The sequence below is a fragment of the Anguilla anguilla genome, chromosome 6, assembly GCF_013347855.1.
Source record: "Anguilla anguilla isolate fAngAng1 chromosome 6, fAngAng1.pri, whole genome shotgun sequence".
NCBI lineage: Eukaryota > Metazoa > Chordata > Actinopteri > Anguilliformes > Anguillidae > Anguilla > Anguilla anguilla.
Window position 1 is genome coordinate 21,893,150 of NC_049206.1, and position 72,089 is coordinate 21,965,238.

Consider the following 72,089-nt stretch of genomic DNA (forward strand, 5'->3'; position numbering starts at 1 on the left):
TTGACCTTTTGCCATAATCAGGGGTCAATACACATTCTTCCTTCACTGCAGTGCTAGGCAGAATGTCACCCAATCAACACCCCCCCAACTCCCGCCCCCCCCAATGGGACAGAATTAAGTACAATAGCTGACATTCTAATTTGTAGAGCCATGGATGCCCTCTGGCGCCTGCTCTCAAGGTGACCTTCCACCAACGCATTATGCAGTGTGACAGCTGTCATTTTGGGGGGGGGTTATGTTATTGTCTACTAATTTAAAATAACGCGAGCAAAACTGACATTATCTAAAAACATAAAAGAGAGCATCTGAGGAATAGCTATGAGCTTGAGGAAGTTAGAAAGTGCTTTGACAGGCAGGCTGGCATTTTGTCTACAAAAATGGGTAGGTTCAGCTCATAAATATTTAACAAAGCATTTAAATTAAATTAATTTAAAAAGCAAAAGCTAGAGATGTATATCAGCCCAGTCAGATTTTCTCATGATCACATTTTATTAATGTTCTTTTAATTTATAGATTCTTACTGTGATGTTAAGATTTGAAAGAAAGAGGAATATATTTTTCATGCTTCTTAGAACCCATTCTCTGATGTTTATGTTGTCTCTTTGCTTTGCCAAATATAATTTAATATAATTGATAACAAATTACCATCATAATTACAATTTCAGTGGAGCACATGCCCAAACAGGTGCCTGCCAATATCGAAACACAAAGCACATAAATTTTAATTTAACATTCTCGTCTGACGAAACCCAGACTAGCATGGTTCAAGCCGGTGTCTCTTAAAACCGACCACAATTATTATCTATTTGATAGAACAAAGATGGTTGAAACTAGGCTTGGCACCAGAAAGAAAAACACTTTCAAGTGAACAGATCAAAATGCAATTAAATGCAGAGAAAGAATTATACCAATGAACAAAGGTCTCCTTTCATAGCCATCATCATTCCAGACAAGATAAATATAATATATGAACAATTTCTCTTTGATAAATATCATATAAGTGTGTGCCCATTCTAATGCTGTAAAACACATATACTGAGTGTAATCTCTAAGTATTCAGACAGTGACACAATTTATTTATTTATTTTTTTGCTCTGTACTCCAGCACATTTAAAACAAAACAATGAATTTGAGGTTACAGAGCAGACTGACAGCTTTAATTTCAGGGTTTTTAGATTCACATTCAACGCTCCACTTAGGAATTAAATCCCTTTTTATACATGAAATGGGGGAACTGTGTATAAAGCAGGCTGTAATTCCAAAATGGCTCACCTGATATGGATGTAAATACCTGCTAATGAAAGCTGATGGTCTGCACTTTAACCTCATATTCATAAAGAAAAGTATGCAATTTAAACTCAGACAAGTACAACTTTGAATGAATGCCTTTCCTTTCTGAGCACTGAACAAGAAAGGGGTCTGTAGGCATAGATGCAGCAAGCTGAGTTCACTGGACCCTTAGTTACTATCGTATCACACCATAGCTTTCTTTAAAAGATGCCTTCACTCGGCTAGCCTTACATAGCTTTCACAAACAATTCATTTATTGAGCTGGATATTCACCTACGCAATTCAGAATCACTACCTTGTTCTTGGGTGCAATAGCACAGAATCAATAGCTTTTTTTATCCATGCTGTCCCAAACTGTGGGTTGCCCACTCACGTGTCATGGGAGGGTTTGAGCTGTGTCATGAGTTGACACATTAACATGTTGACCCGCAATGCATCACATGCTTAATTCATACTGAGCACAGTGCACCGATGCAGTTATTTCTGCAGTAATGAGCGTGGCAGCTGAATATGACGAGGCTTTCCAGATTGGGAGTAAAAGGGAGGCAGTTTAATTTCATTTCAAAAGTACCTTGGTTTCCTCCATTCTGTAACTCTTAGATACCCCATTCCAAAGAGCACATTCTGCTAAGTTCATTCATCTAGTTCCATCGAGAGAAAGCTACAATCAACTTTTTCAGAGTACTGTGCCATTTTTAAATTATGCAAAATTTCCAGGAGCCTTATTAATCATCAGAATGAGTGTCTAACTTCAACATCTAAATTTAGCTATGATGAATTTAGCAGAGTTTGGTACATAGAATAAATCTATCCGATAAATGAAATTACATGCACACAATAAAAACAAATACATAGTAGCTCTATCGTTCAGAGCTGGAAGATTGTAGCTCTTACATAATGTTGCAAAATATATTTAGCTAATTCTTTAAAAAAAAAATGTATTTGCTGTATAATGGAATGTATTGAAACTGAGGTTGTTATATGCATTCCATTTTCTCCTGGTACAGGGGAGGTGTACCTATATAACGCTGCTCTTAAAGGCATGCACTCTGTTTTTTTTTTAAATTACAAATACAACTCAATCCGTGTCACATGACTATTGAACTGTTCTGTTCAGTTATTTGTATTAGCTCACTTAATTGAGTTTGATGTCTGCTGTTCTGTTATTTGTGTTAGTTGTGAAGGTGTCCTTTGCGTCAGAAACTATGATACGATGACAAAAGGTGATCGGCACAAGAGGATATGACTAGAAATGTATACAGCATGAAAACAAAATGTACAATATAATAACAAAATCTAGACCCCCACTGACAATTTCTCAATATTGTAAAATTGATTGTACCAAATGGCAGTATATTCAATTAAACAGAACAGTAGGCAATATACAATTTGCTGTACAAAAGTACCTGGGACAGTAGGGAAATGGGGGGGAGGGCTGTAGCCCTGATCTAGCTCCATCTACAAACTGAATTTTTTCTTACAGTCAGTAAGAGACAATGCCTTTTATCCAGTCAGTGTTAGTTTTCTTGTAATATGGTATGAACTGTAGGATGTAAAATGAATCACAGGGAAGTCTATGCTTCAGGTGAAATATTGCCTCTGTGCTGTTTACCTAACAGTACTTTGAGAGTTATACTAGATGATTTGGGAAGGGAAAAAAACTGACCAGAACTGAATTTTTCCAGAGCACACCTGCACTGTTATAAAACTCTGTCATGTACCCTATCTTGTGGAAATAAGCTTTTTATCCAGCTATGGGACATTCCCCTCAGATGTTGAAATTTACGGTGTTGTTTTTCCACCTGGAAGAAATCAATGAGCAAGTCTGTTCCATTCGTAAATTCTTAACTCCAACATCTGTTTTCTCTGTCACAGAATTAACTGACACGTTATATTGAGAGTCTAGTACAGCAGTAAGGAATTACTTCACTAGTATGCTGTGCTAGTCAATTAAAATCCATTCAAAGGTGGCAAACCAACAGACGCTAGTAAGCAAATGTCTGTGTGAAAGTCAGTTGGCAAATACAAACCCACCACAATCAAATGACCCTTTCATTTATTTATTTGACAATAATTTGGGTGAGTTAATTCCACAATTAGTAATAGGACTATTAATAATTATGTTTATATTACAGCATGGATTAATTGGTAAGACTCTATTCTATGGTCCTTCATTAGAAGTGTTATTGAAGTATTTTGAGACATTTTTAAAAATACAAAGCAATTAGAATTTGTGTCCAATTAACTGTCTTTGAAACCAATTAAACAATGAGCATTCAGTATTACCCCACATCTCGTTAATGTTCTCCTTAATGTTTGCAAATACAGTTACGTGTGAGCAGCAAATGTACTCAGACATTTTCTTGTACTCGGTGGCAGTGTAGGAGTTCCATAGATGTCCTTACATTTGTTACTAGGCGTGACTTTGCACCTGTATTTGTGCGTGGTTTGAACCTGCTTGTTAAACCAACCCATCTGTTGTCTTGAGCATCTAGGGCTGTACTGTAAATACAATCCAGAGAAAGCATTTTGTTTGGCAAACTAAGTTTTCAGTAGTCATAGCTGACAAAAAAATCAAATAAAAGCGAATGATTTTAATGGCTCTTTGGTTAAGTCAACCCATAGATTAAATCTTTAGTTAATCTTTTTGTCCTGGTACCTTAATTACATACTGCAATTAGAAAAGGTTTTATTATGCAATTCATATAAAGGTGAAATATTGATCATTTTCAATGGAATGACTACAGATACTATTGAAATAGTTGGGAAGGAAAAACATAGCAGTCATTATAAATTAAACAGAATGAGGGCTCATATAGATAATTGTGCCTAAAGCCTGAGTTCAACAGGGGGTCCATGGACCCCTGGGGATTCTTGAAGGTACTATAGGCGATACCTGGAGAGACTTGATATGCAATGACTATTCATTGATTTGGGAAAATATTTTAAAATATAAGACCTTTTTTGTAATATAATCCTGTTTAATTTATGATGGGATGGGATCCTCTGAATGCCTTTGAGCTGGGATGGGGTTCCCTGGATTAGAAAAGGTTGAAAAACCCCTGGGCCAAAGAACTGCTGTGGTCCTCTGTACAGCAATTCTTTCCATGAGCCAAGTCAAATCCTCATTGTGCTATAGTGACTTCTCTGGTGAATTAGATGCTGTGCTACTTTTTCATTTCTCTGGTGCAATAACTGCAGAGCTCAGTTGGTGAACCGTGGAGTGAAAAGAAGGGGCAGGAAGTTGTACGAGTTTCCCAAGATGTGTCAGCTAACTTGCACCTTCTCTTCATGACATTGGATGTTGCAGTAATGGTGTGTCCTTGCATTTACAATTGCCACTCCAGTTCAGGGTAATAAGGAACAATGACGTCAAAAAATGGAATAAGTAAAATCGGATTTTCATATATACATAGTTGATGTAAAAAACTGGTAGAATAATGCATCCTACAATTTTTCAGGCTAACTTAAGATGACACATTTTTTAAATGAAACACAAATGGGAATGTATCAAGTCTAAACTGGTATCAGCGTGTCCAAAAACAAACTCCTGTAAGTGTTCGCCTATTATTACAGCTGGTGTCATATGGAGGAATTCACTGAAAGAGAGCACACATCTCTACAGCTGGAAAGCGGCAGAGGGTTGGTTTGGTTCTGTTTTCTATTAGTTCTCCTCTCTCTGCTGAATACAGTGGGGATTTGCCTGTTTTAGAGTAATGAGCATGAGGATTGCGTGTGTGTGTGTGTGTGCGTGTGTGTTTGGGGGAGCTGGGGGGAGGGGGGGGGGTGTCAGGAGAGGCTCCTGCTAAAGCAGAAAGAATGTAGTCTCTTAGTCCATCCCTACTTCACTCTGAAAGCACAAACATGTCTCGGTTTTCTCCTTTAACTGATAAAAAGCTCAGGGGCTGCTTTAGTACAGACCGTCTGCGGAAGCAATGCAAACCAGGACTTATCATCCACCTCAAGGGGAGGGGGATTAGATCGTAAGACTTAAATGGTCTGGAATAAACATCTGTGGAGACACTGCAGTGAATACAATGAGATACATACACGTGTCAGCATTAATGCATTGTAATCCTTGGGTGTTATGTTTTCTTTTGTCGGAGGAACAAGCATTAACAGATGTCTGAATGTTATATGGGATGCATTGTGAAGAGAATCACATGCAGTGACAACAATGGGCAAGGTTTTCTTCTTCAGGCTATCATTATATCCATGGCTTAGTTACCCTTCTCCCCAAATGGTTAAGATGACTTTTCTTCTGCACTGTTGCAATTTTTTGTCTATCTCCCCCTTTCCCACTGACACAAAGCTACCACAGGGGACAAAAAATGTTCCTTTTCCTGAAACTAGGACGCCTAAAGTTTCATGCTTCAATGCCAACTATCTCTTGCAGGTGGAGGCTGACACCTGATCCTCTGGAGTTCACGGGACTCTCCAGAGCTTTAATGTAATGATGCCTACTGTCACCGTCACTTTTGTTCTGTCTTTGAAACCACTGTGGTTCCTCTGAGATTCAGGGTCTGAGTGCATGGTGATATAATCCTGTACTGTTTGCCTAATTTGTTTATACACTATGAAATGGGTCAAACTTTCTGTTGAGCATTATTTCACTAGCTTTTCGTAAAGCATGCACTTGAATGCAATTATGTCATTACTATTTTATAAAGTGTTCTTAAACAGCTGCAGTGCCATACAATACTGCATATAATGTCTTAACACGGGATATTATATGCTTCCCTTCAGAGCCATAGAGTATAGCCCTGCAAGACCATGTTTAACCATCTTCAGCAATACTACCAAGAAAACCTGCCTTTGTACTTAACTGAATATGGCTTGATGATGAGCCATTATTATAACCACTGACATTCAATCAAACCCAACCAGTATAATACCTACACCTTAAAGATGTCTGTCCTCACAGGTTTTTTCAAGAACAGGAGCGTTATTGAATGTGAAATGCCACAGACTGTTGCTATCCAGAATGAAAGTGTTCCTCGGAGACAAACATTCGGAGACGAGCAGCGCTATGTCGTTTGGATCGCGGCCCTGGCGGCCGGGGGATTTCCAGGGCACTGCGGTGATTCATCTTTGATTTCACGGGTCCTACTTTCCCTGGTTCACAGCCTTTTTCCTTTTTTGGTCAAGGTTGGGATGTGTGTGTTGGGGGCGGGACCATGAAGTGTGGGAATGGGGGATCGATTTTTGTCTCTCTTTTTTTTGCCCGGGTTCGCTGGCATGTCCCGCTGTGACCTTCCCTGCCACTCACGGTCTATGTTACCTTTTTTCCACGACTGTCACACTCAGTTCCTGTAGACCGCACCTCCGCTGAGCGATAGCGGTCATTATCCCTGATGGGTGGCGAGTTGAATGGGGAATATCTGATTCCCATCTCTTTGATTGGCAGGAGTCCGAGTCCATCATTAATTCATTGAGAGCTGACCTTACACTCATGTTCGCACTCTGTGAACACAGCACAAAACACGGTTGACCAGATATGATGGCAGTGCACTGTATTACTGATGGACAGATGACCAACATTTAGCTTTTGACATATGGATCAAACTGCAATACAGTATCTGAGTGGCATGGTCAGCAGTGTTTTGTTTCGTTAAATGTTTTTGTGCCTTGTATGCAGAACCTTGTGTCAGAAATTAGCTTCATGTAGGAGATCCTCACTTGAGAATCCAAAGAGCTGAAAAAGATCACAAGGGAAAGAAATCTCAGGAAGATAAGTGGATCTTAGAAATGGGTTTGCATTTTTATACCATATCCCGGCATTGGGCTGCATTTGCACCATTCAAGCTTTGTGAAGACAATCAGTCTTACAGAGCTTTACGAGTTTCATTCTTTCTCTTTTATGGACCAGAGCACATCCCCATAGCCTTGTGAACAACAAAAGATTGTGTAAAGTAGATGCAAATACACACAGGAGCAGTTTTTCTCTTACCCATTTCCTCATTTTAAGACTCCCCAACACACACACACACACAAAAGCACACACAAGAACACACACACACACAAAAGCACACACAAGAACACGCACACACACACACACACAAAAGCACACACACACACACACACACACACCACCACCACCACCACAACCACCAGCACAGGAAACAGGTATGTCCGATGTGCAGGGAGGGAAAACTGAATGGCAGTGGCTGTTTGAAGGAAGTAACAAAGCCAGCCGGTCTAGCAGTGGAGGCTGAAACAAAGCCGACAATTAAGCCAGATCTCCACACACTTAGTGCCGCACATTTCTGCCACTCTGACAGATCTAATGAGTGAGTGTAGCCATTGCCTATCACAGGAGGGACGTTTGAATAGAAATGCAAAACGTCCCCATCACTTTTCACTGAGACACTGACAATAGCGGAGGAAAGCCAGGAAATTGTAATCCTCCAAACTCCTGCAGGACATTGAACATTTCCACATGCTCGTTCTCATGTAATGGAAGATGTCATAATTTCACTGGAAAAAATGACCAGACTTGATTAACATACGGATTTTTACAATAAATGGAAAAAGATCACTGACAGTAATGGCCTTTTCTTTCCATGGCTATCATCCCAGTGGCCCTAAACATTGCAGATGCAGGGGGTGGGGCCAGTTTGGGGGGGGGGGGGGGGGGGGGGGGGGGGGGTTGGGGTCGGGCAGATTACAATCGTGGACTGTGGTGTGGGTTACTGGTTGAGATTTCAGGGAGGGGAGTTATTCAGAAAATGGAGACACTAATGTTAGTTTCTGAGGGCTAAAAATACAAAAGAGTGCAGGAAAATCTGGTAGTATTCACAGGGCAAGCTGTCTACTCAGGCCACCTACTGGAGTGTTTCACAGTTTCAGTGAGTGTTTGAGTGTGTGTGAGAGAGAGAGAGAGAGTGAGAGAGAGAGAAAGAGATGGAGAAATCCAGCATATGCCGCATATACTGTACATTTCCAGATTTACTGTTCCTGTGTGTGATGAATAATAATAATAATACCAATAATAATAATAGTAGTAACAATAATAATAATAATAATAATAATAATAATAATAATGTAATTACAGACAAGGGGAGAGAAAGAAAGAAAGAGAGGATAGAACCTGGGGATCTTTTAACACAAATGGTGTAATTTAAAAAAACAGTCACCATGTGTGACATTTGTAGAGCCATCATATTGTTCTGTGGTGATGTGAATGGCTGTTGAAATTGAGAGATGTCCAGAGTCTGGCACTCAGTAATTCACAAATTGAATCTGACCGTGCCAAAAATTGGTTTCTGTTTATGCTTTTCTTGTTCTATACAGTACATGCCATTTCTAAGGCTTTAATGTTTTGAAAATATTCTTAGGACACATAATAGTTATTACCATAATCACAATCTGAATTTCATCATAACAAAAAAAATAATGAATTCATTTACACATCATAAGTCATCACAAATGATGCGAATGATGGAAAGCTTGCAGAGCTAGTTCAGGCAGACAACTCTAGATGTGTGCCAAATCACCATCAGGTGACATGTTGCTTACTCCCTGATTGGAGGGCTATTTAAATCACCAACCTCACCTGCTCATGCCTTTGCTCATTCTGCCGTGCTGCTGCTATCCATGCTTGGCTCGCTCTGCTACCTCAGAATTTATGCCTTTCAGAAAGGTTTTCATGCTCCTACCAACCCAGCATCCTCCAGTGTGCTCTGCTTCTCATATTGTCTCCACGGGGGGTTTGTAGAGGTCACTCCCTGTTATAATTTTGGCTGACTTGCGCAACAGGGAGTGATTAGAGGTGGAGACTTGATGCCAAAGTTGCATTCATATTAATCTCAATAAATATTGCTTAACTCAAATTCTAAGATGATTGACTGAAATTATTTTTTTAACGGCATGAGAGAAAGATGAGGATTAACCCACGAGGAGGAGAAAGTTTCGGAGGAAAAGTGATCTGCGGATGGTGGCCAGAGGAGAAAGGTCAGAGTTTGGGTTGGCAGAGAGTTTCTGTCAAGGGAGAATGGGAGAGCAAAGTTCTGGAAGATAAGATGGAGTCTTTCTAGTTGGTACACTAAAGTGGCAACACACACAAAAATAATTCTTTGGATTAGATTTACAGTAATGCTCGGCCATTTGGAATAGCAATGACACTTTTCCTGAACACCTGGGTCTGCTTACAGAGTCTAAGTTTGTATTTTTATAATATAAGAAGAAAAGAAAAAAAACCTTCCTAAAATATTCCAAAGGTCTTTTCAGCCTGTGACGTAAATGTATAAATATAACGGAGGAAAAGAACAGCCAGATTGGAGGGGCTACTCTCCGTGAACTCGGAGAGCTGAAGGTGTTAACATAGCACCATCCGTGCTGGCCGAGTCCCTCAGGGGGCTAAAAATACGCGAGTGTGAGGGAGAATCTGGTGTTCACAGGCTAAGCCGCCCACTTGGACCACCTACAGCATGAGAAAGAGAGAGAGAAGGTGGGACCCCAGAGGGTCTGATTGTGCGTTTACACAAATGGTGACAGAGGGAGCGTCTGCGATGTGTGCAAAGGGGTTGGTGTCATCGAGCAGTCACTCGAATGAGTGGTGAACTGGAAGAGGGTTGTGGTGCCTACTGCTTGTCAATTGGCAAACCGAATCTGATCATTTCGGTCTTAATTTTGTTAATCTGCAGATAAATAGATAATACAGCAGATGGGGTACTGATTGTGCGACTTCAAGATATGGCAAGAAACATGAAAAAAAAAATTATAATTGACCGTGTGAGGGCATTTGGACACTCAAGCAATTTTGAAACAAATTTCCTAGAAAGAGATGTTGTGCGTATCTAGTGTTGAATACCTTTGAATGGATTCTCAGAAGTATTTTTCTGCCCTGTAGAAATAAACCATGTCAGGTTCCGTAATAATAGGCCTACAACACTTAAGCTGCAAACCATGACCACAGCTACGTCTAGGTTTATAATACTGGAGAAAAGTGCAATGTGCTCTGAATTTGTGAAATAAAACAGATTGTGCAGTCTGTTATATTACACTGTCTTACTGATAAGCCTAATCTGATTTTACAGAAGATTGTATTTTCACTGTGGGTAACATTTTATGGGAATGCTAAATTCCCCGCTTACCCGCTTGTCTGGGGAACTTTCCTTGCCGAGTAAGCAAACACACCTGCGAGGGAAAGCAGGGCTCAGACAGGTGAGTACTGATATAATCTGCTGTGAAAGCAGTCGTACCTTTGTGCTGGAAATTCTGTGGGTAAACTTTCCCTTGTGCTGGGAGGATGCCACAAAAATCTGAAAAAGCTGAATACACAATGTCACAAGAATGTGTACCACCAGTCAGACTGTGTAAACAGGTAGTTATTTGAAAATGTGCTAGTGTTGTTCACGTGTAAATGAGCTGTGCCTCTTGCAAGGATACTGCAGCTAAACACATTTGATCAGTACAGCACATCACAGCCAGGGGGTCAATCTTTCTAAGGGCACAATGGGCAGCAATCGTATTGAAGGTAACAATGATGTTGGCGATGATAATTATGATAACAATGATGGTGCAGTTGTCAGCTATGATGGGGGTGATGATGATGATTTTTTAGGATGATAATGCTTGTTTGTAAAATGTAGAGTACAGCACTACCTGATGCATCAGATTCTCATTTACAGCAGATTCTGAGACAAAAATACTTCAGAATGAAAGTTCGGAACTGAATGTGACATCAAAATACTATTTTTAACAATGTGAATCCTTCGTAGTGGGGCTCATTACTTACATATAGCATTATTTTATTGAATATACTTTTATTTTGTAACTATAAACCTTAGTTTATATGAATCAGTAATCATAATCTCATTTGAACATAGTTATCTTTTCTGAAAAAAAGGCTTTTCATATGATGCATCTGATGACCTGTAATCTTTGCCACTTGTTTGGTTTTGTCTCGTCCTGTTTTTGAATTAAACATTGTTCAAATCTTACATTGTTCTCTTTAGCAATAGTATGAATCCCCTTTTTTCTAATTTTGACAATATATATTTTTTTTTTTAATTGAAAATATCACTCTTTTCCATACAATGTTTTTTGTGTCAGTAAACAAAAAATTTGCTTGATATTGAGGAGTAGTTGGGCATGCTACTACTATTTGATATGATTTAAACTCTGAGGTTATACTGTTTACCTGGAGGGTAGGCTTTTTAAGTAGTGGATAGCCTTTGAGCTGAAAGCTACATATTGAACTATAAGCTAAAAGCAGAAAGTGTAGCATAGTAAATACAATTTCTTCAACACAGAGATGATATGTCTTCATCAGTAGTGGGTGGAAAGATTGCACATCCTGTATGATTCATAGAATTCGATCGCCCTGTCTAAGCACCAGCCCAACGAAAACCTTTTTCACACCAAAGTAAGCGCCGTTTCAGCTAGGTACAGTGTGAACACGCAAACAGTGTAAGTGTACGTGATGTAAATCTACAGACTCCGAGGCTGTTTCTTCCGTGAAAGGTGTAAAGATGGAGAAAGCTGTTATGAATGAATGAAAAATGCTTTCAGGTGGGTGGCACGGTAGTGCAGTGGGTTGTACTGTCGCTTCACAGCAAGAAGGTCCTGGGTTCAAGTCCTGGCCTGGGCCTTTCTGTGTGGAGGTTGCATGTTCTCCCAGTCCAAAGACCTACAGGGAGGCTAATTTGAGACTCTAAATTAGGTCATAGTTCATCATGCCCATAGATGAGTGCGAGAGTGAATGGTGTGTGCCCTATAATAGATTGGTGACCTGTCCAGAGTGTTTTCCGGCCTCTCGCACAATGCATGCTGGGATAGGCCCCAGCACCTCCAGGATCAGTGGGTATAGATAATGAATGGATGGATGCTTTTAGGCTTGACTCCGATGGCTCTTTCTGAAAGCAAAGTGTGTGCCCTGTGACTGGGTGTTCGATTCTCAGTTGCCTCATTGCCGGTTATGGCCAGCGGTCAGCATTGGCAAGGCAACAATTAGCCCAGCCCAGCTAGTTTTATTGGTCTCATCACTCTCTAGCATCCACTCTTGGTCAGGCTAGGTGCCTGCGGACGCACACACAAAAAATATGACATTGGCAGTATATAATTTGTGGTGCGTCTTCAGTGTGGAAAAAGGTGCAAGAATAAGCATAGACTCGGAGGAGTGAAGCTGGCAGGAAGGGTTGCAGCAGGAGACCAAGAAGTTTGCTTGTGTTTGGGTCTGGAAAAATCTGGGATAAACTCGGGATTAAAAAAAATAAAATGCTTTTGGCAGATTGAAATGAACAGGCCTCAGTTTCCTTCTCTGGCCGCCATTTTCTTGTGCGAGTGTTCGATAAAATAACTCATGAGAGTCCCAGCAGGCCTTCCAGCCCTCGCAATGAAATGTAATAAGATCTGGGGATGTGGGAGCCCCTCTTTAGAGTCATGTGACCCTAGGCAGGTGGGCCGTCACGAGTGGAATGTGCTCCGGAGTTCTCAGTAAAGGCTAGTCTTCCCTCTGGGGGGAAATTACATCAGCCTCTTCCTCTTGTCACTTCTTCATCACTGGGCACTCCTTTTTCTGAATGGCACACAACACAATAAGAATATTAAAGAGCCCTTAATTGGAGGGCTCTTTAATAATCTGTCTCTGTTTGTAAAGAAAAACTTCTCATTCTTTTTTCTGTGATCTTTTCCTCTCCGTTCTCCTAGTTTTTATCTCCCTCCCATGCTTTCTTCGTTCTCTATCACTCTTCCCCCTTTCTCTCTTTCTCCGATTACACTCATTTCTGTTCCCTTCTCCATTCTGTCTCTTTCTTTCTCCCTTTCTCTCTCTGTGTTTCTATGCAGATGGTTCCCATAACTGCAGTACTGAAATTCCTTTCCAGCCAACATCTAAATTGTTTCATCTGCGCTTACACACCTTTGGGAAACCCCACATTATCCTGCACCTGGTGTTATAGGCGTGGCCGGGACAACCAGATGGCCGAGGCTCAGGAACGCATTGGTGCACGTCGACATCCACCCAGCTGGCCAAACAATATTTTGAGAACTTTTTTTTGTAACGTTGCGGTAAGTTGCAAATATTGTGTGCTCTCAGAAACACATACTTAAACCTGTTTTCTGCAGGAAGAAAAGCGATGTGTGATCAGGACCATGGTGTTTTTGCAATTGTGTTATTGAACTGTAATGTTGTAAGGTGCTGCCGCAACATTTTGCGTTAGCTGGGTATCAATGTTAGCTTGTTATCATCAGTAGCATCCCTGAACGGCAGTGTTTAATGAAAGGTATTCAGGCTGTGCCATACTGCCTTTTAGTTAAATTACCTTGCACACTTATTTTGTTAATGCAAGCATACAATTTGGAAAAGGAACATCACTGTGATATGGAAATGTTAATTGTTTTGTGTTTTTCTGATTGTTTCTCTGCAATAATCTTTGGTGAGATCAGTCCCATCTGTTCATCTAACCTCAGATAAATAATGAATCTATGGATCACATTCAAGGCTGGCCTTTTCTCTAATCAACTGATGCTTTTCAGAATAATAAATTAGTTTCCATTCAAGGTCTACATGTAAAAAAACAAATCAGATCAAAGTAGCCATTTTCACTGTTGACCCGTGATTACTACTGAGCATTTGCTTAGTGACCAAGCGGTGCCTGACAAATGTTTAGAGTTGGTTAAACATAGCTGTAGGGCTCTACTTTCCAGCTGGCGTATGGCATGTTGTGAGTTGTCACACTGGCAAAGTGATATTTTTGTCACAGATTTTGAAGAACCAGAGCCATTTGGTAATTTTGTGACTCATCAAGTGAGGAGAAGTGGGAGGAGAGCCACTGCTGAGGGCGTGTCGGTCAAGATCGAGCAGTGCACTTCAATTTTGATGCGGCTCATTGCAATATTGGTGTCAGTCTAGTATGCAATCTACACCCTTGCTATCTGCCAGCTCAGACAATGCCCACACCGCAAGACGCAGCCCAGCGTATGGCGGCTTGCTAATTTTTGGGGCTTTCCCTCCGTTACATGCATCATCATATCCTATTCAGAAGCCAATCAATGGTTTTTGTGGATCATCTGATGTTGCAATTTTCTTTGCATGCTTTACATTTATTGTTCATTGTCTTTTTTCTTTTTTATAATTCTAATTCCTCTATTTATTACTGTCATTAATTGTTTATGTGTTTATGGCTGTTCTTATACTGCACTGTGGTACCTGGGGTATTATAATTTCATTATTTTTCTTCTCTTCTTTCTTCTGCAATGAGAAGTATGACAATAAATGCAACTGGAACAATCTTTTCTTTTTAATTAAGTTTTAATTAAGTTAAAATGCTAGAATTGCAGTTAGAATGATAGCTACAGTACTGGCACAAATTTTGGATAGACTGCATTCATAAACAGAGTTTGATGATTAATGCAATATTTAACAACAATTTATCTTTTTGGCATAATAAATGTAATATGTAAGAAATTTTATACCAATATACTGTCAAACTAAAATAAAAAATTACCATTTGTGTTAAGAAAAATAATAATCATTACACCTTTCTATTTGTATTAGTTCATACCAGCATAACAGAGCATTCTAATGCATTTTACTGTAGGAAATTTTATCATCAACTTGAACACGTATTTCTTTATCCAATATTATTCTACATAAGATGACAATATTCATGCAAAGAAAGAAAACCATTTTTTGGCTTGTATACTTTATTTAAAACCACTGATGATCACAAATGGCATTACCACTCATGGTCAAGAAGATAACCGCTTCAAATACATTTTACAAAACTAAACTGCAATGTTTCCATAACTGGTGCCAGTACTGTATATGCAAGCTACATGCATTAGTCATCTCGTCCCAAGCTAATTTAACATCTTCAGGTAGTGCTCAATATCAAAGAGACCAATAAATTACAAGTCATGTTATTGTTTTGTCCAGAGGGTATATCATTTCGGTAGCCTAAATGTAAAGCTCATATGCAGGTCATGCTATCCATGGAGACAAAATTATAACCAAGGAGAAAGTCTGCAAGGTATGCGCGTTGTAGCTGCCCTCCCCAAAGTCATACTTTTCCCCCTCTAAAGTTAATTTATCAGTTCAGTTTAGTATAAGTAAGCCATGCCATCGTTGTTAATTAATGATGGAATTGTGCCTCATAATTTTTTTTTTTCGTTTGAGCAACAGTTCATACCAAGTCATTTAACAGCTGTGAATGAGATCTCTGGAATTGTTATGATCTTCCCTGGTTTGATTTTGTTTAAATTATTTCTTAGTTGTGGTATAGCACATTTACATTATTTATCTACAGGTTTAATGGGAAATTAAACTAGGCCATAATAAACATTTAGGCAATTTTTACTTGAAATTCTGATGGAAGAATATTTGAATGAATATATTTCATTCTTGAGACTCATTTAAACTCACTTTTTGAAAAAAGTGACAGTCTAACTCCCACAAATGATCATCTCGGGAGAAATGCCTGATTTGTACATCCTTATCCTTATGCTTCATTGCAGTGGTAGACTATGGAAATTGACAGTACATCCTGTACAAAGTGCACAGCCCTGAGAGGAAACAGGTCATTTGATTGGCTATGAATGAAGCCAGTAGCAACACACCCACTGATTCAGCATAATCCAGGCGATTTTCCACCTGCACCACACGCTTTGAGCTCTGCGCTCCCCGGTCACAAAAATACCAACATTCAATAGCCACGCCCCACCCACTAAATGCGTCATTGACTGCGCACATGCTCTGTGTGACATTGATTCAGAAAAAGAGCCCCTAGTCTCCCAATCTATTTAACAGCAGTGGTTTCTTCAGGAGCAATTTAGCAAATTTACTCAAGAGTACAGCAGTGTGGCACTGGGGATTTGACCCAGCAACCTTGTGGCGCAGTGCTCTGACCAATCCACAAGAGCATATAAATAAGCAAAAATAGCCTTCGCTGTCATTTTCCATCAACTGAGATGTACCAGTCGTACGGCATTAACATGGTGCAGCAACCACTGCTGATGCAATTATCCATCTGGTAAAAGAACACAGAACATAAGGAAAGGTGGTGTGGCCATTAAAAAAAAAAAAAAAAAAAAAAACCTTAATTCCTTTTTCAGGCCTTTTCTTTGGACACCCCTCCCCCACCACACACACACACACTTTTTTCATTTGGAGCTCAAAATCAGCAGTGAAATGCATCACCACCCCCCTGCTCCCAAATCACAGGTTCCACTGAGGAAGCATGTGCTGTTTGTCATGTGGATGATAGATTGCATTTTCCCCCGAAGCCGAGACCTGGGCGGGCGAGAGGGGCGGCGGAGGGGAGCACGGCTGATTTAACGGAGCCCCCTACGAAAACATCGGAGGGGAAACGCAATCAAGGGGCCCGTTGCACCAAACAGCCAGGGGGCGCCAGGGGCAGGACCCCCCATCTTGCCTGGGGGGGGGGGGGGGGGGGCAGAAAAACCCAAAGAAGGGAAGGGAGAAAAGGGGTCTTGTGCAGCGTAAGGCCCCTGAGGCTGGCCACGCGTTCGGAAGTCCCTCTCTCTTTTACCTACGTGTCTGGAGGGGTTGGGTTCTTCCTTAAAACAGCTCCCCTTTAAGTAGCCCCTGGCTTTAATTAATGTCTCCCATCATGCCTCACTCAACCCCCCCCCCCCCCCCCCCCCCCCTCAGATGGCACTATGCTGTATTTCACTCTTCCTCTTCAGGACTCAGCTCTCCAGCTTTTTTATTTTTATTTCCATACATGGGCACACTTCTACCCTTCAAACCATCTTCACAGCTAAAGTGAGCATTAAATGGAAAATGAAACAATGGTCGCGCTCAATAAAACACAAATCGCAGTGCAGTTATCAACACATTGACAGATGCACTTATTAAATAAAAGTTCAAGACGACACAGAAACCCTCCCAGGGCAGCTCCCGCCCCCCTACTACCCCCCCCCCCCCTCCCAATCTAGGACAGCACCCCCTTTTCCAAACACAGATCATTTTGTTGTGTGAACAGATACAGATAGTGTCTCTTCACTCCCCAGGAGCCGACAGCAGGCATTTCTGCTTAAAGATGTGTTTGTTCGAGCTAAGGTAAATGAAAATCCATGCTGTAATTCCACCCAACAATGCACCTTAAATGCATCAAAAAGGGGTTTAGTTTGGCAGTCGAAATTGTGAAAAAAAGTACAAGTGGTCAAATATTTCCTCCTTGTTCCAAAGAGCACCTTTTTGGACATTCTCTTTGTCTGTGTAGCGCTCCTTCTCTAACTTGTTGCAGAACGTTTCTTAAAACTGAGGTTTCTAAATCATGTTGCAACATAGTCTATAATAAGCTAATAATGTAAATTAGTTCATATTTTCTCACCTTCAAATGTTAAGGAGTCACAGTTGTGACACAGCTTATCTAACTGGTTGGATGATGGAGACTGAGTGTATACAGTAGAGAGTATGTATGCATGCATGCAATTGCCTGTATGTGTTCCTGTGTGTTTGTGAGTGTGTGTGTGTGTGTTGGGGAGTCTTAAAATGAGGAAATGGATAAGAGAAAAACTGCTCCTGTGTGTGTCTGCATCTACTTTACACAGTTTGCTGTTCGCAAGGTTATGTGGAGGTACTCTGGGCCAGAAAAGGGAAATAGTAAAACTCATAAAACTGTGTGTGTGTGTTCACTTATTTCAGTAGCTGTGTTTGCACGTGTTCCAGAGAAATTGTGTGTGTACGTGTGTATTCTGTACTCTGGTTTGTGAGCAGTTGTGTGTATGAGTGTGTGCTTATTTGTGTGTTCCTGATAGGCACTTATTACAGTTCATACGCTAGACAGCCAAAACCTCTGTGATACAAAGTTACGCATTCTTTATTTTGAAGTAAAATACTTTCTGTGAATCGGCCAGTCAAAAGGTCAATTCGGTGCTTCTCAGATAAAGGGCAATATAAGATTGCAAAGGGGAAAAAGTATGGAGCACACAAAATAAGCAATGTAAGGCAAATAAGCAAAATAAGCCCTTTGATGGTGCAAAATAAAACAGATGCGTTTCGATGCCGCTGCATCGTAATCAGTGTCACATAAACATATGACTCTGATGAAGACCCAGTAGCGCCAGAATGCGTTTCATTTTGCAACATTAAAGGGCTTATTTTTCATCTGTATACTTGCTGTGATTTCTTCGTGCTAGATATGCCATCCAAACAAGACATCGGTACTACTGTATTCCAGTAAAACAAGGGGATTTGCTTCCCGTAATAAGGGGACTTCACGTAAAACAAAGGGGCTCTCTGTAACACTTCAGACCAACTACAGATAATGAGCTGGAGTGCCTCTCCACTGTCTTCCTCCAACCAAAAGAGTAAAAAGTGTCATTCTTCACCAAACGTCACCATTGACTTTTGAGACCACGCGTATGTTAATTGGTGACTCTGCTGCACTGGTTATAAGACGCAGTGCATTCTTCAATGATCTTTTGAATGGAGAACCAGAGAATTCAAAGAAGCTTAAAAATACATTGAAGTCCAGACCAGAACGATTATGAGAGTTGAATCTGAAGAATCTGAAGGGTGAGCCTTGGGGGCTGTCAGATCTCATCAATAAGCAGCCTGTCAGTACTTAATTTATTGCCAAGAGGCCACACAGATGGGTTTAGCACACTATAGTAAAAGAGCATTTGTTCTTGAAGAGCACCAGAGCACACAAATTATAATCTGATGATGTCATGCCCCTCTGGTGAAACTTTTACCATACACAGTACATAAAACTAGAGTGTAATAGCTCAGAAGAGTTTAAGTTTTTTGGGACAATTATATCATTCATGGACTTTTATCTCAATGACAGGCTGCCGCCGTTTACCAGGACCCAACTGACATTTTACATTAAAAAATAAAACTGAAAGCTGTGCAAATTATGTTGAAGTGGATCTACAGAGTGTACTTGTATTATAGCTCTGATTCCCCAAAATATGGGATGCAAAGTGATGTAATATAGCATTAAATTTGCATTACTGTAAATGTTATATAAAATATCTCTCTCCACTCAAAGGCAATTTTTTTAAAACAGTATCATAACGGTAACACAATGTCAAACAGTGCTGTCACAGCCACTGCCATGTGCAAGTCAACCAACTAAAAAGAAAACAGGCTAAATTTATTTTGTTTGATTGAATTAGAGTCAAATTGGGACAGAGAAGAAAAGAGTAAATGTACAAGGTGTGGCGATAAACTGAGTTTGAAGGGACAGAGAGACACTGTGCAGAAGTGGCAGAGCCCTGCAGAATTCCAGCTACGGCTAAAGATGCTGGCGTCAGGAGTTCTGCTGGTGATCGATGGCCATCAGCTCCTTTAAAATCAAGTCACACTGAGATGAGGGGAAAAGCTGTTTTCTGCACAAATAAGGGCCATCTGGCACTCTGGAGTCATATCTGCAACGCACAGAGGAAACCTCGGGATCCAGTCTAATGAGAGCTTGCGCATGGGATGTGTGTGCCTGTGTGTGTGTGTGTGTGTGTGTGTGTGTGTGCGTGCGTGCGTGTATGTGTGTATGTGCATGCGCGTGTTTGTATGCGTGTGTGTGTGTGTGTGTCTGCATTTGTTTGGGCACAGGTGCATTTGTGTGCGTGGGGAGGGGGAGAGCGTGCACGTGTGCATGTTCCTGTTTACAGTGCTGTAGGTACACAAGCATATGTATGTTTTATGTTTGAGAGAAAACGCTTTACGTGTGCGCGTCTGTGCAGTAATTGTATTGTATGTTTGCAAGGGAGACGGTCCATTGCCGGCACTGTAGTTCAGTTCAGTGCATTTGGCAGAACATCCTACGATATACTGTTTGGTCTCAGATCAGACCAGACCTTGACTGCTAGGCTGATGGTTGGGCATCTAGTGTTTATGATTGATGTCATAACAAGAAATTCTGTAAATTAACTGACTAATGGAGTAGTTGGCATAAAATTTTGGTTGACATGACATTGCGAGGAGCTCACTCACAAAGTCTACTGTTCCATAAAGTATTGCTACAAAGACTCGAAAATTTCCATTAGCGCAATACTCCATGCATGACGAATTTGAAATGTCAAGCAATGTATTTTTATATTGACAGAGGAGGTAGTCAGTTGAATACGCCTACTTAATAAGAATAAATTGCCAGTAGAAATAAAATAAAAAAATTTATTACAGGAAATATAAAGTTCTCGAAAGCACGTGAAATAATGTAGGCTTATTGCTGCTGAGTTCCTTAAAGAGGTGAAAACAACAGACTGGATTGTCTGAATTACCGTGGTGACAGGGCACAGGGGGTGAGAAGGATCTGGGAGGTGAAAAGGGAGCCATTTTATTTCCTTTCACTCTTGATAACATCAAGCAATGACCCTCAGTGGGGACACCCAGTGGAGCGCTATGTCTTCTCGAGCTTGAAATGTCATTCATTTTACAACTTTTCTAGTACAATACCAAAGTTATTGAGGTTATCAAAGGGGTGTGTGTGTGTGTGTGTGTGTGTGTGTGTCTGCAGTGTGTGTGTTTGTCAAGGTATGGCTCCATTCCCTGGAAGTCCGGAGCTTGTCCAGTTTTGATAAAGCCCAAAGTAAAACACCTGCATGATATCAGTAGTAGAGAGAAAATTTAAGCCCCCCCATCCCCCTCAGCTGGGGTGAAGTAAGGTTAGGGTCTCCATGTGAGAAAAGTGTGGAGGGTGAATGTGGAGCGACTAAGAGCAGTGTTGCATTGATTTCTGGTGAACTTGACCTGGTTTGGAGGACTAACTTTGCATGCATACCAACCTATTTTTGGATGAGGACCTGGGGGGTATTTCTCAAAGCAGGATTACTGAGTTTAAATCCAGAACAGTTGTTTTTACTTAAGTCCATGTTTCAGATTCAGGAGGGATCTGGGTTTTAATTAGTGCAGTTATACAGCTAACTCAGTAATCCTGCTTCATCAAAAGGGGCCCTGATAACTGCTGCGATCTGCACTTAATTTTTGGCTCATGAACTACATTTTGGCCTTGAATTGGTTTATTTGCCGGCACTGGGAACCAGTTTAGCTGGCCAGTTTAGGGAGTGAATTTACCATGCAAGTAGGCTCCCCAGAGGAACTAGTATGGTTGTTTTCCTTTCCCAGTTTTTTAAAACCAGAATTCCTGCTTGGACCGTCAAAATATATATTTTTTTTATTTCTTTCTTTCTTCCTTTTTTTTTTTTTTTTTTTTTTTTTTAAATGGCATATCTTCTTGTTTTTGATCATTTTATTTCAGAACCCTGTACCACACCTCTGGGTCTGTCACAATACCATTCCCTTCACTTGACAACCATTCATTTGTCCTCATTGATCTGGCCGTGTTTGACTGAAAAATATATACCGTGGAGTAAATTAAAGTACAAAAAACATCTGAACTTGAATTTAGAGTGGCTTTCAGAATATTTGTACTATCCCCCATGAAAGTACTTTTCATTGAAGTCAAAAGATAATTATGAGTGATTGGGTATGGTCAAATTTCAAAGGAGAATCGAGTACAAAAATGACAGACACTGGCAAAGTTCCAAGGGGGCAGAGTGGAGTCAGTATTATTAAACTGACATCAAATAGGAATTTTGCACGTTATAGGCTGAACAGTAATGCTGTAATAATTATTTCTGCTAAAAGGCCGAGTCAATTTCAGTTCATTCAAAACTTATCAATGATTTTCAGTGGAACAGATTACAGAAGTCTTCCTTAATTGAGCTTTTAATAGCCTGGACCATTTTGATATCTTAATGAAAGTGACTTGGTCAATGAATTGTCCAAGCTGGAAGACTCAAATCACGCATCAAGGGAACAATACCACTTATAGCATTGCAGCCAATTACTCAGATTATTTTTAATTGTAGTTTTAGATTTTTTTTGTGCACATTACATTATTAACTTTGACAAATCCATTATTTTGTACAAGCAGGACATCATTTATTATATTTTCAATCTGCAGAATAGGCTGTGTTCTCACATACTTTCATTGTATTTTCATTTACAAATGTTGCACTGAAAGTCCTTCATGTTCCTAGGAGAGGTTTCCTCATAACAAGTTTGCTGCTTACTCTTGAGTTCCATGCTTGACGATGAGATTACAAAGTAATTATACCACACTGATCAAGGCTTTAACTCCCTGAAATTTCCTCCAGTTGTTACTTTATGCCACACAGGCAAGAGGAAAAAAAACAAACAAAAAAAAACGATGTATGATCTGATTCAGTTTTGTGAGTTTGTGAAAATGGTAAATTTTATCATTTCAGTTTTGGTGTATGTTTCTGTTTGGCCCAGTGTTTGTGTTAAATGAAGTATAGCTGACACGTTTATATACGTTTGTGATGATCTGCTGGCTTCAGAATGGCTGGTATTGGGCCATTCTGGGGTTTGCAGTCTAAAGCAAGAAAACAGTCAAGTAATTCCAGAGTAGCTTGTACAGCAAATTTAGGCCTCCAGAGTTTGTATGTGTGTACTGTATATTAGCTAATTATTCTTCACAAAATTATATTTAATCGTATTTTCAGTTGGAAATTTTCCCATGGCAAATATAACCTAAAACTGCCACCGAAAGAACTCATAGCATACTATAAAAAATGATATTTTGTTAGTAATTGTGAATAAACACTATAAAATGAATCTGTTCATATGCACATGGAAACAGTATCACTATACAAGCTGATCTGGAGTTAAAACCATAAACTCCTGAAGTCCCATATACCAGACATTGTAAAGCCAGCAGGTTATCAGAAACCTCTGTTCGTATGCAAATTATCCTTTGATACACATAAAAATGATCTGGTCCAATTAAAAACATACATTGAAACTCAACTTTTTGAACTATCCCTTTAAAGTAATTTATTATCAATCAGCTTGTGAGATGGTTGATGATAAGATATTGATAACATTGACATAGACAAGAAATCCAAACTAATTCCTACCACTAATTACAGTGCCAGTGACAATAGTTTCATCGCGAGAATGGCAATCAGATTATTTATTTGATCATTTTTATGATTTACTTTAGTCATCCTCAAACACACCTTTTTCCACAGCAAAAAGACTGCACTACGACAGCTGTTTTAGAGAACACCAGAAGAACATAAGAAGATTGGACTTGAACAAAAATCTAATTTGTAAAGCCATCTACCCAGTTCCTCTGGTAAATGACATTTCCACAAACATAACACATTTTGAATAGTATCTTGACAAAACACTGTATGATACTATGTCAACACATAAATTAGAGAAAAAATTGAAAATGTATTTTAATATGTCCTTATGTGGCCGTTTTCTCATCATGTCATGGCATTAAAAATAATTCAACAAGCATTTACCCCACTTATAGTGCAGATGCAGGTATTCCACCCCATACTCCACTGCTGAAAAGGAGCTCGCTGGAGTGCTTGCAATGTACTTTAGAGTACTTTACAGTCTTCAAGTTAAAGATATTTATCTGCTGCTCATGCATCTTTTCCCTTAATTTCAACATTCAATGAAGTCATGAAGTGTACAGAACAAAATAAGTTTTGCATGCATTGTACTCAGTGGTATGGAGACAAGCATATGGTGGTTTGATAACAAAGAACATTAATTCACTAGAGTTAGACACAAGGTTGAATATCTAGATTGATGAAATGAACAGCAAATGTATTCATTTATAAATACTAGTACATCTTTATAAATGTACAAGTGACAAGATAAAAGCAAATAAAACTGTTTTGGCTAAGATGCACAGGATCCATATTTCATTTCAGGATTTTTGTGAAAAATTCATCATGGCCAGAGAGAGAATAATCATTTCTTCATTACTTTGGACCAGCAGATGCCTTTGTACTGCCTCCCTCTCTCTGTATCTGTATCTGTCTCTTTGTATCTCTCTCTCACTCCCTCTCTCTCTCTCTGTCTGAATCTCTCTCTCTCACTCTCCACAGCCAAATGGCCTTTTCTCACAAAAGCCAAATCTATCTCGGGCAGACCTACTATCCATGCTAACCGCTGCCCAGCAGACATTGCTGCATTTACATTTTGGCTGGATAATTAATTTCCTTACCTGTTCCTCTTTTGTTCTTGAAAAAGCGGAATTAATCACCGGGACAATGCCAGATTCCAGGTCCATTCCCTCAAGCATGAAATTGCTTTTCTAAAGCTCTGCTTATGAGTTAATAAAAATGGATTCTTTTCTGCCTACCTGCCCTTTGGAATGAATTGTGATCTCGGCCAACATGACAGACATGCTGCATTACTGCAAAGAGACAGAAACGTCCAGTATTCGTTTTGCGCATCCAACCAGGAGCGTCACCGCAACTTTCGCAAGAAACAGAGCTAACTGTGATGTTCTGACAGTTCACTGATGGCAAGATTTTTGCAGATAAAGACATCAAATTGAGCAGGCAAACAAAAGAAGAAAAAAAGGATTGGGTAAAAATAAAGAAAGAGCAGTGACCTTCCAGGAATGGGCCAGAGGTAAGCATGCACTGGACAGACAGGTTCAGACATTTGGGAACCCTGTGAAAGGTTGAGAGAAGGGAACTTCGGATGGGTTTCGTCTAAGAGGTATCAGAAGGACAATGAATTCCAGCGCTTTCCTCCGGGGGGTGAGCCAGCTGGACGGTCAGGCTGACCTCTCGGGCGCCATCACCGCCAATGTCAGCCGCCGCATTGCTCCTGATGCAGTCTGGGCCACGAGTGCCGGCAAGGTGATATCACTGTGTGAGCCAACTCATCTGGGAAACACAACACATACTGTGCCGCTCTAACGTTTCATAGGAGAAAATTCAATTCCATCCAAACTTCCACTGCAGAGGCGTTTGTGTGAAAAGAAAATGGTCAACTGAAGCAATTTTAAGGAGGTCACATATTTAATTGGTTTATTTAACTAGGTGGTAACATTCAGTAAATAGGATGGAGGTAAATTCATTAATTTTGCTGAACCTAGTGAGCAGGTTCTCATATATAGACCTATGAATGTCTGTTGAGATTTGATTTTACAAGCTACACACACATAGCGTTCTGTGACTGTCGGTGACAAAAATGGTGACAAACAAACAGCCTTGTCCTGTAACACGGAAACCTTGTTAACCAAGCACCTGGGGGAAACTGCCCGTGGTCTCGGTGGTACTGGTAGCAAGCAGTGTGCAGACATATTTTGAGCGCTGAACCACCAATGAACCTGAGGGTTGCGTGTTCTAATGCCATTAATTTGACACGCCGCAGAACTGCAAATGAAAATCAAGGAAACCCACTATGGTTCAGAGAAGCCGCTTGCGCTGGTGTGTAGGAGAAGGCATTTGCCTTGGCAGAACTCAGCGTGGTTTGATGGTGCAATATTAAACACCATGCAAACACAGCGTGTAACTGCAGCTGTTCATCAATACGAACAGGTGGTCTTTGGATCAGAGAGTGGTAAAAAAAAGGAAAAAGAAAAGAGAGAGGGAGAGGTAAAGAGAGAAACGTTCACAATGGCAGACCCCCGAGTCCTGTGCCTCTGAGCCTTTCCCCTCCGTGTGCTGTTTGACCCCTCTGAAACACTCAGACAGGAGGGCAGCACACGCGGTCACTTTCTGCTGCTCAGCCGCTTTGAAAACAGCTAGAAATGGTGACACCGTCTCTTTCACCTTTCAGCTCCAAGCCCACCCCCAGCTTCTGAGGACTTCGCTATGTAAATACGCCCCTCCGAACCCACACCCCCCCCACAATTGTGTCCTCCACCTTCTCTGCCCGCCTCATACCAGCTCACCATATATATAATTATTAGGGGTGCACCGATCATGAATTTTTATGGCCTATTCCAGTTGGCAATTTTTTTATGCTAAATCAGCTGATTCCACTTCCGATAGGCGTTTTTTAAAGTTTTTTTTTTAGAGAAAACATAAGATTGTTTATTTGCTCAATAGGTTACCGATACATTCTGATACTTTTCATTATTATTATTATAATTATTACTATTAACAGCATTATTGTTATACTGTTGTCATAGCGACGCAGTGAAGGAGTTCTGATTCAATGCGGCTGAATCTTTTCTAAACTGCGGAAGAGTTGATTTCTCTAGTAAGCTCCTCAAAAGGTGCGAGTAGAGTTCACATGTTTTACCTTTAACGTGCATTACCTTTATAAGATATTGTTGAAAATAAAAATCCTGAACATTTGTGCACTAGCTAATTATTCATCTGACTATCCTGAGGAGGTCGTCGTGACTCTTCACTTTCATGGCTATACTTCACTATATTTATTTGACACAGAATACACAGACAAACTTAAATTTTTGTGCACACAGGATAGTGTAGCTTATGGTCAGTTGTGCAAGTTCAGATGGAATTATTTTTCATTTTGACCAAAAATTTCCATATTCATATGCCATATTCCGTATCCATATTCAATTTCACTTCCCAATAACAGGTTTAGATAAACTGTAGTTGCTTGAAGGTACAGTGAACTTGTAGCCTGCCTTGTCCCTTAGACACCTTGGTGAAGCTACTGGCATAGAGAAAAAAATGTCTAAAAAGCCAAAGCTTGACATTGAAGCAGTTGCTAATAGGATTGATGAAAAATATTAGGAAAATATGACCCAGGTTGAAAAAAACAGACCGTTAATGTCTGCTTCACACACTTTGTATTGTTTCCAGACAGATCAGCCAAAATAAAAATAAACCTGCTGGTCACCGATTGCGTGATATGGAGCAAAAACTAGCCGGTTCTGATCCACGCCAATCGATATACATATGATGGACGGAAGAGAGCGGAAAATATTAGAATATGCTCACTTCTCTATTAATTTTGTGAAAGCTGAAATTGCACAGATGAACTGAAGTGCTGAAGTACTTGTGGGACCATGAAGTGCCTTTATAAACATCCAATGATAAGTTTTGAGGTGAATCTCAAAGCGTTGGATGGGCAAATATCCCAATTACCATATTAGGGCTTTCCCGCATCCAAATGTCTCAGTCTCGCCTGTGAAAATGATGGGATTTCACAGGCAGTGAAGCAGGGGCCTTGGATGGCTGCGAGTTCTCTCGATTCCAGGGGAAATCAAGGAAATGAAGAAGGAAGGCAACAGACCGAGCATTCGGGGAGCGGGCGAAGTCTGGCAGCAAGCGTGGCAAGTCTGCCATCCCAGTTACCACAGCGCAATCAACCCCCAATAAACAACGCGATCATTCAATCACTCTAAACGCTACAGCCCATTAGTTGGCTGTTACAGTGAGCATCCCAGAATGCCTTCCTCCCCGGGGCAGTTTGTAATTGGACGAAGCTTTCTGAATGTATAAATGGTACCAATCCTCCTGCACATTTTCTTTCTTCATTATTATTATTATTTTTTTTTTACATTTTATTTCATTGGCACTAATTTGTTTTCCACTGAAACGGTAAAGAGGTTGGGGATGCAAAAACACATCTGTGCTTGTTTGCCTGCCGGCAATGCCTGTCGTGCATTTTAATTGTGGTGCATCTTTAAAATCAATCTGCTGCTGGTAAAATACTAGCATACCATTTATTAGCTTATACATGCAGTAAGGTGGGCCAGCAGGGGGCAATCTTCCCTCTGGTACAAATAAACCCCAATGCCCCAGTGCAGTGACGGGGACACTGCGCTGTAGGAGATGCCGTCTTTCGGATGAGACGTTAAACCGAGGTCCTGTGGTCATTAAAGATCCCATGACACTTATCGCTAAGAGTAGGGGGTTCCCCGGTGTCCTGGTCAAATCCCAGATCTGGCTTTCCCAAACTTGCCACTAAAAATCATCCCCAGATTTAATTGGCTAAATAAATGTTCTCTCCCTCTCCACCTTCGCTAATGTGTGGTGAGCGTTCTGGCGCAAAATGGCTGCCGTGCATCACCCAGGTGGGTACTACACATTGGTGGTGGGTGAGGTGAGTTCCCCTTCACTGTAAAGCACTTTGAGCATCTGGAAAAGTGTTATATAAATGTAATTATTATTATTATTATTATTATTATTATTATTATTATGTACAGCAATTGTAAGAGTTTGGTATGTAATTTGGTTGTTCACAGTCAAAATATAACTAACATGTAAATATACATGTGAGTATATTATTATTATTATTATTATTATTATTATTATTATTATTATTATTATTAATAATAATAATAATAATAATAATAATAATAATAATAATAATAATATACTCACATTTATATTTACATGTTAGTTATATTTTGACTGTGAACAACCAAATTACATACCAAACTCTTACAATTGCTGTACATTTTCAAGAATTATTGTTTATCTATCTTGATGATTGAGAAGGGCATAACAACAGAATCCATTTTAGGTCGTTGTCAAATCTTAGTCAAAGTTGGTCTGATGACAAAGAACTGATCACGTTTCACTGACTCCCGTGGAGGAGACAGTGTCCTGAAATGTACAGTATCAAAATCTCAGCTGTAAACAGAGCACTGATGTTGTCCTGTCTGACAAGTGAGGCATAAAGCCTCTTTGTTTTACGGATGAAGGCTGAACTGGATTACAGTGCATGATTGATGCTTTGAAGATTGAGGGAGGATATTTTTTCAGCTAACATGTGAGGAATGACATTGTCATTTTTTAAATTATTATTATTTTTCCATCATATGTGCAGCTGTTACAGTTTCTGTTTCCATAACACATCGCATAGTCCCACGGAATCAAGCAAAACCCATGGTGACCAAAAAGTTAGGGCTGAGTCATTGATTCAGTGTCATACTGGTCACATATTAGTCAATGGCTTGCATTTACAGTAAAAATTAATTTCCTGCCAGCACTCAATTTTGAGATTTGCAGGGGTGATGAATAGAGCAATATGAATGGACTTTCCACCTAAGATTAAAAAAGTATTGTGTCAGTATGTACATTCATAGTACATAGTATAGCATGTACAGTACCATGCATTCAATGCCTTAAGCTATTTTAAAGTAGTTAAACAGAGGAGTTTGATCTTATTTGCTACCAAGCTAGTTATCACTAGCTGTGGCCACTGAGTCAATTAGCTAGACAGTCCATCAGCTTCCTTAAAATATTTCATTTTTCATATTCATCAAATGTTTGTGTGAAATGATTACTTTCTAGCAAGCTAGTTCTATCTGCTAGCTGGCTACATCAACCTTTGCCTTGTAGCTACAATAGTGTTCAGCTTCTTAGCTAGCTAGTCAAGCACTTTTGTGTACCTGTGTGATCATGTAAATGTATGTATTTTACATATATTTGTGCAATATGTCCCAGTCAGAGTTATTAGATATTAGTTGGAATATTAGTATGTATATTACCCAAGAAGGCACATATGTAGCTGACAACAGATATATACTATACAATGCACTAAACTAACGCTAGTTACCAATCCTCTGCTGGCAAAGTGGGCGTGTGTGTGTTGCAAGTGATCTGTCAATATTAATTCAATAATGTAGTTCAGTGGTGTGGCTAAACATCTGTTTGGCACATGTAGTGAATTTCCTCTCCTAAACAGAAGACCCCCCCCCCCTTTCAAATCAATTATCTTGGTAAATTAAGGTAAAAGAAGGTTAAGAATTTTTCTCATTTTATTTCTTTGTTAGTATATACAGTACATGTAGGGATGTATTGTCTAATTTATTCCTGCTCAGCTTGGTCAGCAGGGGGTTGCTCACTGCCTTATCCATGGTGGGGGATTGTTACATGAGATAAGGTAGATGGAAATATCAATAGCGGATGTGATTGAATAATTTTGAGGAAACAGAAACATGCTCTTGACTTGTATGTTTTGATATTTCATCAGATTCTTCCAAATCAAATGTGTTGCACCAGATTGGACTGTGTGTTTCATTCCGCACCTGTAACTAGTGGTATGCAAATTGAACGACTCTTTTGGGCATTATCCTAGGCTACGAAATGAATAATAATCACAACTCTTTCGGTGCTCGAGAATAACAACTCTTTTCATTTTTTCGAATCAGGTACATTTGTCTAGTTGTGTTTGCTATCAGACCGAAGCATTGAAATGGTTTAGCACAGAACCAACTCCATTGAACTCCACTCCACTGAACAAATTAGACGTGTCTGAATGAATCATTTGCAAATGGTAAAGCCGGCTCTGAACAACAATCACTACATTTTCAAGTCTTTGTTCACTGGTTGGGGGGTTCCTATGCACTCTGGGGATGTGGGAATCACTGAATCCAGTGAACAAATTGAAAGAATAGTTCTTTTCACTGAACAAATTTTTCACGAACAAGTCAGGAAAAAGAATCGAACGTCCCATCACTACTTGTAACATCTACAACACACACGTGCTGGCACGTAATATTCAAACATCCACCAAACCTCTGTCATTTTTTCCTCTTAAACTAGCCTCTTTAACAACTGTGCTCTAACAACAAGATGCACATCTTTTACTATTTTAATTGTTATGCTTTTTTTATGCCTTTGCTCACCTCTGTTTGTTTACTTTTGTTTTTATAGCATTGTCTTTTGGTCATGTGCAGCACATTGGGCTATAGCCACTGTATGAAATGTGCAAATAAAGATTGATTGATTGATTGATTGATTGATTGATTGACATTCCTTCATTTACCACCACTACAAGTTACCACTAGAGTTTGACAATTACACCTTGACTGCAAAAACAGCGCCCTTAGTTTCTTTCTCACATTTCAGGAGATGAAGAAACTATATCAAGCCTAATGGTAAAGATAATTCTCCAAAAAATGTTTTTAGAGATATGGGATTAATTAACAATTCATTTCATGAAATAAATTGCAAAAAAGGAAGCAGGCATTTACATTTACATGTGTAATTGAACAGGTGTCCCATTCTCTGGCAGTTGATTTTAGTGTATGAAATGTCAAGGTTCACAAACAGAGGAAAGAAGCAGGGAGAAGATGTGAAGAGAGGAATGGGGAGTGGAGAAGTATAGAGGGGAAGTACATAACAAGAAAAAAGTATTATGACAAATTGCTGTTGAAGTTTTTGCTTATGACTTAAACTTGATCCAGTAAGTCAATCTATAATGTGATCACACATAGTATGTTTCATTTATTTTTTATTATTTTTCCACAATGAATATTTTATAAAAGTGCAGAGTACAGGGTGCATATGGTAACTAATGTTTTTTCCCCCACTAGGAACAGTTCTCAGTAGAAAATTCCATTTCCTCTCTATGAAAATGTTAATTTTCCACCCATAATCTCCACAACAAGATCAATCAGTTGCCAGAAAATTTGACCAATGTATTTTTCTGTTGCATTGATCATTTGATGTTGCACACACAACTAATCTGGTGGAAACTACTTCAGAATGTGTTCATCAAAACATCGCTATATTAACCTGTGTTTAATTGGACGTAGGCAGCACCAAAATAGACATCCAATTAATTAAAGTAAATGGTGGTTTAGTGTGTAATGAGGTCTTTGTAATAACTTCAGGAGAAGCTCTTTGAAAACATTATTTGGGGACAGAATTCTTACTTTTCACCCCAAGGGTGATGTTGTGTGAAGACAGGAAGATAGTAAATTTGCTGATTCTTTTTTTCCCCCAAGAAACAGGAACAATAAGCAAGTGCACAGAACGTCTGCATTTGTCATGTGATGTCAGAACATTGTGGCTTTTGTTTCATTACACAAAAATCCATCTGTATATGGATGCATTAGCCAATTGATTTTTGGCTATCAATTGCCTTACAAATCTGCTGTTAAACTCTGAAGAATATCTTGCACTTAAGCAAGAGAGATGGCATATTACCTGATTACCTTCCCTCTAAATTAAGGACCCAGGCTAAACTGCCAATTCTTTCACAGGACAGGTCTGGGGGCTTCACAGATCCTGGATCTAAAAGCCCGTCCCTTTTAACATTGACAAAATATTAGGCCATCGTCAAGCTGTGAAGATCACTGAACCTTTGTTTCTTTAATTCTGTGCCATGATGTGCCCAAACGTAACCATAAGTGTGACAGATGCCTAACACAAAGCTATGAATCAGTCATCACACTGTGGGGCACATTTACCACAGGACTCATAGCATGACCAAAGTCTAGAATAACAGATTAATCAGTGGAGTACATCTTCTCACAGAGATACAAATCAGTCACTTTCATCTTAATTCAATAGTCAGTACTGTTCAACAGGAACTGTCCAACTGCGATTAGTCAGATAAACTTTTTGTAAGCCGACTGTGAAAAACATGGCCTCAGCAGAAAACTACACATGCATGCATGCACACGTTCACGTACACATAACAAACATATTGCTGACCTGTGCTAACCCGTGTTTGTGTCTTGCTTCATTCCTGATGAGGGAAATGTTAACTCCTTATTGCTCCACATGTCAACGCGGACACGTGCCTGGGAAAGGCCTCAATACCACTCGCAGAGGCAATCCACTTCTCGTCTTCTGCAGATCATCATATATTCATGATGAGCGGCTCAGTGCATGTTGTGATATTTCAGTTTTGACCTTAACCCATGATGGCTTAGAATGATGCGCATGCCATTTGACTTCAGCACTTATACACAATCCACATCCTTCCAATCTCGAGAAAGCACGTAGAAGCCTCTTAACAGGCATTGTCACATGGAAAAGGGTTCATGCTTTATTCTACCATCTTAATGAGCATTGTCACATGGAAAAGGGTTCAGACCGTATTCTATTTTTTATTTTTTACCCACGCATAAGAAAAGCTCAGGTTTCAGTAGAGTTAATTTGCTGCCATCAGAGTAATCTTCTTTACTGACACTACAATGTAGACTTAACTTTCCACAGCCAAAGCCTCCATTCAGAGGATAGGGAAAACAAAAGCAATTGCTTTGAGGGCTTGCATGAGATCACCAAAAAAAATAATCATAATTCTTTGTACGGTACCAATTTTGGGGAATTTTCTTGCAGATAGAAAAAAATTTCAGGAATATATTAATATTTCTAAGCAAGCAAACCAACCCAATGGGAAGACAAATGTGCATAAAACATTGTAGAACATGTCTCTATAAAGATATTAACTGAGACTTTGGACTTTGTAGGCTGTAGGCAGCAGCCTTACCTATTGAGCTGTTATACTGACAAGATTTCTTGCGCATCCAGTGTTAGGGCTCCGTCTTGAACTTGGCACAACGCAGCAGTAACCCAAACGCAATTCTCTTTGCTGGTTTCAGACTGACGCAGTTAAAATGAGGTGTGGTCATGGAAATTGTCGGCGTATTGCCAATGTGACGCAACAAAAAGCGTTTGCGTTATGATTGATTTAGACAGTCGCAGTAATGACAAATAAAATTGGCGAATGGCCAGTTTTTTGGGACAATGGCTATGTGTTAAAGAAGCGTCCGATGACGTATATATAGAGTGTGAATTGTCATTCAGTGGAAAACTCACAAAAACACACACTGTAGCCTAATAGAGAGGTGTTTGGAGTACTGAAAATGCACTTTAGATGTTTGAATAAGTAAGGTCGAAGAGTACAATACAGCCCTCAGATGGCCTGAATACTCTTTGTGGCATGTTGTCTTGTGTGTTGCATAACATTTCCAAAAGTCAGGGGTGTCTCATACATAAACGAAGACACATTACAGCACTTTAAGGCAGATGCGGGTGGCTTTACAGGAAATGGAAGACACTCTGATTGTTTTATCGCGAGACACACATATTAAATAATTAAGGCACTATGTCCAGGCCTTTTGAACCTCCTTTAACATTCACATTAAACATTTACATTTATATACAGAATAATATACTTTTTTCAATCTTGCTTTAATGCATTCTGTAACATTTCTCTAGGAAAAGCAATGTTTCGGACAAATTCCTTTTTTAAAAGTTATATTTGAAAATTGTACTGCATTTTTTTTTTTTACACTTGACGATGCTAAATGTGAAAAAATTGAGAACTGTTACAGAACGTGCAACATTACACAAACAGTATGTCAACACATCAGCTGTGGTAACATTACAGAAGGAGATCTTTATTATCAGTTATAATCTAGCTCTAATATAATATTATCTAGAATCTACTTGGTAGTTATAAAATTAGTTTAAAGATACAAGGGATAATCTTACTTAAGTGGTGTTTGTAAGAAACGATCCAAGCAAATGTCATTAATGAAGTGAATGATGATTATGGGAAAAGCAAGTCAGGGCAAATACCAAGAATTTGTTACAATGTGTGTTTTTATATTTTGCAGGACCATCTGTAATGGTCCACCCATAGTAACTCAATTACTCCCCTATCACAATAACAGTTATCACTGTCATGCTAAAGCTCAGGCCAGATGGTGCTCTGTAACCTGAATGCCCTGCAGAGGTGGACATGACAGGTTGTGAGACATCACATTTCATTGTTTTCCAAATCAGTCATGGCATGGTCATGTAGGCTAAATGCACATGTACAGGTTGTGTTGTCGTTGTCTGGTGTGATGACTCTTTACAGGTATTTTATTTAATTTTGTATATGTGACATTGCTTTTCAATTGTGTGTCTGTAGTGTTGAATTTTCTTTTTCACACAGTTTGAACCTGAAAGAAAAGGAAACCTGTGAAGATGGTAAATGGTAAATGGACTGCATTTATATAGCGCTTTTATCCAAAGCGCTTTACAATTGATGCCTCTCATTCGCCAGAGCAGTTAGGGGTTAGGTGTCTTGCTCAAGGACACTTTGACACGCCCAGGGCGGGGTTTGAACCGGCAACCCTCCGACTGCCAGACAATCGGTCTTACCTCCTGAGCTATGTCACCCCGATGCAAGCACTGTTGTCATAATAATTGATCAATAATTTATGAATGATTGGTTTATTACATATCAATATTTATAGTGACACCTGTCCTTGGCTACCTCTATGGTGAAGGGTTAGAATGGGTGTTTGTTTGGAATTGTTGATAAGACATTTGGGCAATAAATATGATTGGCTGCCTTGGGGAAACATGCTGTGATAGTCTCGACCTGCGGTCTTGGTCTTGAATCTGACTCAATTTACCAACAACAACTGTTTTCACTTGGACTCGATTGAGGAGTTCTTTACTACAGTCCTGGTGTTTAAACACAAGCATGTGGCAGAATAACTTATTTTGATTCATGCTGTGGACAAGGTGGATACCAGTTAGCCCAATAATAACATCATCTCCAAAATAAGGTACTTAAAATGTAGCTCTCTGGTATTATTATCCTAAATTTGATGAGCACCAGCTTCCCTGTGTTACTTATTCAGAACCAATGCACAACTAGGAAATCTCTCTCTGTGTTTTGAATGTCTTCTGAAGGTCAGGTTTAGCAATTCCAATAGGAGCCATCAGGTTCAGCACATTTCTGATAAGGGCAGACCGCATTTAAGGTCAGTGGAGAGCGCCGGTTGAGAAATCTTTTGTGATTGTGGTCGCCTTTCATCGCCTGTAATGTTCTTCCCTCAGGAGGCCTCCGAGTCGCATTCCTCCACCTCGGCCTGGACCTTCAGAAATAAATCTATTGGTTTTTCCTCTCCGGGTCGCCCATTTCTGTGGTGTAACCCAAGCAGCTCGATGTACAAGCATCTGCCTGTACGGGGCATGGCCGTGCTCAGGCTAGGAAACAAACTCGCAACCCTCTGGGATTAGGGCAGGCTCTGTAACCACAAGACCGAAGAATGCACGTTAGTGGCCCTGGCTCAGCCAAGGCTTCCTTCTGGTACTTACGGCTCATGCTGGCTCTTTATTCAGCCTTGGCAATGTTGCATTGCATTATTTATTCCCTCAATGTTGTGCTTGTACAGGGTGAGCTATATAGCTTACATGCTACATCTCAGCCATTCACAGAGATGGATACGTTCCAATTAAAGCAAGTGAAAAGGAAAGTCTCCTTGGTCAAGGCCAGGACAGTAGTGGGTCATCTGAGAATTCAACCAGCACATTTCATCACACAAGGCCTAACCACTACTCCATAATGCCTATCCCTCAAGGATCTATCTAGAATGACTTCGGAGCTGCACATGAATAGTGAACAGGGTCAAGGTCCACTCCAGCCTCGGTGGGAATGAGGAATATGACTGGAGGAACACACCAACCTTTGCACTGAAGCTATAGAACAGCAGCCATACTCTCATACTTGCCCCCAGAAAGCATTGCAGCTGGACAGTGTATTTGTCATAGGAGTTGTATGAAGAAGAGCTGAGAGGTTAACTAAATTCACCGCTTATGGAAGCACAGTCCAGTCGCTTTCTGAGTCCATCTCATGAAGGAAAGCACACGGAGCTGCCGGTTCTCAGGCCTTCGTTGGGCGATTAACTATAGTTTGAAGAAAACCCTACTGTACACCATTTTCATTCTCTTCAGTACACCTACTGCAAATGTCTCCCTTTAGCACTTCAAGGTCATTTCAGGCTGCTTTATGGAAAGGCATCAATTGCAGCATAACTTAACTTTCGACGTAGGTTTAACCGCTTGAGAATGAGGACATTACATTACACATTAAGCAAGTATTTATGAAAATCTTGGTTCAAACAATACATCCTCCCCTATGATATTTTAATGATAATTTCACACTTCGAACCAGAAACCACACCTCCACCCCCGACAAATGAGCTATCAGGAAGAATGATATATTAGAAGTTGTGCCGTTTGCATTTAGAATTAGTTCTTGATGTCATGCTGTCATAGCTCCACTCCATCATGGAGAGGAGATGCACGCGTGTAACGGGGCAAATTTCAGTTGACACCGCTGAGAGATGAAGCCCGCCGCATTTGCATTTCCATAGCTCTTCCAAATTGCTCGGGATTTTTTCATCAGTCCTTGTCGTTTTTTTTTTGCGGGAAATAAATCCCCGCATACCACTCTCCGCGACTTCGCCAATGCTCTCGTCCCTGTCGCCTGGGCTTCAAAGAGCTTGGTGAATAAAACATGCCGAACGGCAACAGGAAACGGCGACGAAGCCCCAGGCCGCAAACGAAACCGGCGATAGCATCGCTGCGGTAAAGAGAAAGGGTTCCTGTTTAAGGTATGCATTTTTTATGCCTTACATTTGTGTGGATGTATACAGACGGTGGTTCGTTCACACACGCGTCAACATTTTCACTTTCTCACTCACACACACACGTACACACACAAACACACACACACACAGGTTTTCCATCTGCTCTGCAGACAGCAGGTCCCCACCATCAGGTAAATTAAGGCTTTCAATTAACCATTAACCTTGAGGGGACTCGCGGACTAGAAATTAATACACTGTGAGTCAAGATTGGCCAGGAAAAGGGGTATGCTAATGCGGCCTGCATTTAGAGTATCACTGGAAGGCATTATCAAAGACAGGCTGCGCGGGAGACAAATATCATTCTGGGGGACAGGATGATAAAAACTAATTCTCTATGTATTTATGCACTGTAGGGCACAGATTACTGGCTGCCAGTACACACACAGACAAGTCTGCGGGGAATGAGAAATCCTTCACTGTGTGTGTACAGTGCACCGAAATTACGAGTAGAAATTCTGAATATACCTGCAAGACATAAAGGTTGCTCGAAGCAAGGACCATGGATGCTGGTCCGATATCAAATTCTGATCATTCCAGCCCCAACCGTGGCCTAGAAATAGGTTTTACTACTACAAATTATAATAAAAAAGGACAAATGGCAAATAACAAATCATTAATTTAGGTTTATATCCAGCTAAGATCAAAAAGCCGCCCAGTTTGAGAACATTGTTTGCCTGTTTGAGATTTTTTTTGAAGTGCCGTAAATGCATGTGACGAGTTATCATGCATGATGAAACTGCCAGCTCACATGCGGCCTTAACACAGAGGTATTGCCGAGAAAGCGGCCAATCTGATTGGCCTCGGTGAAAACAAAATCTCCACCACACCCACAGGTAATTCAGTCTTCTTAAAATAATCTCTTTTAAACCGCTGCATGTCTGCTACCACCTCACCAGTCACAAGTTGATATGCCAGCGTTACCATTACGAGCTTAACAGCCGTGCTTTTACTGGGAAAATATGGCCCCTTGTCTTTCGACCTGCTCATTGTAGAAACTAGTGAAAATCTATTCCAGCCCGATCAGCGCGTTCCCTATAGGAGCATGAGCACGGGTGAGGGCTGACAGCCGCCTGATCCAAGGTTATCACTCCAGATTCAGGCGTTGCCATGGCAGTGTGCTTGACTGGTATGTGAGCAAGGGTTTGCCCACGTGTGTTATGTTCGGCTGCTGTGTGAAAACTGTGTGGGTTTATGGACACGCTGCCATTTTTACCCATTTGCTCCTTCTTGGATCCTGCCAGCTCAGTGCAGATGCCCGAGCACCCGCCAGAGGAAAAGGCGCCATTATGGTCGTTTTTACCGCCAAAACATCTCTTATACCAACTGACTGACAGACAGATAGCTGAACAGAAAGGCATTCGAACATATCAACTGTAGCGACAGATGACTTTAAAAACAGTTGAATAGACAGATGAACAGACAGATAGAACAGACAAATTAATAAACAGACAGTTGAAAAATACAGAGACAGACGGATGGACAGTACTGTTTCTGTTCTCTGTTCCCTAGGACTTATGAGGGCAATGCTAATGGAAGTGTAGGCCCGAGCCCACAGCCTGGCGGGGGGTTTGCTCGCTTCGTCCTTTAGCTTACGGGCACAGATGCGCACAGTGGGCTTGTTGAGATGATGTCCTGCGATGCTGGCTGCGAGACTGCAGATTGCCAGGTTACGCCCCCTCCTCCACCTCCACCTCCGCATTACTGAGCAAAGGGACCGCTGTCCATACACTACACCTGCTTTTTTCATAGTTTCTTTTATTTTTTTGGATAAAGGGGACCCGCCCTTTGTTTTTCCGCCTTTAGAGCCAAAATGGAACCATCCGTCAATCTGAAAAGGTCATTGGCTGTGGCTGCATGACAGCACCTCCAAAATGATCCATTAATCTCTGAATCCTAAGTGTCATTCTTCATTCTTATTAGAGCCGGTCGCTCAACATTCCCGCTGCTGACCTCCTTCATATTCATAACCGAGCCATTTATGAGCCGGTGGTATGAGAGGCAGGGGGATATCAACAAACTTTTTCCAAAAATAAAAAGAAAGAAGTAAACTTTGGACTTAGGGGACCTTGTTTGTTGTAGGGAGTGTGAAAATTTGGAAAAACTAAATTGGCCTCAGCCATTATCTCTCCTGCCCTGTTCAGAATCAGCATTTTCAATTTCCTGTAGTTTTAACAGAAAAATGGGAAACACTTTGATTTTGTTCTTAATCCATGACAAAAAGATACCAGCCTCTTCGTGAACTCTAATAGTTGGACAACGACTGAAAAAACAAGTACAAGTGACCTTTCTTTTATTTATTTTGTGTAAATATAATTCAGTTAGCATATTTTATTTCAGGAGGGTTAACATGCTTAACTTTCTACTATGAAGAAGCAGCAATGACGATAAAAGATTAGGAGAATGTGCCTTTTGCATTTGAGAAAGCTAACTGCTGCTGTGTGTGCTAGCGAGCCTCTGGGCTCTGGGAGCCCGGGGAAAGGCCTGAGCCGTGCGTTTTGTGTCTGTGATCGCCCCTGTCAGAACACATCGGGCCCTCGCTCTCCTGAGCGCGCAGAAACGTCCCCCCGCATAAACAAAGCGCCGCACATCTCAAGCACTCAGCAGATTGCAAAAACTGCAAACGGCCACCTGCCAAAAGCGGCTGTTTGTACAGAGGATTACACGCAAGCCCTCTGCGCAAGCTGTTTTTCCGTATCAACACACAGCCGGCGCGGAGCCAGACCGTGTTGTTATTGGTGGTGGCGATGTCGCCCAGTGGACGTCAACCGTGAGGTGAGTATGTGTGTGTGTGTGTTAGGGGGGGGGGCTTGTGGTCACAGAGAGGGGCGTCTGGGGTGAGGTGAGGGGGTTACAGATGGGTTGTTTGGGGTTTGGAGAGGGTTTTTCTTTTGTGAAAGTGGGACGACAACTTGCAGCTCTTCGTCGACCAAAAAAAAAAAAAAAAACAGCCGCTGCCAACTTAGAGACAGATGGAGAAGGGCCGCGCCTTCTGGTAGACAATTACCGGACGCGAGCTTGTCTTCTCCGGTTTGCTCCGAAACGCCGGCGGGGCAAGGATGTGACAGACACGTGACACGGGAGGGAGGAGGAAGCGCAGGTCCTGATAAATATAGAAACAGCCAAGAGACGCACATTTCCCTAACAATACCCTCCCTGCAGTCTCCCTCTCACTCAGGCAATGTGCGCTTACTCGCAAAGCGTCGAAGCCTAGTGTTTTATTTACCACCTGTTCTGACAAGAAGGGTCTCAACTTGCAATGGTAGAAAAGTAAACACCTTCTGTTGTTTTTCAATTAACAAAGAAGTATCCTGGATGTGTGAAATGACGTTTTTGCAGCTTCGCTTCCTTTTTTAAATTTTTTTTTTTTTTAGATGTTTCGAGATGGCTTCAGCTTGTTCTTTGAATGGAATAAATGAACGAGGGTGTACAGCATTTCGGTGCACGTGCCAAGGATTTGTTCGTCAGTTTGGTAATGGGAGCCCGTTCACTCTGCAAGTGGTTTGCCCAACCAAACGTTTCTTTGATTTCATGCTCAAAAGGCTTACGGCTTCTTCGAGATAACCGATGACAATGAGAGGAAGTACTGACACAAAAAAAATCAGGTGCCCTTGATAGCAAAAGGAAAAGGGTGAATTTCAGACAAGGGTAATATTTCATAGATAATATTCCTCCAGTAATCATCCTGTGTTGAGGATTTTTGAGGTCATTTGCTCAGCTGCTTAGTCAGTCACCTCAAACCCACAAACACTGGGACTGTCCTCCATGTGGCTGTTTTTTTATTGCTGGGTGAGGTGCAACAGAAACCCAAATTTGCAATCCTCAGTTTCTGCGTCAATTTGTACTATTACGTGGAGCTGCCAAAGATTTGCATTGGACTGGTGTTCTTGCAGCTCCACATAGTAGTTGTGCCATCCATGCCGATTGAGTAGACAAAACAATTATATCTGGTCAATTCTTCTTACCCTCTTCCCAATCCCAATTGTTATCTACCCAATCCCAATTTTTGAAAGCTTATACTGAACACATCGGATGGGAAAAGTATAGGATGATTATAGACCAGGGGTTTCTCTACAAAATACACTTAGTGGTTGCAGTAAAGGTGAAATGAAAGGTTCTTAAAATAATCAGAGTAGGCCCAAGACAATTAATGGCATAAGGGTACATTTCCCCCTCCTCTACAAGCTCAAATATCTCAACGGGAACTCTGTGACATTGACCTGAAGACATTCTTAATGCGTGACATGGCTTCGGATAGAAAATATTTTGTGTGATGGCGGTCAATGTGACACAACCCGAGTCAATACCATACTGCATGGTGCGGTGGAGCCGTTAGCATCGATATTGCATCTGACAAAAGAGAAGAAGGCTATAATAGGGACTGTCTGCTGTGGTACAACAGGCAGGATATGCTAACCCAAGCAGCAGTCGCAAGCATGTCAGCATTCGATCTGCCGCCTTATTGACGTGTGGCGCTATCGGACACTCCGGATCAGTAGCACGGCGGTCGGCGCGGGAGCCGGTCGGAAGGACACCGGCGGGGACGAGTGTTCCCGTCCCCTCTGTCTCATTGACCGGAGCGACACACTCCGGGAACCATTCCCCCGGCGTTCTTTAACACCAGGAGCGCCGGACCATTTCCTGGCATTCAAATAACTTTTCGCGCGGCCAAGGGTCAAAAGACACATTAGCCTTCAAACTGGAAATATTCGCATTGTTCGCTAGATGGCGCTTATTAGACAGGAGCTGACAAAGGTTGCCAGCCCATTGTCCTAATGAAATATTTGCGAGATTTTAGACTGTCAGAGTATCAGAGTAAGTTATGTTTTAGTTACGGCTCGGCATTCTAGTCAACACATTGTTGCAATATAAATGTATTTAGAATAAACAGTATGTCTGTATGAAAAGCTAACAATAAACAGATTGTAGGGAGGTCAAACCTGTTTTTCAAAAAACAAATTTGACAGTTTATTCTTCATGCATAATATCATAAATGCTAATAATCAAATAGGCTAACAACATATAAATCGCCAATTTGCTAAAATTAGCCGCTTCCCTCCGCATGTGATCACTGATCGCTGTCGTTGGAGGGAAACGCATCATCACCCGTGCGAATTTTAGGGTCGAGTTTTCTGTTTTATAAAAATACATGTAAAAAATATTGTCGTTCAAACGAGTTTTTTTCCGGTGACCAGAAAACATGTAGGCTAGGCTACACTGGCAAGCAGGTCATAGCTGGCTGTGACTATTCGACTGGGGATTCGAAATCCAAAGTCTCTTATTCATCGTAGACTAATTACAAAAAACACCCATTCGTAACACTGAATAATACCGCACTGTACATAAGACCATAGCAAATATATACATGCAAGAATTCTGTTGTTCAAACGAGTTTTTTCCGGTGACCAGAAAACATGTAGGCTATACAGGCAAGCAGGTCATAGCCTAGCTAGCTGTGACTATTCGACTGGGGATTCGAAATCCAAAGAAGTCTCTTGTTCATCGTAATTACAAAAAACACCCATTCGTAACACTGAATAATACCGCACTGTACATAAGACCTTAGCAACCAAGTGGAATTTCAAAACTGATTATCGCTTCAGCGCACACACAAAGTCAAATTGAGATAGCAACAAAGTAAAAAGACGAGACACCTGTCTTCAGTAATTTGCTTTATTAGATCAAAAAGCATACAGCACATTGTTAGGAAGTTGAAACGATTTTGAAAATATAACGTTAGCTAAATATATAGCTAGCAAGTTGAATTATTTAGAATCACCCCGCAAATCAATAAATAAAAAATCTATATAAAACATTAGCAATAGAGCTGCTGGTAATGCGGTAACGCCGTCAGCATTCAAGACAGAGCTTGGGTTGCATTTTTGTACATTTGCCGCAGACAAGTCGTTTACACTTGTCACAGATATCACAAGTTTTGTTCCCTCCACATCTGGATACCTGGCAGCGTTTTCTTTTTAGTGACCGCTCTCGCTGTGGTGTGTTGGGGGTTTCTGGACTGCAGAGGGGCGCTAGGACGGTACGCCGCGGAGCTGCCTTTGCGGTCATGTGATTTGCACGCAACTCCTTGGCCAACTCAAGAATAAATCTTCTCCGACTAATTGTTTTGTTCATGCATTGCGTGTACAAAACATGGGCGTTGATTGCAGCCAGATCCAAAATGTTGTAAAAAACGGCAACTGGCCAACGACGACTGCCCCCCTTGACCGAATACAGCCGTGCCATCTGGTCCAAAACATCCACTCCCATTTTTGTTGCGTTGTAATGGGCGATGGTTTCTGGCAGTTTTTTGGCATCAGTGTCGATCGATACGGTTTTGTGCATAGTGCTCAAAATGCACACATTTTTCTTGGGCTTGCACTGATAAACCGTAAGTGTAGCGTGTCCAGCTCTCCAGATCGTGGTGGAAAATCTCTCTTGATTTTGTGCCTTCGCAGAAGGGGGCACTTCTCTCCTCTTTTTGTTCATGGTACCCACCAATGTAGTTTTTTTTGCGTGTAGATTGTTCGCCAGGGCAATCGATGTGAAGAAATTGTCCGAGGTTATATTTCTTCCTTTTCCGACGAAGGGTTCCACAAGGCGCATGACCACATTGTCAGCTAATCGTTCACCGACAGGCCTCGCCTCATCTTTCCCAAGGTATGGGAAAGCGTTCAGCATGTACTTCGTTTCAACGTCGGCTGCTATCCAGAACTTTATCCCAAATTTATCTGGTTTAGTAGCAATGTACTGCGTGAAGCGGCACCGCGCTTTAGTTGGGAACAACTGCTCATCAACAGTTAGGTTTTCTCCAGGTGTGTAACACGCAGTACTGTTGCTTACAAATTTGCTCCATATTTCGGAAATAATGGCAAATTTGTCTTTCTCAAGACGTGTTGCCCTTGTGTCCTTGTCATCAAATCTGAGATAGCGCATGATGTCCCGAAACCTTTGCCGCGACATAGTTTCATTGAAAAATGGATTTCCCAAGTCTGAAGACCAAAAGTCTTCTAAATTCATACTTTTACCGCCAGTGATGCCTCGTAAATACAGCAGTCCCACGAAAGCTTTCAATTCGTCGACTGACAGGTCCCAGTTTTCTGCACCATTTCTGTGGGCTTCTGCCACAGTATACTTGACAATCTGCCCCCACATCAGAATGTCAATCAGACATAGCAGACTGCTCAGCGGACTTACAATGTTCTCCTTGGCGCACCGTGTGGGCCCAGCCTTTTCCCGTAAGATATTGCAGGATGGTGCTCTGCCCAGAGCATTACCAGCAGTCTGTTCGACCCAAACTGTCCCATCGTTTGCCCTTTCCTCTCTCTCTGAGACAAACTCAGTCGTAGTCGCAGTCTCAGTTTCAACTTCAGAATCAGATTCAGAAGCTGAATCAAATTCAATATCCAGCTCCAACTCCTCATCGCCCGAATCCATTTCATTGGCATCCTGAATCAGGTCCAAAGCTTGCTTGGCAGAGTATCTCTGTGGTCGTGTGTTCATCTTGGCAAGCGATACCAAACCGAACTGGTCGCCGAAATAATCATGCTTCTCTTTTATAGCCATATTTTCGTAGCCCAATAATAATTTGAATAGAAATTATTATAACAGCCCCGCCCATGCCATTATAGTTTCAGGTGTGAGGGGCGTGGTGTGGTGCGTGAAAAGTAAATTCCTTGATAGGATGTAACATCCATAACATGTTACATTAACAATCTTTTCGATTAAAACTTTGATAATTATGTAGATGCCTAAATGTGAATACTCTGCGTAAAAATTAAAAAAGTTGCACATAATAGCAACATCTGCAAACGTGTAGGATATCTGTTTCCATTGTGTGGTATTTTAACATGGATGCATTTCATTTTAACCCTTATATAAATTTTTCCACTTGCATAACTATGTAGGACTATGATTTTCGTTTGTGTAGGAATACAAACGAAATTCGCATGCATTTTAGAGAGATGACAACGAAACGATCGCAATATTTTAAATATTTTAAAAGAATATAAATAATGATACATTTATTCCTGGTTATTTGACGTGATTCTTGCTTGGGCTGTCAATCCTATGATAGTGTAAGAAAATTGTTCATTACATGTGCCGATCATTAGTAACATTAGTGGTAGCGACCTGTTTCTCCCGATTGGTAACTGTAAATGTATTGCTGAAAGTGGAATAGTAATTATGTGGGCAATTAGTTTCATAAACTCCATAAACCCTATCAATGATTGCGTGGACATGGTAAAGCACAGAGACGCCTATATTCCCACGCAACGCATCCCGATAGTTTATGCATGTGCTGTTGCATCTACGCAGACAGCGTGAGCAGTCTTCTAACACAGTTCCTAACGTGCAAGGCTCTAATTTTTGAATATGAAACAAGGTCCGAACCTATTATGACTAGAAATAAGTAAAACTTAAAAAACAAGTAAAAGTGTGACACTTGTATCTTTGTTTTGGGCATTTCTCTTTTTACTACTCAGTAGGCCTAAAAGGCCTACTCATGATAATAGCTTCAAAAAAACTACCAGCTATTCACGCACGATCGTTCACGCTCATCCATTGAATCGTCCCTCACCCCTCCCCCAGCACCAGAATACTGAATTCTTTAGATGCCTTTAGCGAAACCAGAGCTGATAGTTTTTTCTCTATGGCCCCGAGTCAAACCCAGTAGGTGTGAATGTTCAGCTTCGCAGAGGGGTGTGATTTTCTTCCTCTTCACGACACCAGTGATGGCGATTGGAGACTTCACCTCAATAGACCTAACTTATATTTTCAAAACCTACATTTTCAACTGTGAAAACAATATTTAAAAATTTCCATTCAATCTATGGATAAGCAAATGTATTTATTGATATCAAATCAATAAACAAGAAAATCAATATAAAACATTAGTAGGCTAAATGTTAATAGTAAACATAAAACATCAGTAATAACAAGCCCAAATCCGCAATAGCTGCGACCGCGCATGCATCCACAGGAGGACACTTTTGTGGACCAACTGACCAACAAACTAAAGAGCTGCTGGTCGCCTATATGCCGCGGAGTTTGTAAGCTTAGCTGCCTTTGCCATCATGTGATTTGACATTGCAAGTTCGGTCGATAGCACATTGCTCAAGATGCCGTCTCATCTTTATACGTGCATGCACGAATATGTGCTTTCGTTTCTAAGTAAGTGAAAAATTACGGTCAGCATAACCATGCTGTGCCATGCTTCGCTAAAGCATCTGAAGTTTTCTGTGTTCTCGGGTGGGGGAGGGGTGAGCGTTGAATGTCCCATACAGATCAGTGGTCTTACCCTTACCCTTAGATTGACATGTGAATGTCCCACTTGAGAATGGTTCACTTATGCCACGTGTGAATGTTTGAAAGTTGATATCTCTCCAGGGAGAGGTAAAATGTTCTATTTGTCCGGCACATAATATTATTATGTTATGTTAGCCTACTCAAAAATAATACAAGTATTTTGCTTAGCCGTAATTAGTTACGCTACAAAGTATGCCTTGTATTACTTTTAGTTACGCAACAATCTCTCGCTCTTGCTTATACTTTTTTCTACATTTTTATTCTTTTTTTTCTATTTAGTTTACTGTTTTTAAAAAAAGATTTTTATTACTAGTTTACTCAACGGAATAACAGCATACACCACACGAACACATCACAAGACACTTCACATTTGAGAAATCATTTTTGATTGTAGGCTATGTAATAGTTACATTTATTGTTCTCTCAAGTAGCCTAAAGGTTAATACTATGTTTTTAAAAAATTGTGGAGTTATACATAATAGCAACTGCAAAGCCTAGCCTAACCGGACATCGTGTCACCACTCGCGTGCTTCCACAATGATTTTTTCCCCCCAAAACCTTTACTCCCTGAAACGAATGTCCCCTATTTCCTGGTCCCTCAAAAGCCAAATGTGTCACGTCACATTTTTACCTCACAGAAAATAGGATATGATACAGCTATAATTTTTTTTTAGCATATTTTGTGTGTGTGTGTGTGTGTGTGTGTGTGTGTATACATCAACGAGCAAGGTATGCTTGATCAGAACTCACAGAAAGTCCACTGATAACAAGTGCACTAAATAAACGTAATCCGTCTGGGATAAATGCATAGGAAATTTGCCGAGGGAACCGATGGCAGAAGAAACGTCCGAGTTGGTGTACAAAAAGACGTCTTCACTGAAACACTCTATAAATAAACTAATTAACAGCCGAAACAAACCATGACTAACTATAAACTAACAAACTACGCTATGATTCAAATATATTTTTATCATGCTGTATTGTAGTGGTTTCTTTATTTTAGATTGTTTTTGCAATAGTGTTACAGTTTGTAGTCCTAAAACCCGGAAGTAAGTTGGCATTGGGTTCTCATCAGATTTCTCCCGTGGGGATTTAGTTTTCTGCCGAAAGTAAGGTTTGTGGTGAACGTAAGCCTAAATGAGCTTCACGATTGTTTGTCAACCGTGGATTTCTAAGCTGTCATGTGCTTTTGAAAAGTAGGCTAAGTTTCTATATTGAAACTACAAGAGCGGTCACATTTTTGCAATAACCACTCTTGTTTTACTAGCTCGCATGCACGCTGAGCGTCGAACGCTAAGCGTGAGTGAGCGGCGAACCCATAGAACTCGTAAAACAAAACGTGAAACTGTTTTAGGCATAAATTAACCATAGGTCTTATTTTCGGAAGAAAACTAAATCCCTATTGGAAAAATGCATTGGCAATCTGCCGAGGGAACCCATGGCGGAAGAAACGTCCGGGTTGGCCTACAAAAAGACGTATTCACTGTAATATTCTATGAATAAACAAATTAACAGCCGAAACAAATAGCGCTTCGAATATATTTTTATCTTGTTATATTGTAGTCGTTTCTTTAGCTTAGATTTAGTTTTTTCAATATCATACGCAGCATTGTTGTTGTACGTGAACGTGTCGCATGCAGCCATTGTGCACGAGAATGATAATGCATAAAATTGAAAAAAAAAATTGTTTATGCATTTGAAGACGGATCAATTTTATTTTAACCCTTATTTAGAAATTTCCAGTTGTATAATAACTGTAAAAATAAAATGTAGGGCTATGATTTCAGAACACAAGGGAAAGGCATAGGCATAAACAAATGATCACAAAACGAACGCAATAGCCTATAAAAATATTTTTTAAGATCACATATTTAAAACATTATATAATGTATTATTCAAAATAAACATAAACAAATATTTCTAATAACAAAATAAATAAAACATTCGTACAAATATAAATGCGTGTCCACCGCGATGAAAAGTATATCCTTGCGCCTCCTGGTGTGGTGAAGGAAAACTGACTCCTTAGTCTGAAGACGGCCGTAATTTAACAACACTGTTATAACACACACGGAAGTGAAATAAGGTGCTTTTAACATTTTCCAAACGGGACTTTGACATTCCTACTACGCTGGTACGTAAAGAACAAATATTTAGGAAAAGTCAGTGAATGCGGATGATGTAGCTTGCTAGTAACTAAATGAAAAAAATCCTAAACTCCGAAATATCTCAGTGACAGGTCAAATGACCTGTCACAGCGCTCCTAGTGTTAAGCGGCGGCTGCCATCGCTGCACCCGAGAGGGTCGTTGTCTGGACCGCGCAGTTGGCGCAGAGGCACTTCCTGACTGAAGGCTGGTCTGCAACTTCCTTCCGAAAGACTACACTGAAGAATTTCTGCGACGTGGGGGAGGCTCACTTCAACCATCGCTCTTCTTTACTGAGTGACATGACATACAAAACAATGATGAATTACAGGCAGTGATTGCAGAGTGAAGAAGCCCAAAATGGGTGGAGCTGTCATGTGCTCACTAATGTGAACCAATCATTGTTTTGATTTGGAGAGCAAATTCCAATCATGGATTTGATTTGGAGAGCAAAATCCAATCAGGGATTTGATTTGGAGAGCAAATTCTTTTGATTGGTCAGTGCCTGACAGCTCAATATAGCTCCACCCATTAGCCATTATGGAATGGAATATACTGAAAATAAATTTATATATACATTTTAATACAATAAAGTATAGTAGCACATCACAACCAATGGGCAAATATACCAAGTATTGCCACTTGCAGCCATATTATAATATAGTATGTTTACATTATATAATATTTAGAGAAAAGTCACGTAATTCACATTTCAGGCACACAGCAAGTACTGGACCTGGGCTAATCCATTGCATTTGTACCATTAAATTAGATGGCTTTTTATTTGACTAGTCAGCCAGATCAAATACCCTTTGCATCCGCACATGGACAACTTTACACAGCCTATTTAAATCAACCCAAAGTGAATTTCCATCAACCATTGCTAGAATGACTACATTAATATTGGTGGAAATCTGTCAAGCCAATCCCTGGTTGAGGACCAATATTTTATGCTTTCACTTTGACAGTTATTTACAAACAGTGTTGTCAGGGTCTGTTTCGTGGTACTGCTTGACCAAGCATTAAACAGATTTTGTTTAACCATCACAGGATTTACCTAGATTCATCTGATCACTTTTAATCAGTTACACACGACTTGTTGTTTCTGACAGTTCCATACAATATCTGATGCCTTAATATCATGGACTGTATATATGTCATACATTGCGATATAAGACCTACCTCAAAATACCTAAAACATAGATATATTAGCTGTAATAAGGTAAAAATGTCAGATGGTACTTTAAGTCAACAATTATTCAACTATTCAACTATCAACAGTCAACTATTAGGTCTGAATAGTGTTCACTGTGTGAACTAAACTGTGTTCTTGGCTAGAAATAGCTGTACAAAATAAGTATTGTGCCTTACTGAACCTGTGTTTAGCAGTTGTCTATGAACATGAAATGCACTTTTTGTACGTCGCTTTGGATAAAGGCTTCTGCCAAATAAATGTAATGTAATGTAAAATGAAAAGTCTGATATCTAACACCTAAAGGCTGAGGTACTGAGTAGCAATTGACAGAAGATGATTCCAAGTCTGAACCATCCTGGGTTTCCTCAGGTAGGCTTTGATAACTGCAGAAATACAGTATAGGCTCATTTTGGCTTCTGCAATGCTGAACACTGCAATAGCGGCCCCTGGTGGTCAGGAGGTAGCTGCATGACTTCAAATAAACATGCAATGTAGGCTTTGAAGTAAAATATGTAATAGACCCACAATAGTTCTGGCGTGAAATCAAACCAAGATGATAATCACAAAAAGTATTGTGGAATATTTTTCAGCTTGTCTTGAGTAAAACTGTAATAGAATATTACATCAGATTACTACTGAACATTTCCTTCTAGATGTGATGGTGTGGTTATTTTATGTTTTTTTTAAATGTATTTATTGATTTATTTTTGCTTTGATTTTGAACATTTCCAGGTTAATAACAGGTGCTGGATCCTATGCCTCAGTTGTTTAATATCCCAGTGGGACTCCAATGGAGTTTAAAAATGCACTTTTTCAAACTGCCAATCCTTGATGACTCACAAGGCTGTACTTTTTTTTTTTTTTTTCAGAAAGGTCTGTGTACCCCAGTATGGCTGTTTAAAGTCCAATCAGCCTCCCAGTGAGAGGGCATTTAAAACGGAATCAAAAAGCAGGGTGTTAATTACGGGGGAAATTAGGGAGGAAATTAATCAGGTCACTCTCTTTGCCCGCATCTGGCCACAGATACCACCAGGCCGAGCCGGGGCTCCTGGCAAGTTGATTAATTGAAGCGCAGCGTGGAGCTGAGGACTTTTTAAAATACATTAAACCGCCGACGCGACCTCCATTTATTCATTCGGCTCACGACCGTAATGGACGCACTGTAGCCACGCTGCTAAATGCTCTTACTCGGAAATTGCGCATCATCCAGGAGAAAAGGAATTCGAATAACAATACAAAGATAAAAGTGAGACAGGAAGGGGGAGCTCGGTTATTAAAATGACATTTAATTATTCCGTTTCTTTGAGATGAATGCAATTTAATGCGACAGCAGGCAAAACAAAATGTGATAGCGAGAGGGCACGTTTGATAAAGGACCCAGCGCTTGACAGCATTATTTATTTGCATAGCGGAACGTGACACGTACTGCAGCCCACGCTTCTCTCACAATGTACATTTATAGCGGTGGATTCTTACTGAAACTTACAGTACAAATTAAGCACATCGCTCAGGGCTGCAACTGCAAAACACCTGGGAGCTGAACATGGAGACTTCCAGATCCAAGCCACATTTCCTCAACACATAGGTGAAGACCCAAGTGATGGGTCACCAGATGACACATGAAAGAAATAACTATGATACAGTTAACACTGACAAAATAAAACAAAGTATTCACTACACTATTACAGCAAAGTTAAGGATTATAAGGAGCAAAATGAAGGACCTGTTACATGCATAAAGTGTACAGTGAACGTGTATATTCGTATGCAGAACATCTTAATTTTAATTCCGTATTTCAACATGACTGGCTCCATTTGTTTGATAAATGTACAAGATTGAGAGAGGACCACAGCTGTGGTCAGATACTTTGACAGAAATGACAGAGACCCTCAACTGCCCTTCTTTCTTTAACAAGGGCAGCAGATGAGCCTTCACTCCATCTGTCTCCACAACATCCCTCCACCCTGTGTCAATGAATCCCAGACATTGCCCGACCTTAGAAATAGAATCCGTATGTTGAAATCCACTTATAAACAATGCACATGTGTACCGTTCTATTTGTAAACTCACAGCTGGATATTGATTGAAGCAAGTCAGGTCAATTACCATGCAGAATGGAAATTCAGTGGTATGCCATCTGGGGTTTGAACTTGCCACCTTGTAGTTACGGGTCCAGTCAATTAACTGTTGATGTCACAGCCTTCTCCGTGTCCATCCTTATTTATTCACATATGAGGTCAAGGCATGAACTACATTTAGTAGAATAACCCAGATCAATTTGTATCAATAACTGGGTTTCAGAAGGAATGTCTCTTGTGATGATTGACAATATTGATTGGTCTGATTTCAAATGAAGTGGATGGAAGAATGGCTATGATTGGATGATGCCAATTCATCTAAACTAATATTTCCCTGTTAATTCAGAAGCATTTTTATCTTTATTTAAAGTAAAGGATAATTTCTGGTTTATCTTGGTTGTTTGTTTATTGGCCATTATAACCATCATTGGCTGAAATCCATGTCAATCATACAACATGGCTATAATACAGACTCTGTCCAGCAATGTAGTCTGAAAAGTCCAAATTCATCACACAGTTGAATGCAGGTTGAAGACAAGTCACTGCAATATGCTGTCACATATATTTATTTATTTCGTGATTTTCAAGAAAGTGTTTTGCACCTCCAAAAAAAATCAATAAAATCATATTTCCCATGACAAAGCTCTCTCCCGTTTTTTTTGATTCATTTGCCTACGAGCATCTTTGACATTTTCTACCGCCTGTTATTTTCTGCTGGTTAATGTCTGTACAGAGTTACGGAACATGGATAATTGCCTGGGAAGCTCTGAAAGCTTTCAAAATGACAAGTCAGTAATTCCAGAGTGGATGAAACCTCATGGATGGTCACCAAGTACATATAGCACTTCATCTCCCTTAAAGCAAACATTTATTCTAATTATGCACTTTACTGTACAACATCCCACAGCTGAAATGGGGATTGCATGGTGTACCGTAATGCTCATAAACACATCACAAGCAATCTCTCCCTTCTGTACGTCCTGAGTTCCCTCGTTCTCTGGTCATCACTTGCTCACGTAAACGCACACACAGACACACACGCACACGTACACACAAAATGTGCACACACGTAAATACTCGCGCAGGTACGTTCCACGTATGCAGATAGACACGGACAGCCAGACACATGCATGTGTGCATAAACACGCAAACACAGGCTCGTATGTAGGCGCAAACACACACAGCATGCGCACGCACATAAAGCAGAAGTGCTGAAGCTGGCTTACCAGTTCCCCTGCATCTCTTGCTGCTAATCCATTACCCTGGCAGTCTAAATGGTGATGGTAACAGAAAACAGAAAAAGGAATAGTACCATCCAGAAGCCAAATATATGAAACACAGAGGACCACCGACTCCAGTAAGAGCTTCCATTATATTAACAATCATCAGAGCTGCTTTTTTCCAAGCATATTAAATCATTAAACCATGCTTTTTCATAGAAAAAAATGAATACTTATTTTTGGCCCGTACTTAAATCCAAGTGTCACTTTATTCAGTTTGAAGACTGAAGCTTTCTTTTCTTAATATAAGAGAACACTCATCCACAGACCTCAGTTAGTTAAGTTAAAACGTAGTTTATGACAATATTATATTGACTGAATCCATTGCTTCTTTTCATGACAGTGAAATATTACATTACATTACATTACAGGCATTTAGCAGACGCTCTTATCCAGAGCGACTTACACAACTTTTTTTTACATAGCACTTTACATTGTATCCATTTATACAGCTGGATATATACTGAAGCAATGCAGGTTAAGTACCTTGCTCAAGGGTACAACGGCTGTGTCCTTACCCGGGATTCGAACCTACGACCTTTCGGTTACAAGCGCAGTTCCTTACCCACTGTGCCACACTCCGTCCGAAATAGATTGTATTGTGACCTTTTCTGTGGTTATAATGGGGAAGCAGACACTGAATATGACACATCATACAGTATGTTATATGCTGTACAGTATATGATGCCTATCACAACATAAAAAGAACAATGTAATATTGATCTTCATAATAGGGCACACTGGCTGCCATTCCTCTTCTCCTCCGGCTTCGAATGAATATGAAACAGGCCTGTGCAGATGGTTTGAAAAAGTGGCCGCTTCTCAGCTCCAGAAACATCTCAACCGTAACTACCTCTATGAACGCTCAGAAAAACTGAGGCTCTCCTCATTGGCACGCCGCATCAGGTCCACCACTCTCCCATAACCCACCTCACCACCGCAGGCCAAGTCACGCCGCTCGACACATCAGTCACCAACCTGGGTGTGAAATTTTATTCATCTCTGTCTTTCAATTCTCACATCAACTATATTCAAAAGCCATCACTTTTTCCACCTTAAAAATGCTGCCAAGCTCCGTCCCACCCTAACCCTGTCAGATGTCCAGAAGCTTGTCCATGCCTTTGCCGTGCTCTTCTATGGGATTCCTGTTAAGAGCCTCCACAGGCTCCAGTCAGACCTGGGTCAAATACATATTTGTTTTGGATTCAAATACTTTTCTACGCTTTACTGATCTTGTCTGGTGTATTGGAACCAATGAAATACTCTCAAAAAAGTGAGTGGTCGTATTGGCAGGCTCCATTACACCAGGCAAGATCAATAGAGCACAGAAAAGTATTTGAATCCAAAACAAATACATATTTGACCCAGGTCTGGCTCCAGTACATTCAGAACAGTGCTGCCAGGTTCCTATGGAAATACCAACGCATCACTCCCATTCTGGCTTCCCGGAACTGACTCCCTGTTGAATTAAAAACCCTTCTCCTCACCCTCAAGTGCCTCCATGGCAGTGTTCCTACATAGCTTCAAGAACTTCTTACACCACAAAACTCCTCTTTCCATCTCCGGTCCAACCAACAAGTCTGTTTGGTTTTTACCCCAAAGACTAAGCTCTCCTCAATGGGGGATCAGCTGCCCCCAGTCTGTGGAATGTTCTCCCTGACCATATGAGAGCCCTTCAGACTCAAGTATGGACATAATATGCATCTTTTTAGGAATGTGTTTTATTTGAACAGTTTTTTTTCTGTCTGCCAAAGTATTTTATTGCTCCAATTTATGTTTTTATCCTTTTTTCCTTTTATTCTCTTTATCTTTCTGATCATCTTTTTTTAAATCCTTTTAAATGAATTTATGTAGCACTTCAACTCAAGGAAAATTGTGCAATATATTTTATATTATTATCATCATCATCATCATCATCACAATAGTGTTCTGATTAGTGATTGATTCTGTGCAGCCTGACCTGTAAAGCAAAGCTGAAAACATGACATAACTTTTTTTCATTTGACATTGACCCAAATACCATAATTCCCATTTTGTGTCTGCTGTAGTACATGAAAATAAATTTTCAATAAGAAACGTACACCATTTCTTACTTTCATATCTATGGTTTAATTCACCAATTCTCTTTTTTAAGTGTAGTGGTTTTCTTGTCTTTGTCATTTTCTTTTCTGTCACAGGGACTGGAAAGCTACATTCCGTGTAGCACACGGCACAGTCTCATTACCATAACGGCACTGTCGGCCTCTCTTGGAATGCAGCAGGCATCAGCATCAGCAGCATCAGCTGGCAGAGCCAAACTCAGTGTGCGTTGTCAGAGAGAGTAATTGAATGGCACGTTCGCTGGTCTATACCCGACCTTGAGACCAGCATTACCGCAGAACAAAGACCTCCCTTTTTAACAAGAGAGCTGAAATATCGGCGTGTTTCTTGAGTATAACTAGATTGGGCTCATTTAAAATGTAATTAGCTGCAATCCATGTTAACTTCCAGTTAATTCCTTCAGTTTTCCTTTAAAGGGCATTCATACCCTCAGTCTCATTTAATGGAATTGTAAGTAATCCATTTTATGAGGGCACAATGGGAAAGCCAATGCTGAATAAGACTTCTCATGTTTTAGCCAATGAAGGCTTGTGGAAATCCAGAGGGAAGGTATGTGAGGGTGCTGTTGGGGTGATCCACTTGCTGCTTAGACGACCCATACAAAACACCAAATCTAAACCCAAGCACAATATGATGGTATGTAGTAGCAGTTAGTTTACCAGGGAAAATGGGCAAAACCACCACTGTGAGCTCAGCCAAGTTAGAGTGGAGGTGCATTTACTGCTCTCCCACTCTTAAGGGGTAAAGGGTGAGTACAGTACTTCAAATTAAAACTGATGCAAAGAAAAATAATATGTTGCCCATATGGTTGTTTTGTTATATTTTGATATAGAATTTTTATCTTTTATTTAACTTTGTTAAAAAAAAAAAACTGTTTTACAAATTTTATTTTATACACACTTTTCCTCTACTACCTCGACTATACACTTCCTTCCTCTTCCTTTCTATTTGTATTACAGTATATGTTCATGTCACAAAGTTATTTGGCAACACTGCACAGCTCCTGCCACGCGATATCAAAAGCCAGTTTGAATCCTTTGGAAGAGTACAAACAGACAAGAGGAGGGATGCAGAAATACAGAGAAATGTAGAGAGCGATAGAGAGACCCACTCCCCTTGGCAACAGTGCTGGCCTTTCACATCAAGAAGAGAGCAGGGAGGTTGCCATCACAACAAATGACAGGTTATGGTGAGCTGGGAGACAGAGATGGTGCCCTGTGTGTAGGCTTCGAATGAATATGAAACAGGCCTGTGAAGATGGTGTCACAGGGATGAGTTGTGGGTCTGCCTTCCAGTGGTTGAGGGTGAAGGTGCCTGCATTTCAAGTCACACCGTAATCATGGCAACAGGGACAAATATTTCTGCTTTACTAGTTTTCTGATACTACTAGACTACTAGGTAAATAAAGTAAATATTCACGCTCTTCGTAAAAACAGTGCTATTGGTTGAGGCCGAGACGCAATCAGTAACTGTCTTTGATATATGACTGAATAAATGACAAGGTTATTTTTTTTCCTTAAAAGCTTGGCAAGGTCAGTAATCTTCAAAATAAATGCTGATTGATTGAGTCCAATCTTTAATTCTTTGTGTTAAAGGGGCAGTTCACCCAAAAATGAAATGGATGTATGTTTCCACTTACTCGGAGTAGTATCAGCCAATCCAGAGTTTGGATTCGCTGAAATTATGTGACAAGTTTTCTGGATATCCGCCACAGCTCAATCTGATAAAACGTGCCTCATGGGCCTATTTTCATGTGGCCTCAAAGCGCTACTCCGGTTAAGTGGAAACATACCATAATTCCATTTTTGGATGAACTGCCCCTTCAAATTGCATGATGGCTTTATTGTCAAGCTTTGTTGCCATCCATAAGCCCACCTGTATGCTTAAGAGATGAAGCACATACATCATTCACCTCGCCAGTAGTCCTATGAAAACTGTACATTTGAATAATAAAGGCTTCCTTTAGGGGTTTCGAGTGACTAACGAATGTGAAGACTCCCACGTCACACTTTGCCCAAGCTGCCTGTAAAATGCAGATAATTGCAGTGGTGTCAGAAAAATGTGTGGACTGATGGAAACTGAAACTGTGAAATTGAACAGGCATTTAATTCACAAAATGTTTTGTTTGTATTTCTGATTGCTTTGGAAGGCATTGACAAGGTTTAAAAAAACATTTTATTCACTACTAATTTTGTATTCTATCGATGTTGCTTAAAACTTAATTAACAGAAGATCAATTGTGTTTACACTGTAAAAGGACCGAGGCAGATTTTAATTAGAATATCCATACATTATTAATGAGAAAGTCACGCTCGTAAATTAAAAATATGAAAGAGCTGCACTCAACTAATACACGCTTGAAAGAATGGCAAAAGTCAAAACTTATCGAAATCAAGTCAAAGACAAGGAAAAGTGTTTAAAAAAATGCTTCTAAATGACCCAAGGATATTTTAATATGACACAACTAATATGATACAGAACTTAAAGTGCAAATAACATGGTGATTTAAATGCATGTACCATTCCAGCATAAAACAGCACTGGTGAAGAACCCTGTTCTATAAGACTTTGCACACGGGAGTAATATTAATATGTACTCTTGATTACAATGTGCCTGCTACATATACTATATAACATTGTGGATAGAACTCTCATGTCACAGTTTATTTTATTCCTACCTTAATTTGGAATGGCCAATTGTCTGCAGCCACAACCATGAATTGTGGCTACCTACACTCTCCTGAAACGGATTCACTCTCGATTCGGGAAAGTATAGATATCCACGGTTCTCTTCTGATACAGAGGTATCGCCAGTCTGCTTCTTTCCACACCGCATACTACAGCTAAGCTTGCATAGAACAGGGCGAGAGAAAAACCATTTATATGGGGCAGAGCATCACCAGGGAAGATATCCAGCGTCTGGTGATGTCTATGCGTCACAAACTTCAAGCAGTCATTGCATGCAAAGGATATGCAACCAAATATTTAAAATGATTACTTTATTCTACATTATGTTAAACTGTTCAATATATTTTCAATATCGAACAGTTTAATTTCTGAACTTGCCAAACTGTGTTGGTGAAGGCCAGAACTTTGGGACAAATGTTGACTGTAACCAGCCCAGAACTGGCTCATAGTGAGAGTGACAGCAAGTGAGCATTACACTGTCACTTCAGAATAAATTTGTTCAGTATAAATCACATTGGGACTTCCAGTTATCCCTTCCACATCCTGTTTCAGTTGAGACTTTTATTTTGGTGTTGCAATAGGAATGGCTGCCATTGAGTGACTGATGAATTATGTGCCTCTTTGGTCCGGCCTTGCAATGTCTGTACATTTCCCATATTTCCCAGTGTATTCTCTTGGCCTTATTGTCTGCAAACAACTGTGTTGCCTTTTCTGAAAATTGTTCATCTCCATTGATTTCTTTCAGTCGATATTTGATTCAAGCAAGGTCACACAAGTCAAGGATGTCAGATAAGAGAATGTTTTTCTTTATTTTATTTCTTCAGGTTCTTACAAGTTATACACTAAACGTGTCGTCAAAAACCACAATCCCCTCAGCTACTTCTCAACAATCCTGTCAATGCGTTTCTCAGGGCTGATGTAGAAGTGGCAGGTGCAATATCTAGGCTGTATAATTGTATTTCTAATATGGATTGTCCAGCCTTGTCTGCTGCAAGAATTGCATTGGCGCAAGACCATAAAATGGCACTTCCATTTGAATTGTGGGAATCCATAGAGTTCACAGAGTGCACTTGGAAGTGCATCCAACATTTGGCAACATTGTCTTAACTACAACTACGAAGTATGAGTATATTACCCCGGTGTTAGCATCACTTCACTGGCTACCCATTAAGTATAGGATAGATTTCAAAGTCTTGCTCCTGACTTGTAAAGCTCTGCATTGACTTGCACCAGTGTACAAAGCTAACCTGCTTTTAACTTATTATCCCACAAGGTCACTCTGTTCTCAAGATGCAGGCTACTTGGTAGTCCCAAGAATATCTAAAAACCTGTAGGGTGGTAGAGCTTTCTCCTACAGAGCCCCACTACTGTGGAACACCTGTCCAAAATTTATAAGGGAATCAGACACAGTCTCAATATTTAAATCTAGATTTAAAAACGCACCTTTATTCTCAGGCTTATAATACTATTGTTCTACTGCACATTCCCTAATGGCCTTTTCAATTTTCTTCCCCATGCTGCCTACAGGGCTTTTGCCCCAAATCTCGAGAATGTTGTTGTCTCCCGCCGCTGCGGTTGTCGCATTCCCCCTGTCCACTTCTGTCGCCCTCTGCTGCTCCCCACCCTCACCAGCTGGCCCTGCCATTAATTTCATCAACATGAACATTGACAAAGCTACACCCTGGCCTAATTTCCCAATCAGTACCCAACCTCACTAATGCTCTCCTGGCTGATTGAAAGTAAGTAGTAGTATAAAGCCTTTCTAAAAGAGCGAAGGTTGTTATAGCTGCAAAGGGTTGACCAACTCAATATTAATGCCCATAATTTTGGATGAGATGTTGGATTTCAGGTGTCCACATACTTTCAGCCATGCAATATATATACTCCATTAAAGGGTTCTTTGACAAATATAACAGAATATGGGATCCATACATTTCATTTGCAAATACTGCAGCTTGAAGCCATTTAGGGACGCTAGGACCATGGGTTCGATTTTTTTTATTCATGGTTTGTGAGAGTGGTAGTAAAGCGAGGCTGGAGTCAGGGAACATTTAGGGGGGGTAGTGGGGAGTTGTTATTCAATCGTTCAAACATTATGTTTTGTAGGAGTGGGGGGGGGGGGGTTATTTAATTGGTTCATTATGGGCCGACAAGCCTGTTTCCATGAAAAATTCTTATCAACAGGCTCATTCCTTATGTCATTATGAGCAGATGCAAAATTGTAGAAATAAATTTTTTGATTAAAAATAAACATTGTATGATTATTCCAATTATCGTTCCGAATCCTCACTTCATTAAAGGTTTCATTCAAGCAAAGTTTTGAAATACCTACAAAGCTCCTGATGAATGAACTGAAGTGAATAAACTGTCCACCAAATTGGAAAGAGCTTTTTAATGACATCATTTATCTTTATTTAAATGAAATAAGATGGAATAAATGCCTAGATTAATTTAAAAGCAAGTTCAATGGCTAATAGCATTCTATTTGATTATTTGCTAATTTGATTAGGAGAGGATAGAACATCTTTTTTATTTTTTCACTAGTAATTATACTCTTTAATCACACTCAGCATGGAGGACGATTTTGAGACTCTGGTTAGATAAATGACACTTGTAAACTTTGTCAGTCTCAGGAAAGGTTAAACCTGTCCATGGAAGGAACATTAGTTACTATAAATATACATTTGCCATCTCTTCTGAAAGCACACCTAATTAACACTCCACAGGAATTGTGGGAAAAGTATGAAATACTGCATGAGCTCCAACAAGTTCAAAAACATGCAGCAATGCTGGTATGGACTTAAAATATGCAATACTACTGCTTCTGAGGACCCTCTCTGCCAAGTGAAAGTGAAGATTCTGGCCAGCTGGATCAGTGGATATGAATTGGCACGAAGCACCACAACAGTAAGAGGATATCCCCATCGATAAATTGGATGTGGGATCTGAACGTCAGCGTAAAAAAACATAGCAAGACTCCTTCCATAAGAGCAGATGACAAGAGGACAATTTATCAAGATTATAACAGTCCATGCACATTATTAAAAAGATCTGACTGTGGTCTTTGATCACATGGTTCCAACATGACTCTGTACATAAGTATGTTGAAATGCCACATGAAAGCCTTTTTACTTCATTCTTGCTGTGCTGAATACTTTGAAAGCAACAGATTATTTTCCCTTCTTGGTGCGCTGCCAGCCAAATGGCTATTGCATCAGGGTCTCGCAGTGAAAGCTTCTGAACTCAAAAAGCAGAGTGGCAAAGGGCCAGTTCCTGTAGGAATTTCTGGATCGGATTTGCCACAGCAAAAGTACAATATCTGTACAGCAATCTCCCACCTAATTGGCCTCAATGGGTCCACAAGGGAGGTAGACACATGAAAGGTGTGGTCTGGATAAAATTCTGATCTGATGCAAATTATAAATATGAATATGCAAAAATGAATTCATTTGACAAATAATTTTGTTTCCTTTTTTTAATTTTCCGTAAACATATATACAACAAATCACTAATGGCAGGGGAGGACCAGTAGTCCTAGCTTGTACCAAAAGCCCAGGTATGGAGCAGATCTGGGTCAAATACGTATTTGTTTTGGATTCAAATACTTTTCTGCGCTCAATTGATCTTGCCTAGTGTAACTGAGCTTGCCAATATGACCAGAATGTAGGGTTTGCACTTTTTGAGAGTATTTCATTGGTTCCAATACACCAGACAAGATCAGTAAAGCATAGAAAAGTATTTGAATCCAAAACAAATACGTATTTGACCCAGGTCTGGTATGGAGATACCGTGTACTGTACTCTCATAAAAGTTGGCACTTCGGCAGGCTGTCAATCTCAATTGTAAATTTACGTTCACATTTGAATTAGGCTTGGATAATCCACAAGGTTACATATTGGATTACTGTTATGTGGGAGTTTACTATATAAGTAGTTTGATTAAACTTAAGACTAACCAGCTGTGATAGACATATCTTCAACCCTGGTTTGAAGAGTCACAGGGTCTGCAACTTATTAAAACCCAAGAAACCTGATGTAAAACAGCTAACAGACCCTGTGACCCTCCAGAACCAAGAATTGGTAACTCCTGATGGAATATCTATAGGCTGTGTACAGCTGAGGAACTGAGCATTTTCCTTGGCATGAATTTTGCCAGTGTTCAAAGTTGTTCATACGTTGATGGCATTACATTACATTACAGGCATTTGGCAGATGCTCTTATCCAGAGCGACGTACAACAAAGTGTATGACCAAAACCAGGAACAGATGGCAAAAATGTTTCTCCATTAAGTCCAGCAGGAAGTTGTGCTTAGCCTCATTTTTTCTGCAGATGATGGACTACCAGAAGAAAATGACACAATTCTCAGAATCCATTTATATATGCGACAACTTTCTTTCAGCTTTTCTGTATTGCAATGTGGACATTAATCACTCAAGGGTTAAGGGGTGGAGTAATCTCCCGATGGTCCAATTATTCCTCCAATCAGAAATAGGCCTCTCTGGCACTGTTATTGCTCTCAGAGGCCCAGCCCTGATTGGTTTTGGCAATGACATTTTTTTCTCTCCTCACTAATCAATACTCTAAGATGCAGACAGAAATCTCCACAGTGATGAATCGATGAATATTGTTAGATGCAGACAAATCTCCATGGTGATCTCACCACAGGGCGAGAGAGTGAGGGAGAAAGAAAGTGGGAAAATTTCATTAACACCTTGAAATCAAGTAAAAATGAGGAGGAGAGAAAAAGATGTTAATTTGTTCCAAGTTTCACCTTCACAAGTTAATGTTCTACATGAGTCTTCACTCTGGTTGTTCTCTATTAATCATGTGTGTCCTCTTTGCAGGGGATCATTGGCATGCTATCACAGTCAGTGTCATCTGACATACGGCAAGAGCAGTATCATTGTAGTTAGTTTCTGTACATCTGTGGAAGTTCAGCAGGATCCAATGACACACAAACTAGTCTTCTCTCCTGACCACACCCTCACTCCAGAGATATTGCAAACCATTGCATGTTTGTATGGAAAAATGTATAGGACATTAGCTTTAAGAGACGTCCCTGGTATCATGTATGATACAGTAGTGCCCTCTATGACACACTCCCTATGTATGGACAGCAGATTAATGCAATGTAGAGTTGCACAGTGATTAAAAATCTATTGGGAGAAGCAATATAAGCTTGAACCAATATGTGTACTTAGTTTATTGTCCCTCAAAAACAAAGGAAGAGTTGATCTCCCTTACAAAAAAGACATTCATAAAATTATGCCTTACGTACATACTTTTTCTGAATCAAATCATAGGTAGTGTACTTAAAGTGCACTTTCATTTTACTTCGCAGACGTAAACTTACATCACGGTTACAAATACATAAATTCTACCAAGTTTAGAAGTAGTTCGTAAATGGTATACTTAAAGTATTTCCTGGAAGTACTGTATACTTCAAGTATACATAAAATGGGTCAGTTTAGTTAAAAATACACTTGAAAATGAACTTTATATGCTTAAACTTGTTTATACTACTTTTTGCAATGCGCAGAAACAGAGTTCAAAACTGTATTATGTGTTGACAGAACAATCCAGATGCTAAATGGAAAAGGTAGAAGATCCATTTTCAGGAATCAACGAGGGGAGTCCCCTGAAATCTGTATTGAATTTGATCCTGCCTGTCTGTGTTATTTTCAGTTCATTCAGGTTCCTCAAGAAATGGCGTTGGTCAATTGATGAGAAAATGACAAAATCCCAACAGATCACTTCTTCAATCATGGCTGCAGCTGCCATGTCTGTGTGTATACAAGTACTGTATGTGTGCCAGAGACCATACATACATAAGAATTGCAGCATGCCGTTGGGGCCTGTGGTCTTCTGTGGTCAATGCTATTGTATTTCAGCTCACCATTTTGCATTACTGCTGAAGGGATTGGAAAATCAAACATTCATTTCCACTAATGCACATTCGAGCACAATAACTGCTATGGGTTTGCAAGGATCAGCTCAGTGTTACCAAAGGGAGCACTACCTACAATATTTTACAATATATTGCATACATGCATACATGAATCCTCTATCCTCCATGAATTTCATGTCTCATTTTAATCACAATGGAATTGCTTACAGTTTTTATGTTATGGTCTGTTTAATTACACAACAGAGCACAGAGCCTTTGCACTTCTCAGGACTGCACTATTCAGCATTACATTCTGTTGCATGTGTCTTTACTCAATTTGTGAATATTATGATATCTTTCTCGAACATTGTACACAAAAGGCTACTTTTTAAATCACAAGCTAATAGTTTAACTTAAAGGTTGGGGAATAAAAAATATTTAGATTTTTTGCAGTGCCATAATTATGAAAAATTTGGAAGAAAAAATTTATAAAGATAGATTGTCAGCTGGTTTCTGACTGCAGTGTGTTTCTTTCGCTGAAGTCAAATCTGTCCAAAACAGATCTGCAAGGAAGGCCATTTTATTTAATGGAGTGGCATATGCTTTGAATTTGTATTTGAAAGGAATGGAGATTAAAATAGATGCTGCTAAATTCTGAACAGGAATAAATAAACTGGAATCATTCAGTCCATCTGGGGAAAACCAACCCAGGACTATTTACATTTTTAGGAATGGAGGTCTTTTTACCCCTGAAACTATTGCAACATCTCCACAAATGAACATTATAGAAAATGCACAAAAAAGACGTTTTCTTAAAAGGACTATTCAATTTCGCTTAATGCATGCCTGGTTACTTAATGTGTGCACCTTTTCACGCGTGTCTTTTCATGCAAACGTTAAATGCTCAGCATTTTAAAATGGATGCATTAACCTTCTTTATGTTATAAAAGAAATACTGCCAACACAGAAACACCTGCTACAGCAGTAAAGCAAACATGTCTCCATTAAATGATATTAGGCCTTCACTGCAAACAAGGCTAAGGATGAGCCCAGAGCCACTCAGCCAAACACATTAAAAGATGTGATATGATGACGTTTGAGAGAACATCTTTCTTTGTCTCCTCCGTGAGCGAGTAATTTGATTTGCTGCTCCCCAGGGGGAGGGGCTACTGTCCTTCCAATTTAGCGAAGGCTTTCAGACGGGAAAAAGGATCCATCTGTGCCACGGCCTCTACATTGTTTTTAGCCTCGCTTCCGTAATTGAGCCGCCCTTGCCATTGATTCTCAAGGCATTTTGGCTGTAACCAACCATGCTGGCCCTTGTTTTTAATGTGAACACAAGATCACATTTCACCCTTGATGCACCAAACGGTATTCCCACATCTTGTAGTGGCCATTAAAGGATCAATCCAAGGCCTACTCTCAGTTTTTTTTTTTACAGTATCAGAATTCTTCAGATTTTATCTGTTAGGCAGCTGGGGCCCCACTTGTGCAGACAAGGGTAAAGTCTGAATCAGATAAACAAGATAAGCTCTTTGGCTGGAAAACTACTAGCAGGAATACTGGGGGGGGGGGCAACGTGGGGCATGATGGCGGGTCCAGCACAATGGAGGATGCAAGTTGGCAAGTCCGTGAGACCCGAAAGCCGCGTCCACAGAGTAAGTGACACAGACGGCCAAAAGCCAGACCAAGACGGCGGAACCGAGCCGAGCCATCTAGATTGAAGACGGAGCTCGGCAAACGGAGGCCACCCAAATGAAACTCGAAGTAGAGGAGATGATTCTTGCTCTTCCTCAGGGGCTCCTGTTACAGCCCCCACCCCACTATTAGTCGGCCTAGGGATCACCACAAAGATATGTTACCAGAAAACATACGTAAATAATTACCACAATACATAAAAAAATATGCATATATGTAAATTATGCAAGTTGTTACTGTTGTAAAGAGTGCTGCAGTAATTCTCAGATGTGAGAAGTGCAAACATTATGAACTTTTGTGATTATGAGTGCAAAACTTTCATTCCTATAAGTTTCTGTGCCTGCACCGGCAGAAAGGTTTTATCATTCAGAGAGATAAGATGGAATGTGCTCTATAAAATATCACAAAATGATAGGGTTGTTTGCAATATGACACAAAATACCAGACAACTCACCTGTGTACAATTACAGCTCGATCTGATTAGTACCAGTCTTCCCTTTAAAAATACAAATTTTCAGTTCCCTAGAATGCAATCATGTCCACTTCCTGACATAATGGTTTGAAAATAAGTTGCAGACGTTATTGAAACAAGGAGAGCAATGACAAGTGCCAAGTAAAAACAAAAGCCAGTAGACCATGTGCTTCTCCGGGCTTGGGCACTCCAGCACTTAGCAGTCTATATTTCACATTATTTACTGTAGTGGGGAAACAATTAAGAGGCACAGGATATATATACCAAAGCAATCCAGGTTAAATATCTTACTCAAGGGAACAACCAAACACCCCACTACCCCAAACTGGGAAACTGAAGGGCTGTAAATCCTGCCCTGACCACCATTTCTGCATCACGCTCACTGCACCATCACTGAAATATGGCAAATACTTTACTCACTCCTGTTGGAGTTTAAAGAGGTGGGGGTAGCATGCGAGATATTTCAGAAGGATCTTTGGCAGCATGCGTTCTGCTCTGTAACTCATGCGGTGTGAACATTCACATTCAAGTTGGGGGGTGGAGAACGGCGATTCCTAAACGTCCATTAATAATTTTAAATGTCATTAAACACAGTATCTTAATTACAAGCCGGCCGTAGAAATGGCTGTGAACACCGAGCGCATTCTGGATGCTCTGCTTACTGTCCGGCGATAAAAAGATTTTCTGTTCCCCAGCCCCTACGCTACGAAATCCTAAATCAGTCCATCTGGCGCGCTTTCACTTCAGAGTCGATAACATCGTGGGAGTCTGGTGTCTGAAGCACAATAAATGGAATTTCTGTACAAAAAAAAAAAAAAAAAAAAAACAGGGCTTGGATAGATCTGGTGAGTCAGGCCTCAATCAAACCCGTGGTTATAAAAAGCAATTCTGCTGTATCCAGCTTCTGTTTCAGCCAACCTACAAAGGAGGACATTGAACCATCGGGGGGAAAGAAAAAGAAAAAAAGGCAGAGACAAATGATTTGTGCTCGGTCCCTTCATGTGGCCGCCTGCAGCAGCGGTGGCTAACAATGTGGAGCAGGCAGGCAGCAAAACCCCCCCCTTCCTTTGCCCGTTCCCACCTATACCCACACACATTCACACTCGTACGCACACAGGCACATGTTCACACATACACACACACACACACATTTACCCAGACATGCGCGCATTCATTCACGCTAACACACTAGCACGCTTGCACGCACAAGTGCTCCCACACGCGCAGTCACAGCTCGCAGCACATCCATTGTTGCCGCCGGGTCCTCCAAGATCTGAGGGAAAACCAGACACGAAGTAATCTGAGGCGGCAACAAAGAGCCAAGCTGTCTTCTCGAAAAGCGTGCGTGCAAGGAATGAACTTGGCTGGCGGGCAGGCAATCAAACCCTTGAGTAAGCCAAGAGCGCAAATCATATTATTCATGTCCCCGCCTGCGCCAGATTACTGAAATCATTAATGTTTGATCAGCAGATGACTATAGCTAGGCTAGCTTACTTAGCGCTGAATTTCAGGCCAGATGTTAACACAGGCCGTATGAGCACATCGGATAGGGGTCGTGTGCAAAGAGTAGTATTTCACACCATGTTCACCTGCAACCCAAAAGCCCAGGTCCAGTTTCTTTGCCATTGCTCCATTCTTCACCCAATTTATTCACTGCCCATCTGTGAAGACAGGACTTTTTGAACCATAAGACCAACAGACTGTTAAAGAAGCCAGTTAAAGCTGCCTAAAATATTTCTCACCTCATGAAATATAACTACTGCATGCTGCCCTTCAAAAATAATGTCAAATGAAGCATCTAATATTGACTTCACGAGGACAAAGCAACTATTTTTGTTGCATTAAGAAACATAAGTTCTCATAGATTCAGAAGGGAAATACTAATCCTGTGACAGATGTGATATTAAATATGTTGGGGATCAACAAGGGTGTGAAGACGTACTGATAACAAAGAGGGTCACAAAGATAAGATGCTTATATGCTTATAATGCATGGTACGCACTCTTTATTGTTGTTAAGATGGATCTGTTAAAGCTTCACTTATCTTAAAGACAAACTCCCGTCTACCTCTTTTAGGCTTAAGAATTCTGTACTATGCTTGTGTAAGATTTTTATAACTCTTAATATACAATCTTGCCCATCAGCGGGGAGCTGTCATTAATACTCCTATGTACGTTGTACATTGGAAAGAAGTCATTCCACCATGTGAAACTGGCAACCCCCCACATTTCAACTCTTGTAATGTCCCAGAATTATTGATCTCAGCTGTCTGAAGGTGAGACCAGAGGCACATTTAATGGTTTTCATTTTGTTTTCTTTTTCTTTCATTTTCAAGCTGGCCTCCTCTGGCCTGTTTTTTCATTCTGTTTTATCACTTGCTTCCTGCCTTTTATCTCAACGTCTGATTGTGAAATTGATTTTTGAGTCATTTTTATGTGCCTCTCTGATTTTACCTCTGCCAATTACTGGGCCTTGTCTGATTTGTCAATTTGTGTTCAGATTTCGATTCCAGGATTTCCATTTTGACTATCGTTTAATTCACGTACATCCTATATTCACACACACACACACACACATATATATATAGTGGTATTCATGCATTGTAGAACATTTTTATGTTAATATTTTGAGTTTATTTGTGGTTTACAATTCAACATTTCAGTTTTAGCCACTATTTTTGCACATCCAAATTTCCCAGGTCTCTTTTCCAAAGTAAAGTTAATCTTAACGAGAATTCACAGATAAATTAAGCTTAATGAATAAAACAATGCAACTTGGAAAGTTTTCTGGTGGAAACCTTTCACATGGAGGAAGCTTTAACCCAGGGGATTGTGGGAAAGCCCTCTCTACTTTCTTCTTGTTTGTATGAAGAAAAAATACAATAGGATGGTGGTCGGTCAGCTCTCTTTAAAAAAAGAATAAGCTATGGGCCCGCACAAATGGTATTGTATTAAAATATAAAAATGCATGAAAAACGCATACACATAGGATTTACAATGGTCTTAATGTTTAAATACTTTGCAGCACTATTTATCCATTAATAATTTATGAGTAACAAGTATAACCATTATTCACATTAATTGCATGTACTGTACATGTACTCATTTGCTAACAGATGTGCTTAAGTGCATAAAAGATTTGCCAGAGAGTAGGAACAATACCGTTATTAAGGTCACAACTTATAGTGCCATTATGCAAACCTACAACACATTAAGTGCCATAGTAGGCACTAGAGGGAATACGAAGTTATAAATAATGTATTTACTACACTGTCTCACTGAGAATGCTTTGTAACAAATGCGATAAAGGGTGGGGTAAATTATTTTTGAGAATAGCCTTGAAACTGGATGCATGTATTTCCAGAGTTTTATTGCTAACATGTGAAATATTGGTAAGAATGAATGCCTCACACTGTATATGAAGGATGGCAGATATTTCGGGAAAGGCGGAGGTGCGTTCAGTCTAATAAATGTTACATGTGCAATGTCCCTGTGGTTCTAATGTAAGGCTGTTCCATAGCTGTGTCATCTTCTATAACAACCATTATTTGCAAAGGTGAGAGACTGGGGAAATAGATAAGATTGGTGGCTGCAGTAGGTTAGAGCTGAATGGAAAATAGTTGTGTGTGTTCTTATAAATATTGTCTATATTGTTGATAGTTTCATTCATTTCTCTCATGCAATGTGTCCATGCAATATTTAGAACCCAGGCTCATTGTTGAAGGATCCATTAATTGCTGCCATACATACTTACAGTGATTGTCTGTCTGTCTGCTTTCATAAATAGCTAAGATAACGTTTTTTTTTTTTTTAAACTTCAGTAATTTGTAGCTTCTAGCAACTATTAGTAAATTCCCCCAATATATGCAAGTTTAATTACCTGCGAAAGGTAATCTATTTACAATTTGTTAAATTATCTATTCCAGGCACCCTTATATACACACACACCTAAATTAAAATTAAGATTCAGTTACTGTAAAGTAATGTGTGTGAGCATTCATTACAGTTTGAGGGGGAGGTCAAAGGGGTCAAAGGTTGGAAAGAGGTAGGAGGGGTCAAACCTTTATTACCACTTTCTCTTGAGGCTAAAACAGCAGGGCCTTTTAAAGGAGTGTCCAAATCCCATATTTTCACATCACAACTTTTGAATGCCACTGTCAAGGGGTGTGCACAGTGGTACTACTATACCCCAGGGGCAGTCTGGCATACATGCCCAGCTGACAGAAATTCCATTTTATCAATAGAGAAGAAATGAACCAGTGTTCCTGGCCAGGAAATCCACAGGGAGATTCAGAGCACTGATTTCTGAAAGAGCAGAATGTCAGCCTACAATAGTAAGTCATACAAGAAAGAACTGAAACATGATGCATACTTTACAAGGGGGACTCTCTGATCACAACAATGATCAATTATCAATTGGGCCAACCAACTCCAGTTGACTTAAGGTAAACTGTACATTAATCATCATCAGGGAAAGCCAGCAGAAATTTGTATGCTCACACGTCTTACATTTTCAACTATTTTGAAAAGGGTTTGTGTTATTATAATGTTTGTGTTGTGTAATATAATTATGATGTTCCCCAGACATGATGCACATATGAGCAACGTCTTCTTTTAGCACACGGGAAGAAACATTCAATCGGGAGAACCAGTAATGTGTGGCAGTAGGCAGTTGACCGTTGGCCACTATAGTGGAGCAGAGTGCTTCTCACCAACCAACAGGGGAAAGAGAGACAAAAGGTATCTGCTCAAAGGGGCTGGAAAAAATATTTTAGGCCTAGAGCAGTAGTACTAGTAGTACTTCATGTAGATAACTACACCTCAAAATGGCAAAAACAAAATAAGTAATTAACTACTATAACCACTACACAAATTTGATAGTAGTTGAACTACCAGCAAACTGCGGCAAAATGTAATTAAACTGCTAGTTTAACTATATGTAGTTAAACTACTCCCCAACAATGCTGGTTGGTAACATTGAAAATCTCACAAGGAATCATTGGAGTATGACAGTTTGAAACATCTTTCCCTTCAAACTTGCCAGAACTCAAACACAAATGTCAAACAGTCTAAAGACACTGTGGAAGACATGTTCAGCGCACCATTTGAAGATGTACTCTGCAAGTACATGTCAGGTACAGACAGTGAGTTGGCTGAGAGAAGCGGTTTATCAGTGGAGTTACAGTATAACACTCAGGCAGTCTCTGATGGCTGTAGTACTGTACAGGCTCTTGGTCTGGTACTGATGTTTTGACAGTTCTTCCTCTCTTTCTGCTGTTTCAGACATCTGTAAGACGCTGCTTTTTGTACCACAAACACCTTATGTAATCATCAATGATTTCAGGACTACCTCTTGCTAACCTGTGAGTAGACTAGACTCCATGGTTCAGCCCCCATAAATTATTGCCACCTCCACTCCACATTTGTTTGGTGTAAGAACGGATAAAATAGAATTTATTTTCATCTGACTGATGCACAGGGACTGGCAGTAGAGGCTCCCTCATTCTCAGGTGAAGAAAATGCCATTTCAACTTTCATACCCCAGAACAAACCATTTCCCACCTGCAAACCACCTCATAGTTATAGAGTGAGGGTCATTGTGACAGGATCCGTTGGGTTTAAATTGAGTTATGCATGCGCAAAAAATGTCTTAATTTTATGCTAATTTTTATGGGCATCCACAACACAATAATGGTGTAACATAGCTATACCAAGATCTGTATTTGATAAGCCAATGGTGATTGTAGTCCAGTTGTGAAATGCCATTGAGATCGATTTTTAAACGACAGAGATATCAAGGTTCAAAAATCACTGTTTTTCATAGGAGAGTCGATGATGCAATGCAAACATACAGTGCTCAGTGTAATTACATTTAGAATAATTGGAAAATAAAGTTTAACTAATACAAAAGCAAAGAAGTGCATGATATGAACTTTAACATACTGTATAATGACTTGGGAATATTATGTCTAAAAAAGGATTGTCTCTGACGGGCTGTATTTAATTTGTTTCACTTTTCTGAAATCCCCCAGGAGCTGCTGATCTCTGATCTGCATTTGAATTAAGGACTGTCGTTGACTTGTTTGACCTCCTT